The sequence below is a fragment of the Haliotis rubra genome, unplaced genomic scaffold (assembly GCF_003918875.1).
Source record: "Haliotis rubra isolate DU_JTF1 unplaced genomic scaffold, ASM391887v1 Scf1334, whole genome shotgun sequence".
Lineage (NCBI taxonomy): Eukaryota > Metazoa > Mollusca > Gastropoda > Lepetellida > Haliotidae > Haliotis > Haliotis rubra.
In genome coordinates, this window is record NW_025765264.1 from 7,925 (window position 1) to 68,872 (window position 60,948).

Below are 60,948 nucleotides of genomic sequence, written 5' to 3' on the forward strand. Positions count from 1 at the left end.
GTGTCGTAGGCTGAGGTGGAAGCGGCAGGTGTCGTAGGCTGAGGTGGAAGTGGCAGGTGCTGTAGGCTGAGGTGGAAGTGGCAGGTGCTGTAGGCTTGAGGTGGAAGCGGCAGGTGTACACCGTGAATGCGACACACTGTGGACTACATTTGACATACCTATATGTTGGGTGAATAATAATTGTATTGTGGTGGCCTTGAGTTGTCATGTCTACAGCTGTTGGGTAGACACGTTACTTACGTAGGGATAGACAGCTCATCTGCTGCCAGATGCTGTATAAGGTAAACCCTCCTAAAATTGTTCCACTTCGTGTCTCGATTGATATAGGATACACTCACCTTTTCGCGAATCCTTTATCGATTAGGAGCTTTAGTAAAGATTTTGAACATGTAAACGGGATAGTACATAAACGTTGCTTAAATCTTCCTTTCTGGTTTTAATGCTTCCGCTTTTACACAAACGTGTGGTTGCTTATGGCTGGAGGGAGGGCGTTTACGACAGATGTAATTCTGACAAACGTTTCCTAAATTCCATCAACTCTGAAATGCATAGGATGATATTGACTACACTGTTGAGCACCAACAGAGAAATAATACGTTCAGGGTAGCTATAGAGGAGCAAAATACTTTAAGTTCGGTCATCGTACTGCCACAGTCAGGAAGAAGAGATATTGTGGAGTATTTAGTATGAGAAATGGGGACAACGACGTTTGCATTCTTGTCAATTCATTACCTCTTGTTATCTATCTTTTATCTCTGTTGATACCCTCACCCAATGAAGTTCGGGATGATTTTTCTGGATCTGTTGCCTGGCAACAAAGAATATGTAAACATTGCAGAGAAAGTTATCGAAGATGATACAGGGAAGGCTTGTCGCAGCAAACACAGAGAGACTCATAGAAGTAGCGAAAAGGCAGGAAGTTGAATCCTTTGGATGTTTGTGTCGGCGAAACTGTAAGCAGATACCATTACACAAACAGGAATTCAGCCACGTGACCACAGCGGTTGATATCATGACTTGGTTTCATTGAGTCAGTGACGGTAAGGGAACTTTACAGCGATAATTTTTCCATGGATAGGAACGGTGATTGTAAATAAGAGACATTAATTGACGAAAGGGCTACAACACTGTATCTGATAATGCATTCAGTGGTGGTGTTGTATAAAAGGTTGTACACAACAGCAGAGTGGTACAAAAAGAAGAATCCCACCATTGTGTCGGGGTCAAGCAGATTGGTTGGATGGTGAAGACGAAGGAAGTTCTGAATCCGCTCGACATTTTGCCAGCGTGACCATTGTGAGGACATTCTCTAGGACCGCTACTGGTACACCAACTGGTGAATTTGTATCGGCACTATATATGTTGGATAAGAACCGTTTTGGCAGATGATACATATATATGTCAGCGTTTTGTCATTAAGTAGGAACCGTTGTTGAAGTAAGTTCATGGTTGCTGGTGAAGCTGATTCTAGGTTAGGATCAGCTGAAAGTCCTTTGAAATTTGTGACATCCAACTTCTGTTTGAAACACTAAGGTTTGTTTGCTCTAATTGTGTCGATATTAGACAAATACATCGGTTTATGATTGCTAAAAATATTCTCAGAAATAATGTCCTTCAGTTTGCTCCCCATGGCATTAAAAGACAAAGTGTAGAATGAACATGGGCTCCAGTGCTTCAGTTTGAAATACATTCTGTAGTAATCCGATCGTCGAAGACAAGGCTTTATACACACGTCCACGGGTCTTTGACCGCTTAAACTTTAATGAGGCTTCTCTTCATGGCTGATGTCTCAGAAACGTCTGGAACTTGAAATGAAATAAAAATTCAAGCGCTTTGAAAACATAAAATGTATCAAATGTATCAAACTTTCAAAGTGCTAAAAAGAATGCACTCAAAAGAAAAATATATGTTTGTTTATGGTTTAACAAAGGGCTTCAGCAATATTCCAGCTATATGACTCTGACAGTAACTGGAAATCATAAGCATGTAATTTATGGTATTACATTCACCTGCATCGAACCAGCCAGTGAACCTTGACAATCTGATCCAGTTAGTCGTCTCTTTAAGACAAGATTTTAGTTGTTGAAGATCGTTCTAACCCGGATCTTGAAAAATGGGCTGCGATACCACCCTCTGATATTAACAAGGTAAACGTGTTGAGGTGTAGAATCGCCCCCATTTCGATCAAATCTGGCCTCCAAGGAGACGATGACATGTTCTTACAGAGAGGACTTATATCTGACTTATATAAGACATACCTCTTTGTAGAAATCACTCACCGTGTGCGCGAAATAAGCAGATTTTGAGTGAGTGAGGAGAGTTTTACGCCGCACTCAGCAATATTCAAGCTATATGGCGGCGGTCTGTAAATAATCGAGTCTGACCAGACAATCCAGTGATCAACAGCATGAGTATCGATCTGCGTAATTTGGAACTGACGCTTACTTTAACCGTTGTTCACGTCCAATCCGGTTTGCTGGCGAGAGTTAAACCGGTTTGTCAGGTTGTTCACTGTAGAGTTTATAATTGTCATACACGTGGAGGGAATCAAGACTCTTTTCTTCACAACACACTTGTGGCTATGGGCTAGTAACGATGGTATGTGTATTTTGATATTCCATAATACACACAGGTAATAATCCTTGACGGTCTCACCGTTGGCTTCCCATCACGGGCAGCAGGCCAGAACATGCGTCACATTGCGGGTAAGACATCTTGAACTGAACTGTGTTAGCCCCAAAGAACATTGGCGCATGTGCAACAGATCACAAAAAGCCTAAGGAGAGAGGGCTGGAGTGGGGGCGGCAGGCTGATATTCATGTATAACCGTGGATACTTGAAAGGAGCTCTAGAGGAATGGTTTATTCACAAGCTGGATATTGGTTCCTGCTTTTATTTCTAAGGAGACTTGGGCGGCAGGCTGGGTTGAGAGGATGAATAGGACAATTGTAAAATGATGAAACACGTTGCTCGCCTCAAACATTTCTTTATAGATTGCTTCCCAACAAACCTAGCTATATGCTGTCACACTGTTGCTAATACGACTAATCAGTTTTCTAAATGACATAGATATGTTTCTATCCATGTATTTCGGAAGATTAAATATCACGCTCTGAACTAAAACTGTATACATACTTTAGTTGAGACGCATAAAGTTAAACTTTTCATCACGATACATTTAAAGGAAAAGCAAGCATGAAATACCACGGACATCGGTTCATTTATCCGTCGGGGACAGGGCTGAATAATTCAGCGCCTTCAAAATGGTACATAACCAGACAATCCGGTGATCAACAGCATGGCGAGCATCGATCTGCGCAACTGGGAACCGATGGCACAGTGTGTGTCAACCAAGTCAGCGAGCCTGACCACCCGATCCCGTTAGTCGCCTGGGTTACTGAAGGCCAATATTCTAACCCGGACCTTCACGGGTCGAATTGAATCACTAGGAGATGCCAAATGGGAAAGGACCAGGACTGTTTTCACCCTGCAGTTGTTTCCCTTAATTATATTGGTTTAAGCAGCTTCTTTGCAATGTTCGAACTCAGCAATATTTTGTTTGTTGTTTTACGCCGCACTCAGCAATATTCCAGCTATATGACGGAGGTCTGTAAATAATCGAGTCTGGACCAGAGAATCCAGTGATTAACAGCACGAGCAACGATCTACGTAATTGGGAAGCGATGACATGTATGTCAACCAATTCAGGAGCCTGACCACCCGATCCCCGTTAGTCGTTTCTTACGACAAGCATAGGTTACTGAAGATCAAGTCCGACCTGGATCTTCATGGGTTGGTTGGGTCCTGACTGACATGCGCTTGATGTTATCTGATCGTTAAGCGCATTCTAACCAGACAATTGGGCTGCAGAAGATCAGTGTTAATCCTGATGGTCACTCCAGTAAATGTTATGGTGGGTAACCACAGGAGTGAGTGAGTGAGTTTAGATTTCATGCCGCTTTTGCAATATTCCAGCAAAATCACGGAGGACACCAGAAATGGGCTTCACATTGTACCCATGTGGGGAATCGAACCCGGGTCTTCGGTGTGACAAGTGAGCACCTAGGCTACCCACCGCCCTGGGTACCATAGGTGAGGTGAGGTGAATGGGTTTAACGTCGTGCTTGAGAATATTCTCTGCCTATAAGGACGGATTGCATGTGCGTGTGTATAAAATGTGTGGCTGTTTGTACCAGCCCAGGACTTAAGCTGGTTTTATAGTGCTAGCTAACTGAGAGATAAATTGGGCGCCGTAAGTGAAGCTACGGAATAACCTACTCAGACACATTACACTGACCTGGAGCCGACTCAAACCTTGCTGGTAAAATCTAATAATACCGAGCGCCAGGCAGGGACCAAACGGCACGATATTTTAACGTCTTTGGTATGACGCGGTCGGGGGATCGAACCCAAGGACCTTCCGCTGTCCGGGCGTGGACGCTCTTAATCCACTACACCACGGAGGCGGTCAGGTAACCATAGGAAATGGGCGTTTTATCTATGTTGGGATCGAACCTGAGCCTCTCCGCCTACTCGTGTGAAGAATCAGTGTACAGTAACATGTGCTTTGCTTGTGCATTGCTTGTGCATGTTTACTGCTGCAACTCCTTTGTACAAAGTCAATATTCATGCTGCACCTCTGTATACAGAGTTGTATAAACTTTGTGAGGGAGGCAGACATGCGCACCCAGTGACACTGCATGTACACATGTTCCTCTGTAAATATAGATTGAATACTGAGTGGGTAACCTGGCAAAGGTTTCAAAATGTAAAACATGTATGTCTACATAAAATCAGAGAAGCATTGCAAGAAGTACTGACATCATTTTATCCATTTTCCTTAAGGTCACACGCGCATGCGCACTGTTGATATGTTTATATAAGTGTGCATAATTTAGATAGTGTGTGGATAGCATGAATAAATGAGAGTTGTTTTCGGTTTTCCACGGCCACGTCTAGGTTTTTCAAGCATTGTGGATCTGAACCCTGGTTTGCTGTCTGTCCACAACGATGGTACCACTCACTTAACATACCGCCACTACGACGAATAGCACCACCTAACACACTTCCACTACGAAGAATACCATTACGTAACGCACTACCTCTACCTAACATATTACAAAGTACAAACACTACCACTACTTAACACACTCACCACAGCAGAATTTGCACCACTCATCAAACGCACTACCACAACAAAAATAGCCACACCTAACAAAACACCATTACTACTACTACTACTACTACTACTACTACTACTACTACTAGAAGTACAACTGCTAGTACTACTACTACTACAACTGCTACTACTACTAAAAGTACAACTACCACTACTACTACTATTACTACTACTACTACTACCACAACTACTAATACTACTATTGCTAGTACTACAACTACTACTACTACGACTACATCCACTACTACTACTACCACAGCTTCTACTACTAAATCAACTACTACTACTCAAATACTACTACTACAACTACTAGTACTACAACTACTACTACTACAACTACTAGTACTACAACTACTACTGCAACAACAACAACTACTACTACTACTACTACCACAATTACTACTACAACTACTACTCAAATACTACTACTACAACTACTAGTACTGGTACTAACTACTACTACTACAACTACTAGGGTACTACAACTACTACTGCTGCAACAACAACTACTACTACTACAACTACTAGTACTACAACTACTACTGCAACAACTACTACTACAACAGCTACTACTACTACAACTACTACAACAACAACTACTACTACTACTACAACAACTACTGCTACTACTACAACTACCCGACAGACACCACTACTACAACAACTACAACTACTGAACAACTACTACAACTACTACTGCAAACTACTACTACAACTAATACTACGAATACTACTACTACTAACACTACTAAGACACTACCACAACATCTGGTGAACGACTTGTACCACTTGGCTTCCCCCTCACATTGAGCTGACGCACCATTATTGTACCCATGTGGGGAATCGAACCCGGGACTTCAGTGTGACGAGCGGACGCTTTAACCACTAGGCTACCCCATCGCCCACACAGGAAGTAGAGAAGTATCTGCACATACATCATAATCACATCGATGAAGCTCCTGTTCGGATATACATGGGGATGAACGGATATTCCACTGCAATTTAGGGAGCCTGGATCTATACGTTGAAAACACAGTATCTGCTCAATGGATTAGTTTGTTTGTGTTTAACGCCTCACTCGGAAATAGTCCAGCTATATGACGTAAATATTGAAAATAACAAAATCTCAAAATAATCAAGTCTTGACCAGACGATCCAGTGGTCAACAGCATGAGCATCGATCTACGCAATTGGGATACGATGACATGTGTCAACTAAGTCAGTGAGCCTGATCACCCGATCCCGTTAGTCACCTCTTACGACAAGCCTGGGTTAGTGAAGATATAATTCTAACCATGACCTTCACGGGTGTTCTCAACAAACAAACAATTAGTAATCACAAATTGTCACTGTGTCCTCAGAATTGAATAATTTACAATTCGACAGGCGTGTTCTGAAAGAAAGGCTTCGCTTTCTACCAAGCAACAGACTTGGGGCCTGTCTGATTATTGCGAAACTGGTTTTGGTTTCTGAAACTGGTTTCTCCTGTTATAAACGAGTATCTAGTTTCGATATATGGTTTCAAAGTGAAACTAATTTCAAGTTTTATAAACGAGTGGATGGTTTCGCCCATCCGGTTTCAAAATCGATACAAACTAAATGTCTCAGCTATTATATACTAAGCAGCAAAAGAAACGTCAGTTTGGAATTTTCCTTTGCAGAAACGGATAACTGTAAACTCATTTAATGTTTTGATTGTATATTTTTGACAACATCTCCAACTTTACCTGAGCAAAGACATTCCTGCCCAAACTCAGAATGAAACCCAGGAAATGGTCTCAAAAACGCAACCTGATCTCGGAGATGGTACAGTGTTCTCCATGTTTTTCATGCAACTCATGCTGCACGTGCTGTTCACAAGGACCAGCCCTATAAAGTGCACCCCCCAAACCTGGTTGAAACATTCACATTACAACGTCAGCAGGATGCCCCTTCTCACGACAGCTCAGAGGAACCAGGCGCTAGGAAGACTTGAAGCTGGCCACACTGCACCAGTCGTTCCCAATCATTTCCAGGTCAACGTTCGACCATCTACAGGCTGCAGCAACGTTTCCGGGCCACACCGGAACACCACAAATGATTGCCCTGTACTGGCAGACCAAGGGTGACCAAACGACGACAAGACCGCTATGTTGTGCGACAGTATGTACAGAATCCTTTCATGCAGGCATCCGAAACAGAACGCCAGACAGTGGGAACACACGGAAGACCAATCAGTACTGAAACAGTACGCCGACGTCTTAACAGCGGGGACCTCCATTGCCGTAGTAGACCTTACCGTGGACCTATCCTCACCCCTCGTCATCGGCGTGAACGTCTACTGTTTGCCCTACAACACCAAAACTGGCGATACAGGCAATGGAGAACTGTTCTGTTCACAGATGAGAGTCGGTACTGCGTATCAACTGCAGATGGCAGAACAAGAATATGGCGACGACGTGGCCAGCGTTACTCAGGCCAATGTGTTATGGAAAGAGACTCACGGGGAGGTGAAAGCATCATGGCTGGGGTGGAATAGGCTTGAACCAGTGAGTGGGTCCTGTGGTGTTCCGGAACCTTGGTCCAGGGAGAGGAGGCGGCATCACAGCGGTGCGCTAGCATCGACCAAGCTCTCAGACTCCCCACGTCATACCACATTTCGCACGTCACCGGAACAACATTTTCCAGCATGATAACGCCCGGGCCCATACTGCCAGAGCTACACGGGACTTCCTACAGCAGAACGGTGTCAACATTATGCAGTGGTTAGCCCTTAGTCCTGATTTAAACCCAGTTGAACATCTTTGGGATGAAATTCAGAGGAGACTGAATCATGTCATACCAAGGCCGAACACAGCCGATTTATTGCGCCAGGCCTTTCTCAGAGTGTGGTTCAAGGTGCCAATGGCCTCATCAATCGATTGGTGCACTCCATGCATAGACGCTGTGCCGCTCGTGGTGGTCACACTAGATACTGAAGTCAAGAGTCGGAATGAACTGCAAACGTTAACGTAATGTCTTGAAATGGTGCTGAGTTATTTATTGATGTGTCAAGATATTGTACACAAAATGTTTTTGATCCGCTTATTATGTCCATTTCTGTAATGATTTGATTACAGTGCCTCTCCTAATTTTTAATTTGTACTCGACGTTTTTTTTGCTGCTGAGTATATATGAGGAACGAATTGAATGACAGCATTGCGCAAAGGTAATATTTTTGGGTCATTTTATTAGAGAATTAACAAGTAATAAAGAGATGACATGCTTTTGGAAGTAAATATTTGCGTATATGTAATTATACTGTTACAAGTATTATATATACAAGTTACATAAAAAAAGTCATGTTCAATAGACTGGGGTTTTAAATAATATTTTCCTAGTTCTCAGTTGATTTTTATCATTATTTTGGTTACAGAAACTGCTGCTCTATTTTGCCAACAAGATCTTTTCCGCCATGGTTGTGGTGAGAGAACGCGAAACCGAAACTGCGAAACCTACCTCGGAGATGGTTTCGAAGTTTCAGAACCCAGTTTTAGGTTTCGACATAAACGAGTGCATGGTTTTCCAGAAACCAAAACCGGTTTAGCATAATCGAATAGGCCCTTGGTTGACACATGTGATTTGTGTAGATCAATGCTCATGCTGTTGATCTCTGGATTGTCTGGTCCAGACACGATTGATTACAGACTTCCGACATACAACTGGAATATTGCTGAGTGCGGCGTGAAACTAAACTCACTCACCAGGCAACAACAGCAATTCATCATCGACGCAAGACAGGCCTTCACTGCTACTGTTGAGGTTGTTCAGATTTTAAGACTAATTTCTTTTATTTGACCTTTCCTTTTCTAACAATAACATTAAATTGATCAGTTAGTCATGTACAAAGGGACTTCTGACACTCGTTGACCTTCTACCCGTGAAGGTCCGGGTTAGAATTTGTCTTCAGCAACCCATGCTTGTCGTAAGTGGCGACTATCGGGATCGGGTGGTCAGGCTCACTGACTGGGTTGACACATGTCATCGTATCCCAATTGCGTAGATCGATGTTCATGCTGTTGATCAGTGGATTGACTAGTCCAGTCTCGATTATTTACAAACCGCCGCCATATAGCTGGAATATTGCTGAGTGTGGCGTAAAACTAAACTCACTCACTCGTCGACCTTCGGAAAATGTCGATATGTCGGCAAATATTATATTTTATGTACGCTTCAAACAGTCGGGATACAGGGAACACGTTTGACGTGACTTTTACGACGATGTGAATATATTTCAATCATCACGAATCGGAAATATCTCAGTAAAGGTTGATGTACGTCGTGAAATCCTTTAGGTTTTTTTAGTTCAGGTTGGATGATACACATGATCCCACCTGTGGTGAAGTGGATTGGGTGTCAGTTAGAAGAGCGGGAAGTCTATGTTTCGACCCCTTGATGTTGCGACCCTGCCCAGTGCTACCATTTATGGTGAGAGGGGTATTCATGCTTAACTTTGGCATGGTGGTCCTGTGCATAGAGCTCGGGTCACAAATCAGGTGAAGTAAGCAACGTTTGGCGCGGGGAGTCTTTGGATGGGTGATAGTGTTTGGCAGCTCGACTCCTGAGAGTTTCTAAGACTCTAGTCCCGCCCTACAACGAAGCACCTATGATACATGTGGCCTCACCTTTGGCAAGTGCGTTTGTTCAAAATTGCCTGTGTTCACCCAGCAGATAATGGGTACCCTGTGGGATAAAGTCATGTGACTATAACCTTCTACCGCCTTTGTTACGATATATGTGATATTTGGGATTACGCTCCAGTAATATATAGTATAATACAGATACTCGTACTTTCGTAGTCTCTGTCGGGGCGGTGGGGTAGCCTAGTGGTTAAAGCGTTGGCTCGTCACGCCGAAGACCCGGGTTCGAATCCCCACATGGGTACAATGTGTGAAGCCCATTTCTGGTGTCCCCTACCGTGATGTTGCTGAAATATAGCTAAAAACGGCGTAAAACCAAACTCAATCAGTCAGTCAGTCAGTCGTACTCTGTCAAATCCGGAATGCGAACCCACACTCTCCGAGTCTGGCACCTAATCGCCAGCACACAAAGTCCGCGATCTAACCAACAGCTATGAATACATTTAGAAGTGGTCAAATGTAATTGCATTATATTTGGGATTACATTTTCTCACCTCTAACGATAATCATAGATTGCTGAAGATGAGTTCTGATCCTTCATCTTCAGCAGAGTATGATTACAGAACAAATGTTTCATTCCCATCAACGTTAGGTGGAACAGGGCAAACACGCACGTGTTACACAACGGTACAGCATAGAGTACAGGAATTGACAGCATCGGAGTGGTCGTCTCATGATAGTTTTAGTTGAAGTCTGACGCGTTCATGTCACAGCCCTCGTGACTAGTCGCTGCTGATGGTCACAACTTCAGCTGTTGCGTGCTGAAGTCCATCACGTGACCATTATCTTGACTGCATCTCGCTGAGAACTATGGTAACGCAACGCTGCCTTTGTCCATTGTTACCGAAATAATTATTCATTTCCTGGATTTTCGTCCAACATCTTTTTTTGGCGATACCCCATATCTACTTTTTGGGGTTCAGGACGCAGTGGTAAGGGGGAAGTCGTTAAACGGCGTGACCTTGACCTTTGGTGTAATTATCAACCATATTGCACGGAACATATGTACACATGGTTCAGTTTGAGTGAGTGAGTGAGTTTAGTTTTACGCCGCACTAAGCAATATTCCAGCTATATGGCGGCGGTCTGTAAATAATCGAGTCTGGACCAGACAATCCAGTGATCAACATTATGAGCATCGATCTACGCAAATGGGATACGATGACATGTGTAAACCAAGTCAGCGAGCCTGACCACCCGATCCCGTTAGTCGCCTCTTACGACACGCATGGGTTACTGAAGATCAGTTCTAACCCGGACCTTTATGGGTTGTAGGCCCTGGAAGGTTAGGTCATATGCATCCGTTGCAGCACTGGACGTCACCATATAACCCTTAAAGGCTAGTTGACGACGCGCCCTGGTGTGCATACCTCGGGCACAGACACGGGACTTCTACTCTGTCGGATGATATTGGGTCTGTTTGGACAAATATTTTCATCCTGGAATTCTGTTTCTTACTGTTTTACTCTAGTACCTATTCCCTTACCTATATTTCTTACTAGGAACCAACCAGACCTCGTTGCACACCCCCATCCCCCGAACTCAAGGCAAGGAAACAACAAATACCATTTTTATCGTCTTTTCGCACAAAGTTCACAAACAAACATGCACGAAGTGATACATTAACCTACCAAAATCAAAGTCAGCACCACAGCAATAAAATAATAATTTATTAGTCCATGCTGGTCCCAGAAAGGACAGTGTATCACAACAATCCCGTTAGATTTTATCCTGTTGGTTAATACCAAGAGAAACAAATAAAGGATCACGGGAAAATTCAAGTGTTCCTTTAATATTTTCCAGTTTTCATCACCAACTTTGAATAGCGCTGAGGGAGGAAATGTGGAGTAACATATAAAGGAACGGTGCCATGAAGTGGCGTTCCTTACTTGTTTCTCTCAGTATATATTTCTTACAAAGTGTATTTAGAACGAAAGATATCCGTCTACTCATACGCTGGTGTTGTAAGGGCTGGGAGATTGTTCCAAATAATAATTCCATTTGGAAACCGTTCACATCAATAATAATCCGCGTGCAAGCGTACACACAGCCATGTACGTAAAACCTGTAAGCCGTAAAGCCCAGCGATCTCGAATTGTGGTACGGTCACGCACTGTTTCTGGATCGAATACAATAATAAAAGAGTCAAATTACATACAGAACGCTTATCCATAACTACGCTATCAATATCAACATCTAGTGTTATTTCAGTTGTCCTGATCAATAATGACTGTTGACTGTTGATGTAAATGGGGCAACAGATGTCAAGCACCGGTCGCATTTGAAGTTTAGAAAGGTACGACGGCCGATACTATTCCACATGCGACTACTGATTAATGTCCACTCAATCGTGCAGAGCATCTGTTGTATTTTACGTTTTGTTTGTTTGTTTGACGCTGAACTCTATAGTATTTTCGTTATATGACGGGGCATAATTGAACATGCATTAACGTATTTCATATGTACATTCTTTGACACTGCAGTGGCATAATTAATAGTAATAATAATCATTTATTTATATAGAACCTATTTCCAGTTCATGAAGTCTGCTCTGTGATACTTTCGGGTATTCGGGTGTATGACAATCTGAAGAAGTCAAGTCAGACTTAAAGTCTGATAGTTCCTGAATGTTTCTGGGATTCTCTAGAAGGGCATTCCACAGTACTGGACAAGCTTTTTCAGAAGGTTCTGTCACCATAGGAGATTAAGGGACATTTCGGTATAGACAACAAAATTTAATGTTGGCTCTGGATCTTAAAGATCGAGATTGAGCATGATCTTTAATAAGATCACCGATATATGATGGTGGCAGTCAATGCTTTGCCCTTTACAAATCAGTGTTAGGATCTTAAAATGAATTCTAAAATTCATTGGCAGCCAGTTCGTTAAGTACATGTGTGATGTGGTCATACTTCTTTGTGCGACCAACAACCCTGGCAGCTGCATTTTTGGGCCCATTGAAGCTTTGCAACATCATTTAGAGGCAGTCCGTATAATAAAGAATTGCAATAGTCCAGTTGGGACTCACTCACTAACCCAGGTATTGGCAAAGATGTCTTTAAGACCCCACCTTACGACAACCAGAAAGAATTATCAGTCCGGTCGACCATCTAGACTTCCAGATAATCATCAACTTGTAGCAGAGCTACAGATAACTTTTGGGTCATTGAGTTATGTACCCGCTTGTGTTCATCTCAATTGGTATTCTAATTTTCCTTTGAGTGAACAAATAAATTGTACCCACCTCACTCAAACTCAACTGGGTATTTTGCCATTTTCCATTAATTGTAAAATATAATAAAGTTTAAATGTTATTTATATTGGATCTGTAATATCAGAAACGATAAGAAAGACTGCAAGTTGCCAAGTTCATGTGTTGAAATAGAACCTCTCAATATACCTGTTATTTTATCTATCCATCGGTACGCAAGCAATGATTCGACATTTTGTGTGTACGCATGTATAATAAGATCAAATTTATTGAGTATTTACAAAAAGTCAGGCTTACTTGTGCGCAATAGAAATTAATAAGAATTGAGTTTTCACATAAATATTTGCGTAATTTACGCAGATACACAGCTTATCTCTACCTCTGTAAAACAGTAGATTTCAGACCCACTACTGAATTTGAAATGAAGTGATTTGACAAAGTCCAACTAAATCGTGTTATTTGGATATGATGTCTGCATATCTTCTAAAGGAAGCTCACCAGTCGTCAATTGGGTTCATAACTATGATGACCGCCTCCGTGGTGTAGTGGTTAGAGCGTCCGCCCGGAGAGCGAAAGGTCGCGGGTTCAATCCCCGACCGCGTCATACCAAAAGACGTTAAGATATCGTACTTGTTGGTCCCTGCCTGGCGCTCGGCATTAATGGGTACAACAAGGACTGGTCGGCTCGCAGTCAGTATAATGTGTCTGAGTGGGGTATTCATGCTTCACTGCGGCATGGTATCTAAGTGGGCTAGCACTATAAAACCAGCTTAAGTCTGGGCTAGTACAAGCAGCCGCACATACACACGCATGCACGTCGTCATATGAGCGAAATATTCTCAAGCACGACGTAAAACCCAATTTCACCTCACCTCACCTCATAACTATGATAGTAAATCTTTCATTAGAGAAAGGTTTTGTACCTAATGTGCCGAAGTGCTAAAGACCTACAGGCCTGTATCAAATCTACTGTTGGTCTCGAAGGTTCTGGAACGCGTTGTCTCCGCCAGTCTGAAGGAACACTTTCCAACTGCCAGCAGACCCGTGAAGATCCGGGTTAGAATTGGTCTTCAGCAACCCGTGCTTGTCGTAAGAGGCGACTAACGAGATCGGGTGGTCAGGCTCGCTGACTTGGTTGACACATGTCCTCGGTCCCCAATTGCGCAATTCGATGCTCATGCTGTTGATCACTGGATTGCCTGGTCCAGACTCGATTATTTACAGACCGCCGTCATATAGCTGGAATATTGCTGAGTGCGGCGTAAAACTAAACTCACTCACTCACTCCAACTGCCAGCATGTCGAAGTCAGCTTGCAGTGAGAATCGTAGTACAGAGACAACACGCCTCTGCGAGTACACAATGACCTGACTGAAGCTGTGGTTCTGAATGGAGCTGCAGCTCCAGTCTTGGTAGTTCCCAGGAAGATATCAGTCTGTTTTCTTAAATGAAGTACCTTCGCAAAGAACTTTATTGGATATGGGGTTCCTCAAGGATACATCTTAGGTCCGATTTTGTTCTCTCTGTATTATGACTGTCTAACTCACCTATTGGAGACATCATCAGGAACCGGGGATTAGGATACAATCTATATACAGCTCGTATTCCAATATATCGGGCTTTCAGGCCCAACAGTGGAAACTCAATTCAACAAACATTCTCTGCCATAAGCAACTGTGTGTCAAGCATTTGGTTCGCGGGTGGCCAACAATTTCCCAGAGTTGAATGAAGACAAAAAACTGACTTTCTAGTAATAGACGATATCATTCCAGACTTTCACTTGCTCCTCTTGTGGTAGGAGATAGTCTTATTCGGTGTCCTGTTTGACAAGTATGCGAGCCCGGAGTCGCAAGTCAGCCTTGTCCTCAAGCTGGCATTTTCTTTCATATCAGAAATATCAGCATTACACGTCACCTCATGGACAAGGAGACAGCAACAACACTTGTCCTAGCCGAGAGCCGCGATGCGGTCCTATACAGTGACTCTATGGGACCGCATCGCGGCTCTCGGCTACACTCTGTCCAAGCAGACGTAATCTCCCAACCAGTGAGTGACTTTAGAGTTAATATTCCATCTCTATGGCGGCTGTCTGTAAATAATCGAGTGTGGACCATACAATTCAGTGATCAACAGGATGAGTATCGATCTACGCAATTGGGATATGATGACATGTGTCAACAAAGTTAGCGAGCCTGACCACCAGATCCCGCTAGTCGCCTCTTACGACAAGCATGGGTTACTGAAGATCAGTTCTAACACTTATACAAGAAATTACGTTTGTACGGGAATATGGACTTACAACCCACAATTTTATCCTTTAACTTGAGGATATCTGAGACCCTTGTAATAACATGTGATTTCAATTTAATATTACTTGGGACATGTCAGATATGTTTTGGTACTGAGGCCTGTCTAAAACGGTACACGCCGAAAGCGGTCGTAAAATCCCCAAAGCCTGTCTGTTGACGCACATGCAGATCAAACAAAACATTCAGTGTATGACAACCGTTTCGCGTTCATGACCTCATGGGAAGCTGCGGGACTATATTACATAATCTGTAACATTTTGTAACGCTACTGTATGTTTAGTTCAAAAGAAACACGTTCACGCACGGTAGATTTTATACCTATGCTAGTTGTGCTGCAAATAGTCTTAACACACCGGAAGGGAATCCCTCTGTCAGGTGATTCGTCACATGACCTAAATGACGTCAAGTAACCATCATGTCGGAAAGATGTTGTCAAGAAATTATGTGAATTCACATTGCTGCGTTAAGACATAGGACGTAAGTAGCGGCCTGATTTAATTGTGACGTGAGTATGTTCTGGACAGTGTATGCTATGGTTCACATTTGGGAACTGTTCGATAGTTGACAGGGGTGTCCATCCCGTGTGACTTCAGACATTGTCAAACGTAAAATGTCTCGTGACCGATGGGAAGGCTGTGTCAACTTGTGACGGGGTGACAGAAGGAAAGTGCAGAAGTAATTTAGCTAAACAGTCGAACTGTTTTCTTTTAAGGCTTTTAATTTTAACAATGAATATAATCAAAAGATTATACTTTCCAATATGCAAATTTATTTGTCCAACTTTTTAAATTTCATCCCAAAATAACCAAAGCTCTTTCCTGTATAAATACACTACTTCAAGTCCTACGAAATTGTGAAGAGGTAAAACATATGTCGCGTGTCAAAATGAATTTATGATTGCGTTTGTACTTTTATAAGAATTAGTAGAAGAAAAAACCTTTCTATCATGATGATTTAATATTTCAAAGATATAAACATGGCCATGGCCAATGAGGATGTTGAATACTCATTGACTATTTGAGCATGTTGAGTGTCTTCATTATCATTACCAGTACTAGCTATAGTCTGCTGTTTAGGTCCCATCAGAGGGGTGATGATGTGGCCAAGTGTTTAGAGCATTCGCAAATCACAGTGACAACCCAGGTTGGATTCCCCACATGGGTAAAATATTTGAAGCCCATTTCTGGTGTAGCCCGCCATGATATTGCTGGAATGTTGCTAAAAGCTGCGTAAACACTATACACTTTAATCATCCCATCAGAAACCTGTAGCTGTTTATCGGAGGTTCTACATCTGTTAGTCTGAGCTGAAGGCTATGTGCGTGAATCTCATATTTACTTGCCCATTCCACAATATTCTTGATTTATCAGGATTGTCCACATCATAGCCATGTTTCTACTAAATTACTGGGACAAACTTGTGTCACTTTGAGATTTTGCCCCTTCCCTCACTTATTTCTAAGTATTTTAAACAGATTCTAGCTTGGTAGTGTGTAGTGTTTCAACTGAACATAAAAACATTGACATATCCAATTAAATCACTCCATTGTTCACACTCTTAAAGTTTATGCTACATTGTCGCCCTTACAATAAATTATTTTCTGTTATACAAACAATGACGCTCAGAACATGTAGAATTAGGGCTGGACAAGAAAGCATTGACGGGGCATGCTGGAAAGTGGCTTTCACAGCAAGATATACTAGTAATTAGCACAGCAGGCAAGGTGGTTGTTGCACCTGTTGACATCAAATTGTTTTGAAATAGATAAATATGCTAGATGCATCTTGGATTTTTCTGGAAGCATAACTGTTTCAACATGTTCAGTTACATTATTTATTCCAAGCACTTTGCAAATCTGTTTAAATAACCATGTGGCCTTTTATCATGTCTTTTTAAAAGTTATTGCTGAACACGAAGATGAAAGATGACACCCTTCAGACACTGTTGCTGTTTGTTCACTTTGAGAAGAAATGGGAAAATATGTGATATGATAATGATTGTGTATTATTACATTTCAGTGTATGGTTGTTTTGGTAATAGAAATGTTGGGTTTAAATTTTGAATAAATCAGTTCATGCCTTTCTTATGTTCATGATGATTATCATCCATATTGTTCATTAACTGAATATTTGTTATGTATTTATGTTAATTATCTCTGGCATTCATTATGTTTTAACAGTGCATGGTACTGGCGTGCCATATCAAACATTACAGTTCTTACCATGTTCAGCCAATATGGTATTTGCTGGTTTGTTTTGGTATCATTTTTCAGTAACCATTTCAATTTGATCAGCAATAATTGCAAATTATTATTTGTCTCAAAGCTGTCGTTATCAAAGCCATTATAATGTTTGTATCTACTTGCTCGAACTTGTCTCTTGCTATCATTTTGATTAGAGTGCAATGTAATAATTGGAATATCGTGATTAGCTGAGCTGATCAGATTGCACCAAATGTTACCAGACCTTTCAGATTACTAGTACTGAGTACTAGTCAAAGCTAGTTAGAAGATATTGAGTGCTGGGAACCTATTCTGACCCAAATCAAAACATGACTGCGTCAGTTGATTTTGTTTAATTATAAAATAAATCATTCAGCTGCAAATCTACAAATCTGTCATGTTAATAATAGTAATATTAATATACATGATAAACTGATGTAGCTGGACAGAGTTAACCTGCGTATCTGCATAAATTACGCAAATATTTATGTGATAACCCAACTCCTGTTACGTCGATTGCGTACAAATTGAATTTTTGTAAATGCTCAATAAATGTGATCCTACATGCGTACACACAAAAATGTCAAATCTTAGCTTGCGTACCGGTGGATAGATAAAATAACTGGGGTATGTTGAGAGGTTCTATTTAAGGACATGAACTTGGCAACTTGCAGTCTTTCCTATTGTTGCTCATATTGCAGATCAAATATAAATAACAAACACTGACATTTAAACTTCATTATATTTTTACAATTGATAGAAAATGGCAAAATGCCCAATTGAATTTGAGTGGGGTGAGTACAGTTTATTTGGTTACTCAAAGGAAAATTAGGACACCCAAGTAGTAGGCCAACTGAGATGAACACAAGCAAGTACATAACTCAATGACCCAAAAAGTTATCTGTAGCTCTTGCTGGAATACTACTAACTGTGTCATAAAACAACAGTCAGTCAGATCTATACTTCCTTTGTTAGGTTGATTACTGCTGTCAAAATTTCAGCTGCATCATGGTGGCTTATATATTAATTATGGGCATTCATTGCTGACAGGTGTATACCTCAACTAGCATATAACAAACATGGTCCCTGGGACCCCCAATTATTTGTTTTAAGGGTCCTTGTGGGTAATATGAGGGTCCTGTGACAGTGTAGAGAACTGTATATTTTGATAATTTCTTTAGAGCCTGGAATGAATCATTGATCATGTGGACTGATGGGTGAAATGATGCATGTAACTGCTCTGAAAGAAACAACCAAACACTTAGAAAAGTCATTGATGTGTTGTGGGTACAATGAATAATATTTTGCATCCCTCTGGATGCAGTGAATTTCTTTTCTGCATCCATTCTCTACATTTGTGTGTACTGGATGCGCATTTGTGTGTCGTGTAAAACCCTACATGCCTATGTATCCCAACTGTGTAGATTGATGATCATGGAGTCTGACTCGAGAGTGTCGAGAATCAAGTATCATGATTATTTGAAGACCACCATCATATAGCTGAAATAGTGTTGAATGAGGCATTAACTGAACTAAATCAGTTTGTCGCAACATAGTAAAGTTTTGTATTATTTATTAACAGCATTGCTGAACCCGTTTTATAAGACTTGATCAAAACTTTGTATGGGGCACTGTATGCTGTTGTAGACTGCAATGTAACTGTGACTAGCTGATTATATGGACTACTAACATGACTAAACTGTGTATAATATTCGGGGGTGGTGGGGTAGCCTAGTGGTTAAAGCGTTGGCTTGTCACGTCGAAGACCCGGGTTCGAATCCCCACATGGGTACAATGTGTGAAGCCCATTTCTGGTGTCTGCCGTGATGTTGCTGGAATATTGCTAAAAGCGGCGTAAAACCAAAGTCAGTCAGTCAGTGTATAATATTCATTGCTACTGACAACCTGCTGTTGCTCACTAGGCCTGGTAGAATCAGCAAGTACTGCTGTGTAGTGACCTAGTTAGAGTGGACTGTGCATGGGTATTTCTATAAAATGGATCAATGTTATTGAAGTGTCATCTGTCACCTTTTGACCAGGGATATATGAATGAAACTTGTGTTAGTTACCAGCTAAAAGAGGTCAGATATGTCATTCAGAATATCTCTGAACCATACGAGAAGAGATTCTTTATTGTGTGTCATTTTTAAGTTGGCATTTGAGGTTTACTGCTAACTCAAGAAATGGTTTGCAAAATTTAGATTTAGAAGTCCAGGGTTCGAAATACCCCATATATTAGCGTGCCATGGCACGGTAAATATCGAAATGGCATGGATAATAAATGTTCTCCTATGGCACGCCTAATTTTTTTAGAGACATAACACACCTTTAGTCACTTAATAACCAAACAAACCACTTATGCAAATGACAACCAAGCAAAAACATCTATTGACTTTATCACCTAGGAAATCACTGGAATTATGATGGATCATGTAAAGAAATCTGGTTGGTTTTTTTCATTTAGAGTGTTGGGAGTACTGATGGTTCAGTTATTGAAGAGGAAATTATGTATGTTAGATTTATTGAAAAAAGTGAACCTCTCACACAATTCTTAGCTATTAAAGGTGTTGGGAAAGCAGAACAAATGAAACATTAGAAAGCCAACTTAAACAGAAAACATATCAGTGATAACAGAAAACTGGTTACATTTGTTGTTTTCTGACAATAAATTTCAAAAGATCATCATCCTTGCTACAGTCATTTATTCTTAAACATGTGGGCACACCTGATTTCTGAAAGGCACACCTAAAATATTTGCCTGGTGCCCTAGGGCACACTTAGAACAAAAAGTATTTCTATCCCTGAATGCCCAAGATTAGAAGGAAGGAAGATAGAAAACTAAGAAAACTATTTTTGTGAGGAGAGCATTGTGCATGTTATGCAAGTGCTACCGTGAGTTTAGTTTTACGCCGCACTCAGCAATATTCCAGCTATATGGCGGCAAGTGTTAGATATATAAACATAAACATATTATGCGCATAAACAATTTCACGAAGCATGCTAACCATATCTGGTATATGTTACTATGTGATCAATGTTGATTGCTTGGTTTGTTGTATAACACCGCACTCAGCAGTATTCCAGCTATATAGCAGCGGTTTGTAAATAATCGAGTCTGGACCAGACAGTCCAGTGATCAACAGCATGAGCATCGATCTACGGAGTTGGGATACGATGACATGTGTCAACCAAGTCAGTGAGCCTGACCACCAAACCCGTTAGTCACCTCTTACGACAAGCATGGGTTACTTAAGACATGAGTAATATAACGGAAAAATGATACTTTCTGGACATTTATACATGTTGTAAGCAGTGTTCAAAATCAACATTGTCCACAGGTTTTTGACTATTAAAATTCAGGAAGTGACATTTCCTTGTGGACTGCCACTTTTACCATTGGTTTGATAGAAACTCTGTGACTGAACAATTTTCAGGCTGGTAAAAGATTATTTGTTGCATTTTGCTTGGTACAGTTGGTGTCATTTCTTCAGTATATTTCAGTAGTTTACTTCTTTGAGTGGCATTTTAGAAGTTGGAAGTCAGAACAAGTATATATGGATGACAACTTCTTTAATTCTAGAGCACCACGTTTCGATACAGGTTCTTGTATCTTTTAAGTATGAATGAAAACTTGAAAACGATACAAGAACCTGTATTGAACGTCGAGCTCTAGAATTAAAGACGTTGTCATCCATATATACTTGTTCTATCAATAATTTACTCATGAAGATCTGGGTTAAAATTGGTCTTCAGCTACCTATACTTGTCATGAGAGGTAACTAATGGAATCTGGTGGCCAGGTTCACTGACTTGGTTGACACATGTCATCATATCCCAGTTGAATAGATCAATGCTCATGTTGTTGATCACTGGATCATCTGGTTGACACTCGATTATTTACAGACCGACGCCATATAGCTGGAATATTGCTGTGTGTGGCGTTAAACAACAAACAAACAAATCTATCAATAATTTATCGATATTTAGTTAACTGTTATCAATATCGGCAACCAGCCCTAGTTGGTACTCTCTTTAATAAATCAGCAACCGTGACAAGTCAAGGTATACAGCAGACACATTTATTTACCAGATAGTGTTAAAAGTAATAAAACAGCATTAACTTGCAAAAATACGTTCAGATTTGGTCCTGTGGTATTCCAGATAGTGTAAACTTGTGTGTTTGTTGGGAAAATACTGAAACATATATCTATTGATTACCATGTGATTTAACAATCTATGTTATCTTGAAGGGTGTCATCATGAGGGAGGATTGTAGTATCGGCACAATGTATTTCCTGGTTGTAAATAAACACAATGGATGGCTATGTTTATACATTGATGAAACTAGTAGACCGTGAGCCAATAAAAACTTTAAACACAGTAATACAAATATAATTGAAAACATGTGTAATGCAGTGGGGTTTGATGGGCAAATATTGCCTTTTATTATAATGTAAGTGTCAATGATTTGATACATTTTGTTCAGTATATGTTACATTTATCAGTATGCTTCAAAATGAGGAAGGCTGTACACACCCTATATTCTCCTTTGAGTAAGGGGTACTGTCAAAAGTCGGGCCTGAATGACCACAATAATTTGTTTAACAGAACAGCCAATGTCTGTAGGGTGGCTTGCTATAATTAGTCAGCTCTGAAAATAATCTGCTGTGACGCAGATTTAGCAGTAAATACATCGTATCTACCTGAAGAGTGTATATAATTGTCACATGTAGCCTTGATCTGCTGATAGCCTGGAATGCAACTGGTCAGGTGACTGGCACATGGTATATATTCACCGGGTGATACAGAGAGATATGGTCAGATAGCATATTCATCACTTTCTGTCATGTACTATCACGTGATCAATACTGTACAACTTGCAGCAGTTGTATGGGGCTTGCAGCAGGAATATGTGGTATTTTGTTGTGTTAGGTAGTGGATTTAATTGTTATATGATGAATATTGTTGTGAAGAAGTGCCCAATATTTTGTAAATCGTCATAGTTGATCTAGATATTTTACAATAATCAGGTAATATTTCAGCATTGGGTGATCTTTAATTACTTCAAGATTTTTTTAAATTCCATCATAAGGCTAGACCAATTTTATTTCTTGTTTTACGGATTTTTGTCCTCAGAAAACCTAAACGCAGGAGGAAAAAAATAAAAATAAAATCACAAGTTAAAGTAATATTCTTTCTAAATATTAAAAGTATTTTTCTTCTGGCAATTTATGAAGTGTATATGGGGCCCAAAATATATTTTTAAATTCTTGTAAGTTTACATTTTTGGCCAATAAAAACATAAGGATTTTATTTATTTTTTTCTTTTGTTATTCTTGAAAAAATATGACTGGCAGATCTGTAAGACAAGAAATAAAATTGGTCTGGCCTAACCAGGTCTTTTAACTTGCATGTAAAATGATATCATATTCCTATCGGTATGTGTTAAGGGGGCCCTCGAGTAGCCTAGTAGCTAAAGCGTTTGCTTATCACACGGAAGACCTGTGTTCAATACCTGGGTGCAGTGTGTGAAGCCCATTTCTGGTGTCCCCTGCCGTGATATTGCTGAAATCGTGCTAAAAGCGACTCTAAACCTCCCTCACTGCTTTGTCTTGGTGTACTTTGACAATTTACAGTGAATAATAATATTAATATATTCTTACCGGTATGTCTAATTTGTAAAAGGGCCCTCGAGTAGCTTAGTAGCTAAAGCATTTGCTTGTCACACCAAAGTCCTGTGTTCAATACGTGGGTGCAGTGTGAAGCCCATTTATTTTTATTTTTTATTATTATAGGATATTTATATAGCGCACATATCCACGCACTAGTGCATGCTCAAGGCACTGGTATTTTTTCCCTCGATCATTGGATGTCAATATCAACTGCACATCGTATTAGCATTTCTGGTGTCCCCTGCCATGATTTGCTGAAATCGTGCTAAAAGCGACTCTAAACCTCACTCTCTGTTTTGTCTTGGCCTACTTTGACAATTTTCAGTGAATAATAATATTAATATATTGACAGAATAGGTCCCCTCTACAAGCAGTTCGACTAATAAGTTCATTTGGTCACAGTGTGTGGAGTCATACCATAACGGCCAGGTGATCCTTTCACCATGCAGTGTTATTGTCAGAGGTCACTGTTTGAGTACACTGGCAACAGTCATGATGTCTTTGTGAAAGAAGACCCTGGAACAATGTCCATGCAGTTATCACAGAATCAATTATCATCAGATTGCCATGATGTAGGTGGAATATTGCTTCTTAGGCGCTAATCCACTTTCAGTGATAGTAAGTAAAAGAAAGAAAATGAATAAGTTTCAACATATCTCTAAGTTTTACACTTCTGTCCACAGATCCTGACTTTGATTCAAGATGGCAAGCGGGAAATCCAAACTGCTCAAGGTGGTTCTCCTGGGTGACGGTGGAGTTGGGAAAAGCTCATTGATGAATCGTTTTGTCAGCAATAAATTTGATTCTCAGTCCTTCCACACTATAGGCGTAGAATTTCTAAACAAAGATGTTGAGGTCAATGGAGAAAATTACACCATGCAGATCTGGGACACAGCAGGCCAGGAGCGGTTCAAGAGCTTGAGGACACCGTTTTACAGAGGTGCCGATTGCTGCCTTCTCACATACGCTGTGGATGACCTACAGAGCTTTAAGAACCTGTCGATGTGGAAGAAGGAGTTTTTGTACTATGCTGATATTCAGGATGGGAACTGCTTTCCCTTTGTAGTCCTTGGTAATAAAGTGGATGTAGAGAAGCGCATAGTTTCAGACGAGGAAGCGATCACTTGGTGTGGACACAATGGCAGTATTCCTTATTATGAAACCAGTGCGAAAGACGCTACAAATGTTGACAAGGCATTCAAGGCCGCCGTGCAACGATTGCGCGAACTGGAAGACAAAGTTGAAGTTAAGACATCCCACGGGAACACAGTGGATTTACGAAAGAAAGCAAAATCTAATTCAGGCTGCTGTAGCTGACATTCCTCATGTGGTACAGATACTTATATATGTTTAGAAGTTTTATGAGAATGATGTTTGTTAACTGTGAAGATGTTGCTGTTGACCCTGCTACCAAAATCATAATAATTCTACATATTTTGGAGCAGGTTTTTTAAGTTCTGTACATTGGACTGTCAGAACTGTGCTATCGTCATTTACGTGAGTGATTATCAGATGTCTGCTGGCAACTGAAGAAATGGTTTACGACTTCTTACTCATCACAACTAATGAGCCAGGATATCCCTCCAGTGAATCATTCATTTCCTGCACATTGCTTGTTGGTATATACATATATAGATATATACGCAGGAGATATATATTTTACAAGATGGTGTGTGCAACCCTGCCAGAAGGGTCCAGAGTTATTGTCATGACTCCTGTTGTGATACGGCTTTGATATTGCTAAACACTCAGGGATTGACAAGGCTATCAGTTCCTTTGTCTGTTGAAAATATAGAGTTGTTGATAAGAAGATTGGTGTCTATCGCTCCACTCAATTCAAATTCTATTCTCTCTATCATTAAGTTTAAATGAAGCGATGACTCGTAAAAAATTCGTCTGACCGGTCTGGACATGTATGGAGCTGATGCGTATGGTTTTAAACTGCTTTTAGCAATATTTTGGCATTATCGCGACAATCCTGTTTAAAGATCAAGATGTATATAATGCAGATAATGTTATTGTATTTACTACAATGACCATCAAGATTTAGTCACACCCACCTAATATGTCCCCATGGAGACCAGTGATACAGACCATAATGAATGGAGGTGAATCACATTCATTACAATATTGACCACTCATATAATAGTCAACATCATTGTAGGCTTAACACTAGAAGTTCACTGTGTATATGACCTGATTGTTTCATAGTGCATACATGGATATTTTTGCTCAATCAGCGGCAGAGATTGGACATGCTAAAAATTAATTTAATTGTATATATTTGAAAATGAAATGGAGCAAAATCTGAATAAATAGTGTAACCAATATCAGGTGTCTGGTTTCATGTTTTACGATGGGTATATCCCGGGTTTCACCTTGACTCACAAACATGGGGTCCCTGGGACCCCCAGTTATTAGTTTTAAGGGTCCTTGTGGGCAATATGAGGGTCCTGTGAAGTAACGGTGTAGAGAACTGTATGTTTTGATAAGTTCTTTAGAGTCTGGAATTAATCATTGATCATGTGGACTGATGGATGAAATGATGCATGTAACTGCTCTGAAAGAAACAACCAAACACACCTAGCAAAGTCATTGATGTGTTGTGGGTACAATGATAAATATTTTGCATCCCTCTGGATGCAGAGAATTGTTTTTCTGCATCCATTCTCTAAGTTTGTGTATACTGGACATCTGGGTATATTGTGTTCTCATCACTAGTTATTGCACGCCTGATTGTGAATGTAGGGCAATACAGGATATATTGCTCTGCTCAGTAACAACTTGATACTGTTACTTCAGAGGTATGACACCACTAAGGATGATGCAGATAATGAAAATACCATCAAACTAAAACAATGGGTTATTTTGAACAAGCTATTGTCATGGATGGGAAGTGTGCTTTTAGAGAGGACTACCATTGCACTTCTCTAAGATTACCCATGTATGCTCAGTCAGCAATAGAACATGTATGTTATGTGCAGCCTCTTCTAGATCCATATATGATCTATACAAAATCTTTACAACTTTGCCTAAGCAGTCAAAACACAACATGTACAATGGTCTATAACATGCGTGTTATCTCATTATTACAACAGATGTCTACACTGAAGATAGGTAAATTAAAATAAATACATCTTGTGTTATAATCATGGTTTTATTTGATTGAACAAGAGCATTTAAATATACATCTAAACGTTAATTAAGCACCACCCACTTTTTTCAGAAAAGTTCAACATTCAGATCATGAAAAGTGCAATTTCCTGTCTGACTCAATGTAAAGAGGATTGATTTTGCTGAAGGGATGTCCTGCACTATCACTACACAAAAAAAGGAAGCCGATGATTATCTTTGATACCAATTGATTGGAGTTATGCGAATAAGCGTCAAAACGACCATTTCACTAGGCCTGAAAAGTATCACTGTCCAGTCCATACTGGTATCTGCAATGTCAAACGTTCAACATAAATATGCTTGTTGTCATCATGGCTATCTCTAGAAACTGTTTAGTCCATATGGGGAGTATCCACCTCTAACACGAATCACATTTTCAAGATGCCTTCTCATGCTTGAAATGAGACGTCTGATTCTAAGCATCGGGATTCTCTGCCACTCCTCATTGAAGAGCCTGTTGCAGTTCATCCATATTCTGCACAGGAGGATCTCTGGCTCTCACTTGGCGCCCAAGATAATCCCATAAATGCTCTATGGGATTAAGATCCAGGCTTTTGGTTGGCCATGGAATAGTGTCAATAGCATTGTTCCTCAAATGATCGACTACTGCTCTGGCACGATGAGGCCTGGCGTTATCATCCATGAACAGGGGACGACTGGCAAGTGTGTGATTGTCAAAATGGGGTATTACGGCAACATCCAAGATGGCACGTTGATAACGTTGTCCTGTGGTACTGTGATTAGGTCCAGCTTGCAGTCGTAGGACACACAACCCCACACCATCACTGAGCCACCGCCAAAGGGGACCCAAGGTGTTCAACTACTTCGGGTTATAAGCTTCATTGCAGCTGGCGCCAGACACCGGCTGCGCCGTCAGTGACGCAAAGGTAACGACTTTCGTCCGACCAGTGGACTCTGGCGCCAGTATCGGAGATTGTGGTTTTGCCTTAACCTGCACCACGCCAGGCGTTCTTGCATGTGTCTGTCAGTGAGAAATGGACGTCTGACTGGTCTACTGCACGCAATCCCGCAGCTCTTAACCTCTTTTGGGACGGTATTCGTGGACAGTCTGACGCCCACTCGCCATTGTCTATGGAGGTCTTCAGCATGGGTCATTGATTGCGTCTGGCTGTTTAATTAAGGCCCTGTCGCCACGAGCACTAGTTTTCTTGGACATCCAGGTCTGGGTTGGTCTTTGACCTCTCCAGTTTGCACGTGCTTTCTGCACCAGTCGGCTAAGAATGGTGTGATTGAGATTCAAATTGATACCAATTTGACTGGCATGATAAACCGGTTTCATGCATGCCAACGATTCTCCATCGTAGGTTCTCGGATAGCCTACGTCTCGGCATGTTGTATTGGAACAGTACAATAAGATCTGTTGCTTCAACGTTCAAATTTCAGCCACCAAGTATCAAACAACAATACTGTGTTTTCAGTCGAACGACCCCATGCATGTGTATCGAGCACGTGCATCTTCTGTATTGCGCAGTTTATGTCTGCGATACGTGTGATGCACGGGCAATACAGGCATATAGCATACTGTGAAATTTCATTATCCTTACTTGACACTAATTGATAATATTTACTTTTGAATTTGGTGGTGCTTAATTTACGTTTAGCTGTATATTTATTGTGTTACCACTACAATGGGCAATATTTCAGCTTTATCACTGGAGCCTGTCATATGCAATTGTGGACCATTAACCCAGTGATTAAAGGCATTATCTATGCCCTAGACAGTAAGCATTGTAAGGGACTAAGGATACAGTATGACACACAATCAGCAATGTTTCACTTTGTGACCACCTCTTCCTCATAAGTCCATCTTACAGGCAAAGTCCAACCTGATTTGGGTACGATGGCATGCAGTCACCAGCCCATCCTATCCCTTACAGCAAGCATGGGTACAAGGTCTCTCACCTTCAGTACCATGACTAGCAGGACACCCGTATTGCAATACAATTTATTTGCCAATACTCAGCCCATATGACGTGCAATCATTATGCGTCACCACCCTACCCATTTAGTCACCACTTACAACAGGCTTACTATACAGATGATTTATTCAGAAATATGTAAAATGTAAGATCCAACTCAGAGTCAGGGCAGTGGGGAGCCCTTGTGGTGAAAGTGTTTGCTCGACTCAGCCGAAGACACAGGTTCGATTTCCAAGATGGGTTCAATGTGTGAAGCCCATATCTTGTGTCCCCCCACCGTGATATTGCTGGAATATTGCTACAAGTGGCATAAAACTACTAACTCACTCACTCATTCAAAGTCACGATCTAAATGATTTATCATTTAAAATACCATCATTAAAACCTGTTAGACATTTATCTTAATAACTTCAAATATAACATTTCATGACAGAAAACACAATAAATGTGAATTTTTGTACCTGCCTACCTGATTTTAGGGCAAAATTCTTGACACCAAACCAACTACTTAAAATAGCTTGAATAGACAGTCAATATATAACATTCTCTCACCATTCCCGTTTAGTTCATCTGATATTTTATTTCAAAAGTTTGATTTCAGACTTAATTCAGATACCATGCAATGACAGAAGTTTACTAAAACTCCACAGGCATAAAGTTTACTAAAAGAGCATAAAGGCAAAAGCTTTTTTTAAAATCCAAAACAAGTAGTGGGTAACTGTAGCATACAATTAACATGTATTTAATGAACATTTTAGAAGAAGACATGTATGACTAAGCTGAACAGAGGCACATCCAAATATAGCATGTTGACATTGTATCACATGCCAAACTGTCAGTATGATTTACGTCCATCTTCTGGGTGACAGACTACTTGATTGTGCCTGCAGCATGTGATACGAGACGTAACGTCACACCAGGCTGTAATAGTAGTCTCTGCACACCTACAGCAAGTGGGTCAAGTGGGGGATGGAGCAATACATTCTGCTCATCAGCTTGACACTTCCCTGTTGACTGATCTAGTGAGGTACACATGGAAGAAAAGGAAAAATCTACATCCTGACATTTGAAGTGGACGCATCATAAGGGACCATTCATAATTTGTGCCTTGGGGATGATTATTTATATTTTATTTGTATTTAGGGGTGATTATTTTATTTATTTATTTATTTTTATTTTTTTATTTATTTATTTATTTATTTTTTTTATACTTACTTACTTACTTACTTAATTTGGGGGGGAGCACCCATTTTGTTCTGGGGAGGTAAGGGGGTGGTCAGCAATTTTGTACATTAATATATGGGGGTGGGGGTGGTGGTCCAGTCACATTGTACATGCTTTTCCATGAAAATCATTATCTCTCTCACACACACACACACAGCTATATATTATGAACGGTCCATAAATACTCCCTATTTGACAAGGCTAGACAATTAGCTTCTGGGATGAAAGTGTCCTAAGATTATCTTGGTTGAACTGTCTTCTAAGATATCATAAAAACAGCCAAAAAGGACTAGATATGTTTCAGCTACAGCTGTGAAAACAAACATTTTTTAAATTAAGAATTTTAATTAAATATATTTATGAAATATACAATGGAATATTTGACGCAGACATTTTTGGTTTTGATAGTGTTCCAACATTTTTCTCAAATAATTATGAGAACAATTTCTCTTTTTCGATACACCCCTCTCCCCCTCTGTGACTTATTACTATCATTATTATTATTATTTAATACCGACAACACAGTATTCCAGGTTGTCAAAGGTGAAGCTACTGAATCATGGTTATAAGCACGAAGATCATGTTACCTTAATCCTGTTACAGAATACTCTGTAATGAAATACATCTAAACAGCGGACTATGATATCAGACGAGATGGACTTCAGGTGGAGTGTGCAAGTTGGGGTCAGCGTATTTGTGACAGACAGACCTGCAAGATCCTCAGCCTGAAGATTGGTGTATTTACAAAATATGTTATGATCATATATACTGAGGGAAAAAAATATGGGATCACATGAAAGCACAAGTGTTCCCTTATTGTTTTCCAGGTTTCTTCACAAGCTACCGGTATGTGATACAAAGCTTATGAAGAAACCTGGAAAAAATAAGGGAACACTTGTGCTTTCATGTGATCCCTTATTTTTTCCCTCAGTATATGTTATATTGTTGGGGGTTGGTGGGTAGCCTAGTGGTTAAAGCATTTGCTCGTCATGCTGAAGACCTGGGTCTATGTTGCTAAAAGAGGCGTAAAACCCTACTTACTCACTCACTCACTATTATATTGTCCAACTTAAGGGACTCTTCCTTTCATCAAATGATAATTTTATGAATAATTACAGCAACATCATAGAGTTCAGAGGATACAATGTGGCTACATTTTCTTAAAATATTGTAGAAAGACCCTCTTCAAAATAAATGAAGAAAACACTCAAATGTAAAGCTAATAGGTAAAGATATTTTGTTTAGGTTGAGACACAGCATGCAATGTAAAGACCACTGAATAAAGCAGACCCATTATCTGGACACATTTAAAGCCATAGCACCCTTCAGATGCTGTCAGATACTGTCGGCTTTCAAATGCTGTCATTCCACAAAGGCGTCTGTAAGAAGAGTGAGAAACATGGCTGTGAAACATCTGGCGGCAGTTTTTTCCAAGTCGTCTGCATGCATGTGGTATTTTTTCTTACAACTAGATAGGTTTATTTTCAGACAGTGCGGCAATGACTACGAAAAATTGTTTCCAGATTATTCTTCACCATTTCAACTTTTGTGTCTGCCATTGGTGGTCACACATCATCCTGAGTGAGTGAGTTTAGTTTTACGCCGAACTCAGCAACATTCCAGCTATATGGCGGCGATCTGTAAATAATCGAGTATGGACCAGACAGTCCAGTGATCAACAGCATAAGCATCAATCTATAATTGAGAACCAATGACAAGTGTCAAGCAAGACAGCGAGCCTGACAACCGGATCCTGTTGTCGGCTTTAACGACAAGCATGGGTTAGTGAAGATCAATTCTAACCCGGATTTCCACGGGTACAAAATACAAGAAACATACAACACATGACTATTTTATAATTTACCATGCTTGATATAACACATTTCTTTTTATTGTAGTATTTCAAAGATAACAAATAACAATGACAAATATTGAAAAATATGAAATTCTGTAAAAGCAGTGTTTTCAGGTAGATCAAGTCTAATATTGCATTAATGGTTAGCATGGTCCTGGTGGTCATAGTAACCAAGGTAACAATTGAAATGCAAGAATCAAATAGTATATGAAATAAGCCAAAAATCCATCCAGACATCAGGGCTGGTAACTTCAAAATGTTACCAGCCTAAAATGGATTTAACCAGACCAAATATGAGGAAGTTCAGATGTATGGAACATCTAAAAATTTTACCAGACCATCGGGCTGGCTAGCTGTAAATTTAGACCGTCCATCAAAAATCTAGACCGTCTAGATGGTCGGATGGGCCTTATTTCATACACTGAATCAAATCAACCTCTCTCAATTAAATCTATACAACACATTCCTGCATGAAGGTCTCACAACACCTCCACATGATGTTGCATCAGCCAAACTTTCTAATCAGCCAGTCAGTCAGTCAGTCAGTCCAGTCAGTCAGTGTGAGTGAGTCAGTGAGTGAGTTGTATTTTACACAGCTTTTAGCAATATTCCAGCAATATCATGGCAGGGGAGACCAGAAATAGGCTTCACACATTGTACCCATGTAAGGAATCAAACCCGGGCTGTCGACATGACAAGCAAATGCTTTAACCACTCAGCTACCCTACCACCCCCACGGGTGTATGAATGAAATGAAGCCATACTGTTTCAGAAAGCTGACATCTGACTTGCTCATTAACCCTTACATTTTTCATTCAGGCTTGCTGGTCAGTTCTCACTCAGGGTTAACCTCTCGCAACCTTCTATGCAGGTGTCAACACCTTCATGGAGAGGAAGAGATTGGAATAAAAGATATGATTTTAATGAAAAAAATAAAAATACATGTATGTTGAAGGTATAGTTCAGGCATACTCACAAAATTGTAGTATAACAAGTTAAACACCTGCTAAAAGACATGAAGCTTATCGCTAAAAGAACACTTTTTTATTTATCATTTCATTATATACTGATATACTATATATTACAGATTCAATATGCAAGATATGGGCTCCAGACAATTTCCCACACAGACATTTCCCCACACAGACAATTCCCCACACATTAAAAAGCACTATTAACAACAAAAGTGATATTGACTTTTTAATTATATATTTATTCATTCTTTCACATTCCTTAACAATAATCAGTATCAGTATGTCCAGTTTAATTGTCAGTATCAGACACTTTTATTATATATTTCACAAAATGAGCATGTATTTACAAAACCAAACATCTCTATATACACACAGCTGAGCGTATCGGCAAATGAACCAGCCAATGGAAAGTCTTTGTTGAGTGCACGCCCACCCACTCTGACTGGGTTCGGTATCCCGTCTGCTTCGTTTCGAGGGAGGTAAACCCAAGTACAAAATATTGCACTTTTGAATAGCGATTGTACGCTTATAAATTTGTTTATTTGTTTTTTCATAATCAGCAATGCATATTATATGTCATGAATAAGTGATAATTGTGTTTTAATTATGTTTGATTTTTTGGTTGCATGTGACCTTTAATAAATACATAGAGGCACAGTATCTGACACCTTTGCAAGATAAAGACAATCTGCATGAACACACCTACCTTACTGTGTTTGTTCTAGTGTAGTGTATATACATGTAACCTTCATAACAAACTTTCAACCCGCCACGGTTGTTCTTAATGAATTCCATCTTGAAATCTACAATGTCACATTTTACACTTTTACTTATATACTTCCAGCATGTTTTGATTTGCTATTGGGATTTTGATGGGATTTTGTGGGGAACTGTCACTCAGGTGATGGGGAATTGTCACTCAGGTGATGGGGAATTGTCACTCAGGTGATGGGGGATTGTCACTCAGGTGATGGGGAATTGTCACTCAGGTGATGGGGTATTGTCACTCAGGTGATGGGGGATTGTCACTCAGGTGATGGGGGATTGTCACTCAGGTGATGGGGAATTGTCACTCAGGTGATGGGGGATTGTCACTCAGGTGATGGGGGACTGTCACTCAGGTGATGGGGAATTGTCTGTGTGGGGAACTGTCCAACACCTGCAAGATACAACACCTCACAACCTCTCTCCATGTGATCACAATATCTACACCACTAGTCAATAATCTTTGAAAAACAAACCTAGTTTAGAAAGTCACAGACTCCTTAAAAATATCAAAAGTAAAAAGTTAAAAAAATAATCATCATAATAATACCATTATGTTAAATTAAAATTAAAACTTTTCAGCAGGATGTCAACTATTTTATGGTGTGTCAGCTTGTAAGAAGAAGACACACAGTGACACTCACCAAGAGCCATGATTATATATATAATCATCATAATAATATCATTCTGTCAAATTAAAATTAATTCAGTTCAAATCCAATCATTTTATGATATTATGATAATAGCTTGTATAATAAAGAGACTGAACAAGAGCAATGTTAGGGCAAAGGGACTCAGATATGCTGGGCACACAGAAACATCTTCTAAGTTCACGGAATGCCAGGTGCTCTTACACTGAAAGCAGTGTGTGACATCTCAAAACAGTGAGTGGTGTATCAGAATGGGCCTGGCCTTCTCCAGGATGTCCAGGTGAGGATCGAGTGACCTCCCAAGTCCCTCCAACACGGCTATCGCAAGAATCACATTGGCAAAGTTGCTCTCCAGCTTCATACGATGAATCCTCAGAATCCGGAACACTTCGGACAACAACTCCGCAACATGTATCTGGAAAATCAACAAGTTCTGAATCGGTGGTATTTCCACAATGTTTTACATATTCAAAACAATGTTTTTTGTTTGTTGTTTAACGCTGCACTCAGCAATATTCCAGCTATATGGCGGCAGTCTGTAAATAATCGAGTCTGGACCAGGCAATCAAGTGATCAACAGCATGAGCATCAATCTAGGAAATCTCTATGAAAAGCATGGGTTGCTGTTCACGGGTCTCAAAACAAACAATTAGAAGACAAAGGTTGAAGAACATGAAGTTAAAGTGAATTATTAGGGCCAAATAGGTTCCTTGTACTGTGGTGAACTCCATGCTTTTTGCCTGTGCTGACCTAAATGATGACAGTGGTTGACCTAGTCCTGACCTGATTATTTAAGGTAAATGTTCCATTTACCAATTTCTTGCTTCTTGTATCACGGAACTGAATTTACACATAGTAAGTTTCATCATAGACTAACATAATGTTTGAGCATGTTTGGAGAGAAAATATCATTTTTATTATTTATTATTATTACAGTATATTTATATAGCGCACATATCCATGCAACTGGTGCATGCTCAAGGTGCTGGTATAAAATTGGTATGTTCTGGATTTCACATATCCTGAACATGAAAGCAGGATGGTTTTGCCCAACCAGATCTTCCCTCCTACTCCCACTGAATTCCACATATACTGACCACAAGATGGTGATTGTTCACCCTGGGCAAGATATTGCCTCCTATTCCCATAGGATTTCACAAATATTGAACAGAAGGGCATGCAAATTTGATGTTTAGTCTTTCAGCATTCCAGTTCCTGATGGGATGGGATGCTGATTATGCTACCACTGCTTTACAATCAGATCCATAACAAAATATTTACAATCTGCATGAATTAGCTGGTATATTACTGTCTGCAGTATAAATTCATTGCCATTCGTGACCAACTCGTGTTATTCCGGGACAAGCCGAATAGCGACTCGTGCCCCTCTGGAAGGATTTCATATTGGCGTAGGAACATCAGAACTACTTCAAACAGGAACGATAACTCTATTCCTGTTTGATTCCAATTGTACTTAATATCACCGAAGTACTCATACATTGTATTGCTGTTTTTGGTTTTGCTATTTATTCTAAAGAATTAAGCCTCCTTGGTACAACTAAAAGAAAGAAAAAAACATATTTGTTAAAGACATAGTCTGACGTAATTATTACCAGATATTCGCCTTATATTTCCAGTTAAATTTCTGAAGAGGGTTCAATAATCACAAATGGGATTTGTTTTATTGAATATGCAAATCAAATTTGTAAAAAAAAACCAGCAACATTAAATCCAAAAGCAGAAACTCAAATAATGACTTTTTTAATATTTCTCAAACTGGACATCACGTGTAACCTTGCTGTCATACCACAAGTGGAATTTTAACTGAATTCGCTGAAAAATATATGAATGACCACAAGAAGGTCAGACTAAAATATTCCCAGAGAGGTGAAATATATGCCCAATGTTAAAGATTAAAGTTGATTAGTGACATACAGATATAATAGTATTGTTGTTTTTGAAACTTCGTGGCGATATATAATTACATTTCCTAAAATTGTTGGAGCGCGCCGTATAATCTCCATAGCAAGCCTGCAAGATAGAGTCAGAAACACCCTCAGTTGGACCCATGAAATTAGTTATGTCAACAAGCGCTTGCGTGCGTGTATTTGAATCTCTCACCGTCAATGCATGATTCTTATCTAAAACTTCACATTAGACAGCAAAATCCTTTAGCTAAGTTCTTTGTACTTTCAACATGACGATATATATTTTTCATGATTTTTTTAAACAATGACATAATGCCATAAACGATTTAAGTACTCGGGATTATTTTTACCAAAGCACCGCAGTCATTTACGCGAGTTCTGATTGGTTTGTCGTATTTTCGCACATAACAAGCATCGAGATGGGGACGAGTCTTCTTGCAGGTTACGGAAAGGGGCGAGTGGTGACGAATGATTCATTACATGTTAGAGTTATCTCCCTGTGATGTTTCTGTCTCCTCACCTGGGACAAGGAGAGAGTCGCCTGTCGAGCCTGCATCACCACCGCCGCCATGTCCTGTCTGAAGGCCTCTGGGTCAGAGCACTCCACATGGGCTGTCTTGTTGAGGAACAAATCAGCAACCACCTCTCCCTGGAATAACACAGAAATTTCAGCACTCGCAATCGAGACAGGTTTGAGATAAAAATACTTTATTCACCAAAACTCGTCATTTCTTACAGAGGATCTGGTTCAGAGGTATTATATGCACTAATGTCCTGAATATGATGACCCTCCCCAATTGCTTGACTTATTTTTCAATGACTCCCACCCCGGATATTGTATGTCATTTTTATGACCCTTTCCAAAATTACAAAATGAGTGAATGAGTATTGGGTCAGTCAGTGAATGAATGACTGTTGTTTCCAACAATACTTTGTTAACTATTGGTGGGTTTGTTACAAACTGACAGAGAGGTACCAATTCAGGGTAAATATGAGAGCATTAACAGTACTTGAGTAACCTAAAACGTACAATGCCGAAATGTTATGGGATCACTGGTATACCAGAATACCAGGATGTTAAATGCTATATCTGGAACATACGTGCACATTGCAGATTTTCAGAATAACATCAATTTTCAGAAAATCGATAAAGGTTACATATAAAAAGGAAATTTGATGTAAATGATTTGAAATTATGAAATTAATAAATTACCGGAAACAACATCCTGAGATAAAAAACCCCAACTAATTGCAACCAACTTTCTGTCTATTACACAGCTGTATTTACCATTAAAGAACATAAGCGAGTGAGTGAGTTGGTTTTATGCTGTTTTTTAGCAATATTCCAACGATATCATGGCAGGGGACACCAGAAATGGGCTTCACACATTACACCCATGTGGGGACTTGAACCCAGGTCTTTAGCTTGATGAGTGACTGCTTTAACCACTAGGCTACCCCTAAAGAACATAATAAATATATTGTGATACACATGCTGATACATGAATCACTACTGCAATACATTGCAATACGAAGGTCAGGCCACTATCCATCACTATAGACCAGCATTTAAATGTTGATATTGGAACTATGATACAACAAGTATATCATATACTACATCAGTCATCAATCCTGCCTGAATGAATTCTGTCATGAACACGGATAACTTCCTACAAACTGTACTTCAAGGAAACTTTAGAAATGAGTCACCAAACTGCAATGTTCAAGTAAACCATTTCAACCCAGCATCCTTCCTGTAATACATTCTGTCGGGGCTTCATGAAACAAAGTTTGTGATGAAAATGAAGTTTCATTTAATTTTGTAGAATGACATTTTTGCCCTACTAGCTGAGACCAAATAGAGATACATAATAGTCTTTTAAGGAAGTCATGAAGGATGCTTGTTGGAATACATTAAAAGTATATTTTTAAAATCACAATAAAATGTAAATCTATCAAAATGCTAGATGCTAGACAGTAAAAGATGCAAGACCAAATTAAGGTAACTGATATGAAAACCTGATAACCAATGGCTAATTCTCTACAAAGAGCCAATCAGATTGCATGTTCCTTCAGCCACCTGCAAAAACACTTGTCATGGTGGTAAACAAGCACACAGACTATTAAACAAAGAAAACAGAATATTTTCATACATCTAGACAGAACTTGTTCCCATTTCCTCTTGCATCATGTCAAGTTACTTTAGTGTATTGGTGCGATGCCCCTCAAACAAGTTAATTTAGTGTAACAAGTGCAAAATATCCTTCAACTTGTCAAGGATGACATTTGCCAAATCTGTTGACTACATTATTGATGACCTGTGTAACTCAAACAAGTTCAGAGCTCCAGATAAGATTTAGCTCATGTGGGTACTGTACCCACTGTATGTTTTTGGAGTGGGTATTATGAATGTTGAGTGGGTATTTCACTTTTCCGTTACCCACTGCTTTCAAATATGTGCGTATTTCAGTCATTTTACTCACCTAAGTATTATGTGACTGAGGAAGTTTACTAAGCAGGTATGTCCTGCCTTATGTCATACCTAATCAAAACCAACTTAAATAAAATGGAAATGATTTCATAAAAAATCACTCATCCTATACTGACAGTACAACACTTGTCCTATACTAACAGTACAACTTGATAGCAATCGATGTCTTTTTCATTACGCAAGCGATTTTTATAAATATATTCCGTACGCATTTGTTTTAAACTTTTTGCGTATCTAACATTTTAAATGCGTAATTGGTATGCAACAATTATTTTTCAATGCGTAATTGGAAATTTTATATGCCTATTTTACCCGGATCGCAGCTTATCTGGGCCTCTGCAAGTTCTTTTTTTTTATCCAACTGCACCTAGACATTTAAAACATATCACCTTAAAGAAATAATCAATTTAACATGGCATTAAAAGTATTAACCTTTTTCAACTAGTATATTTCTGATGTCTGTTAGTGGCAGTAGAGTGAAACACTCATAAAATGTCAAGCTTGTCTCAGAAATGAAGTCAAGTTACCTCCCCTTTCACGACTGCTGTGAAGACCTCCCGGAACTTCAGTCTGTCGTCTTTGCTGAGGGAAGTGGTGATCCCACAGTCAAGGAACACCAGCTTCACTGGGCAATCAGTCTGCACCAGTCCCGTGACAACAGTGTCACCCACGTTCACAACCACAAGCTGATTGTCTTCCTGCTACAAAACACACAAGTCACGACAGTGTCACCACACGTTCACAACCACAAGCTGATTGTCTTCCTGCTACAAAACACACAAGTCACGACAGTGTCACACACGTTCACAACCACAAGCTGATTGTCTTCCTGCTACAAAACACACAAGTCACGACAGTGTCACACACGTTCACAATCCACAAGCTGATTGTCTTCCTGCTACAAAACACACAAGTCACGACAGTGTCACCCACGTTCACAACCACAAGCTGATTGTCTTCCTGCTACAAAACACACAAGTCACGACAGTGTCACACACGTTCACAACCACAAGCTGATTGTCTTCCTGCTACAAAACACACAAGTCACGACAGTGTCACACACGTTCACAACCACAAGCTGATTGTCCTCCTGCTACAAAACACACAAGTCACGACAGTGTCACCCACGTTCACAACCACAAGCTGATTGTCTTCCTGCTACAAAACACACAAGTCACGACAGTGTCACACACGTTCACAATCACAAGCTGATTGTCTTCCTGCTACAAAACACACAAGTCACGACAGTGTCACACACGTTCACAACCACAAGCTGATTGTCTTCCTGCTACAAAACACACAAGTCATGACAGTGTCACACACGTTCACAACCACAAGCTGATTGTCTTCCTGCTACAAAACACACAAGTCATGGACAGTGTCACACACGTTCACAACCACAAGCTGATTGTCTTCCTGCTACAAACACAAGTCATGGCAGTGTCACACCGCGTTCACAATCACAAGCTGATTGTCTTCCTGCTACAAACACACAAGTCATGGCAGTGTCACCACGTTCACAATCACAAGCTGATTGTCTTCTCCTGCTACAAAACACACAAGTCACGACAGTGTCACACTACACGTTCACAATCACAAGCTGATTGTCTTCCTGCTACAAAACACACAAGTCCGCGACAGTGTCACACGTTCACAATCACAAGCTGATTGTCTTCCTGCTACAAAACACACAAGTCACGACAGTGTCACACGTTCACAACCACAAGCTGATTGTCTTCCTGCTACAAAACACACAAGTCATGGCAGTGTCACACACGTTCACAACCACAAGCTGATTGTCTTCCTGCTACAAAACACACAAGTCATGGCAGTGTCACACACGTTCACAATCACAAGCTGATTGTCTTCCTGCTACAAAACACACAAGTCACGACAGTGTCACACACGTTCACAATCACAAGCTGATTGTCTTCCTGCTACAAAACACACAAGTCACGACAGTGTCACACACGTTCACAACCACAAGCTGATTGTCTTCCTGCACACAAAACACACAGAGTCCGCAGGGACAGTGTCACACACGTTCACAACCACAAGCTGATTGTCTTCCTGCTTCAAAACACACAAGTCAGTCGACAGTGTCACTGCACGTTCACAACCACAAGCTGATTGTCTTCCTGCTACAAAACACACAAGTCGCGACAGTGTCACACGTTCACAACCACAAGCTGACTGTCTTCCTGCTACAAAAACACAGTCAAGTCATGGCAGTGTCACACACGTTCACAATCACAAGCTGATTGTCTTCCTGCTACAAAACACACAAGTCCGCGACAGTGTCACACACGTTCACAACCACAAGCTGATTGTCTTCCTGCTACAAACACACATAAGTCGCGACAGTGTCACACACGTTCACAACCACAAGCTGATCGGTCTTCCTGCTACAAAACACACAAGTAAGCGACAGTGTCACACGCGTTCACAATCACAAGCTGATTGTCTACAAAACTTACACAAAGTCCGCGACGGTGTCACGCACGTTCACAACCACAAAAACACAAAAAGTCAAGTCGCGACGGTGTCACACCGCGTTCACAACCACAAGCTGATTGTCTTCCTGCTACAAAACACACAAGTCCGACAGTGTCACACACGTTCACAATCACAAGCTGATTGTCTTCCTGTTACCAAAACACACAAGTCCGCGACAGTGTCACACCGTTCACAACCACAAGCTGATTGTCTTCCTGGTACAAAACACACAAGTCGCGACAGTGTCACACCGTTCACAACCACAAGCTGATTGTCTTCCTGCTACAAAACACACAAGTCCGCGACAGTGTCACACCGCGTTCACAACCACAAGCTGATTGTCTTCCTGCTACAAAACACACAAGTCACGACAGTGTCACACCACGTTCACAACCACCACAAGCTGATTGTCTTCCTGCTACAAAACACACAAGTCGACAGTGTCACACACGTTCACAACCACAAGCTGATTGTCTTCCTGTTACAAAACACACAAGTCACGCGACGGTGTGCACACGTTCACAACCACAAGCTGATTGTCTTCCTGCTACAAAACACACAAGTCGACAGTGTCACTGCGTTCACAACCACAAGCTGATTGTCTTCCTGCTACAAAACACACAAGTCACGCGACAGGTACCACACGTTCACAACCACAAGCTGATTGTCTTTCCCTGCTACAAAACACACAAGTCATGGCAGTGTCACACACGTTCACAACCACAAGCTGATTGTCTTCCTGCTACCAAAACACACAAGTCATGGCAGTGTCACACTGCGTTCACAATCACAAGCTGATTGTCCTCCTGCTACAAAACTACACAAGTCCACGACGGATTGCCACCGCGTTCACAACCACAAGCTGATTGTCTTCCTGCTACAAAACACACAAGTCTTGGCGGTGTCACTTTTGCGTTCACAACCACAAGCTGATTGTCTTCCTGCTGCAAAACACACAAGTCATGACGGTGTCGCACGCACGTTCACAATCACAAGCTGATTGTCACTCCTGGTACAAGACACACAAGTCATGGCGAGGAGTGTCACCTGCGTTCACAACCACAAGCTGAGTTGTCTTCCCATACTACAAAACACACCAAGTCACGACGGTGTCACGCGTTCACAACCACAAGCTGATTTGTCTTCCTGCTACCAAAACACACACAGTCCGCGACAGTGTCACACCGTTCACAATCACCAGAAGCTGATTGTGTTCCTTATACAAAACACGCAAGTCCGCGACAGTGTCACTACGTTCACAACCACAAGCTGATTGTCTTCCTGCTACAAAACACACAAGTCCGACCGACATTATTTACACCGCGTTCACAACCACAGAAGCTGATTGTCTTCCTGCTACAAAACACACAAGTCACGACGGTGTCACACACGTTCACAACCACAAGCTGATTGTCTTCCTGCTACAAAACACACAGATTCGAACAGTGTCACACCGTTCACAACCATAGCTGAGTTGTCTTCCTGCTACAAAACACACAAGTCACAACAGTGTCACTTTTGCGTTCACAACCACAAGCTGATTGTCTTCCTGCTACAAAACACACAAGTCCGACAGTGTCACACCACGTTCACAACCACAAGCTGATTGTCTTCCCTGTTACAAAAACACACAAGTCCGCACGACGGTGCCACACCGTTCACAACCACAAGAAGCTGATTGTCTTCCTGCTACAAAACACACAAGTCATGACAGTGTCACGCACGTTCACAACCACAAGCTGATTGTCTTCCTGCTACAAAACACACAAGTCATGGCAGTGTCACACACGTTCACAATCCACAAGCTGATTGTCCTCCTGGTACAAGGACACACAAGTCATGGCAGTGTCACACCGTTCACAACCACAAGCTGATTGTCTTCCTGCTACAAAGACACACAAGTCCGACGACAGTGTCACACCACGTTCACAATCACGAAGCTGATTGTCCTCCTGGTACAAAACACACACAAGTCATGGCAGTGTCACACTGCGTTCACAACCACAAGCTGATTGTCTTCCTGCTACAAAACACACAAGTCGACAGTGCCACACGTTCACAACCACAAGCTGATTGTCTTCCTGCTACAAAAACACACAAGTCACGACAGTGTCACACCGTTCACAACCACAAGCTGATTGTCTTCCCTGCTTTCCACAAAACACACCAAGTCCGCGACAGTGTCGCACGCGTTCACAACCACAAGCTGATTGTCTTCCTGCTACAAAACACACAAGTCGACGACAGTGTCACACGTTCACAACCACAAGCTGATTGTCTTCCTGCTACAAAACACACAAGTCCGCGACAGTGTCACACACGTTCACAACCACAAGCTGATTGTCTTCCTGCTACCGAAAACACACAAGTCGACGAGTGTCACCGCGTTCACAACCACAGAGCTGATTGTCTTCCTGCTACAAAACACACAAGTCACGACAGTGTCACACACGTTCACAATCACAAGCTGATTGTCTTCCTGCTACAAAACACACAAGTCACGACAGTGTCACACACGTTCACAACCACAAGCTGATTGTCTTCCTGCTACAAAACACACAAGTCACGACAGTGTCACACACGTTCACAACCACAAGCTGATTGTCCTCCTGCTACAAAACACACAAGTCACGACAGTGTCACATACGTTCACAACCACAAGCTGATTGTCTTCCTGCTACAAAACACACAAGTCACGACATTTTCACACACGTTCACAATCACAAGCTGATTGTCCTCCTGGTACAAGACACACAAAGTCATAACACATTCACACACATTCAAAACACATTTATCAGGACAATGACAGACATGTTTGTAACAGACAAGTTATGACAATGCCACGCACATTCAAAACACACAAGCTAAACACACTGAAAACATTCATAATAAATACGTTATAACAGTCACACAAAACACACAAGTCATGGCAGTGTCACACACATGACAACATTCTATATATTTGATGTCTAAACTGTTACTTTCAGTTCCTCTTTGCCTTTTATTAAAAGAAAGCAGTAGGTCATCTGGATATGTTACAGTTAATTTCGCTGACATTTTCTGCCAAAATACTGAGAAAAAAGTAGCAACACTGTCTACAGATTTGACCAAGACATGACATCATCAGAAGGAGAGATACACATTCCAATCCCAGTTTTCTCCATCTTATATATAACAAGTGCTTGCCACTGATATGGCAATGTCCCCCGCCGCTAAAGAATGGAATACAGTAGAACACGGATATAACGAACTCCAAGGGACCAAGAAATTTAGTTCGCTATATCCGTTGTTCGTTATTCACATTTGACCGCCATCTTGGATTGTAGAGATGTAGAGACATGTATATGCTGAGGCTACAAATCTTTATTCTTGTACATGTACATTGACATAACATTAAAATTCTGAATTTATCATTCACAGACATTAGCTAGAACATGTTTAACAATCACAACAATCTCAACAATACATGTATATAACTTAATTACGTTTAACAAAGTCCACAATTTTGCCGGGATTTCTTCTGCTTCTTATACCAGTCAAGCTTTTAAACACGACATGTTTGTTTTGTTAATTAATTAATGACCATCAAACAATGTTGATTCGCCGCCAACAAGGTTGATGTATACAGCTAAGTGGCTGAGCTAAGTGGCTGAGCTGACACTGAGCTGACACTGAGTTAGTACGCTAATCACGTCGTTAATTGGGTCTTGGGGGTAGTAAATCAATTCGCTATAGCTGTTAATTCGCTACTCACGAGTTCGTTATTTGCGTATAATTTTAATGATATTATAAAGGACTATTGACGGGACTTTTAAATTTGTTCGCTATATCTGTTTGTACGCTATATCCGTGTTCGCTATATCCATGTTCAACTGTACCTATATTTACTACTTTTTATTTTTGGGTCACATACAAGATGCCTGAAATGACTGGTGTCTGCATAATCACCCAAAGTAGGCTGTCAACATACTTGAAAACATTGGGTGCAATGTTTTACGAGATATCGCGTTTAAAAAGTGGTCAAAGTGTCGTCGTGACCTTGAAGATAAGGTCAAGGTCACCTAAATAAACTGGTGTCTGTGTAATACCCCAATGTAGACTGTCACCAAATTTGAAGACATTGGGTACAACAGTCCAGGAGATATCGCGTTAACAAGAGTTAAATGTGTGCAAAGTGTCGTGGTGACCTTGAAGATAAGGTCAAGGTCACCTAAATCGACTGGTGTCTGGGTAATTCCCCAATGTAGGCTGTTACCAAATTTGAAGACATTGGGTACATTAGTTCATGAGATATCGCCTTAACAAGAGTTTGAATAGTGGTCAATGTGTCATAGTGACCTTGAAAATATGGTCAAGGTCACCAAAATCGACTGGTGTCTGCGCAATCCCCCAATGTAGGCTGTCACCAAATTTGAAGACATTGGGTACAACAGTTCATGAGATATCGCGTTAACAAGAATCGGGACGGACAATAAGAGAAGCAGTTTACAGGACAAGAAGCAATCTGAAAGAATTTAAGGGCATGGTGAAAGTTTTTTTTACATAATTTCTGCACAGAAACACATCAGTCCCACAAAAAAATACTCATAAAGTATTTCAGTTTTCAGTATGGTCAAAGCATTATGGTCAAATAAATATCTAAACTGAAATTAAGTGGCATTTAGAAGCTGGTATGATGAAGAGGAACACTTTTTTATAGATAGACAGCGTCGCATTTACTGCAATAAAAAAGTTGTTTATCCACAAAAAAGTGTTCCTCTTCAGGTGGGATATATATTTAAAAACTGCAGCAGAAAGCAGGGTCCTTCATAAGAAATATATATGCTTCAATACCTGTTTGAAATCTTTAGCATTCTGCACCAGTATATTGCCTGGGTGTAAGTCTCCATGGACAAAGTTGTTAACGAACACCTGCAATGACGAAACACATGTTTCATATCTTTCAGAGGACGGATGTACAAGGTTTCAGTAACTTATATTTTAGAGAACACTTGAAATACATGAGGGAGAGCAGAATCACTTCCTTGTGCAGAGTTAAAGGGTGAGTATTTGGACTGTTTTACTGTTGCGATTGTATTGCAATCATAGCTTACTGTATTGTCTTGTGAAACTTCTTAACCATTGTGATGATAGCAAACCAACTTGATTTATCATTATAATTTTATTACACAATCTTGAAATGAATAAAGTACTGTTGGCAATCTCAGAGAAGGCTGAACTATACACAGGAATATATAGACAAGAAATGACAAATGAGTATTGAAAAGTTGACAGTATGAATACCAATCTCATGCAAAACATAGAGTCTGCGAAAGAGAATTAATTCCTTAAGATTATAGGTGAGGTTAATGGCTCTGCAGGTTATTCATTTGTCAAAATCAAATTATCTTATTTCTCAATGTTTTAAGCAGTAAAATAAGCATAAAATCCCAGATTTTTTATCTGACATTAAACTTTTGAACTGGTCTACCATCTGTAGAAGAGCATCCACACCAAGCTGCGCTAGCCGTTTCCTCAGTCCTCCTATCTTGGTGTCCTGCTCACTTGGTGTCCTGCTCACAGAGGATAGTCTGAGATCAATGGCTCACAGAGGAACCCTCCTGAAAGCCAGAATAGATATGAACTGTTTATGTAGTTTTACACAGCAGTCAACAATGGCTCACAGAGGAAGTTTGAGATTGTGCTCACTTTCCTGAAAGCCAAAATAGATATGAACTGTTTGTGTAGAGAATCTGAGATCAGCTCACCCTCATAAAAGCCTGAACAGATATGAACTGTTCCTGGATTGAAAATACAGCAGTCAGCAATGTCCTAGCAATATCTTATCCAAAATGATGTTCTCCATCTAACCTAAGACTGGTGTGTCTATAGAGAAAACCTAATGGTCTCAGAGGACCAGATCTTCTGAACTTATCTACTATCAGTTCCAAAAACTGTTCTGCTGACAAGAAAAGTGAGTGAGTTTAGGTTTATGCTGCTTTAAGCAATATTCCAGCAATACCACGGCAGGGGACACCAGAAATGGACTTCACACATTGTACGCATGCGTGGAATTGAACCTGGGTCTTCGGCGTGACGAGCGAACACTTCAACCACTAGGCTACTCAACCACCCCCTGACAAGTAGAGATATTTCTTATGCATAAATCCAGTTTTAACTGAATAGCACATGGGAAGAAATGTTCCTACTTAGCCAGTTAGTCAAAGCCAACATTTACAGGAGTTGACATACATACATGGTACTCCTGGCATTTTCTGAAGGACACACTTCTTAATGTCCAGCCAACATTCCAGTATTACATTAACAGGAAGTCATTACCTCAAATGTTTCTACCAGGATGTTTTTTGTGACCAGGGGCCAGAGAGGACAGGGGACACGGATATGTTCCTGGTGGAGAAAATCCTGGGCAAGTCTGTCCAGACAGCGGGCCTCGTGACGCATGTTCATCTGACAACAGAGGACAACAAGTTAACTATAGTGAAAGGATTCATATGAGGTGAGGTGAGGTGAAATTGGGTTTAACGTCGTGCTTGAGAATATTTCGCTCATATGACGACGTGCATGCATGTGTATGTGTATGTACTAGCTGCTTGTACTACCCCAGACTTAAGCTGGTTTTATAGTGCTAGCCCACTGAGATACCATGCCACAGTGAAGCATGAATACCCCACTCAGACACATTATACTGACTCCGAGCCGACCAGTCCTTGTTGTACCCATTAATGCCGAGGGCCAGGCAGGGACCAACAAGTACCATATTTTAACGTCTTTTTGGTATGACGCGGTCGGGGATCGGACCCGCGACCTTCCGCTCTCCGGGCGGACGCTCTAACCACTACTCCACGGAGGCGGTCAGGATTCATATGAAGATACTGGGAGTGTGTGCATGTGTAAGAGCTTGAGTGTATGAGTAAAGATCCTGAGATCCTAAGTGGGTGCGCGAGTGCATCCCAGCATGGGTGTGGAATATGCATGGTTTCATTATTTTTTATTTGGATCAAGACAATTGGCGTAGGCCACAGACAGATATAATATACTGAGAGAAACAAATAAAGGATCACAGGAAAATTCAGGCGTTCCTTTATTGTTTTCCAGTTTTCATCACTATTGCGCTATTCAAACCTGGTGATGAAAACTGGAAAATATTAAAGGAACACTTGACTTTTCATGTGATCCTTCATTTGTTTCTCTCAATATATTAAGCTGTTTTTTAAAAACATTTTGCCACAGCTTGTGATGACAATAGATATGTAATCATGTACCTGTATGAACACGACTTCTTTAGGTGGCATATAGGTGAGGTGAGGTGAAACTGGGTTTTACTTCGTGCTTGAGAATATTTCGCTCATATGACGACATGCATGCGTGTGTATGTGTATGTGCGGCTGCTTGTACTAGCCCAGACTGAAGCTGGTTTTATAGTGCTAGCCCACTGAGATACCATGCCACAGTGAAGCATGAATACCCCACTCAGACACATTATACTGACTCCGAGCCGACCAGTCCTTGTTGTACCAATTAATGCAGAGCGCCAGGCAGAGACCAACAAGTACCATATTTTAACGTCTTTTGGTATGATGCGGTCGGGGATCGAACCCGCGACCTTCCGCTCTCCGGGCAGACGCTCTAACCACTACACCAGTGATAACAGTGCTACTGAAACGACACATCTATTGCAGTAAAGAAGATGTCTATCCATAAAAAGTGTTCCTCTTCAATGAATTACAAGTGTTGCTCTTCACTACTTCTGACAGTTCCATCAGAATATTACCTGTTTTTTCATGGACTGTGCAAACTCTGCAACACACTCAGTCAGGCTGATCCAGCGCAAACTAGGAAACACAAACTCCATGCAGCTTGCCATGACCTTCATCAGTGCAAGGTCACGGCCATATACAACATGTACATCAGGATGTAATACCTGCACAAAGAGAATGAGTCAGTGAGTTGGGTTTAATGCTGATTTTAATGATATTCCACTTAAATCAAGGAGTGTCAATTTACTGTCGGAGATAAGCCCAAGTCTCAGTTTGTTGGCTTGTTGTTTAATGCCACACTAAGCAATATTCCAACTATATGGCACAGGGGTGGAAATAACTTTAAAATTGCTAGTGAACTTCGGTACAGTGGCACATGTAAATTCACTTGCCCTGATATTTTTTCCACTATAAAGGCCGATTTTCTTATTGATTTTTTAAATAAACAACATAATTAACATTGGAAAGTCAACTGGACACCGGCACAGCATGATATGCAAACTTGCTGGCCCGACAGAAAAAACCACTGGACTGGGATGTCGGGCAATGGGTTATTTCCACCCCTGTGGCAGAAAACTGAACATAATCAAGTCTGGACCAGACAATCCAGTGATCAACATCATGAGCATTGATCTATGCCATTGGGAATTGAGTCAACCAAGTCAGCGAGCCTGACCACCCGATCCCATTAGTTGCCTCTTGCATGCTTGAGTTGCTGAAGTCTCAGGCATTTACAACTTTGGTGGAACACAAAAATGCGGTGCCTCACCAAAAATGTTCTCTGAGCGAATGTATTATGCTGCTGGCAATAATACAACAGTTACAATGTGGTTGACTCTATGAGGTACAACATCACATGATAGCCAGAGCCTCTGTCAGAAAGGGGTCAGTTTCATTAAAATCAGATCTGTTACAGGACATTCTGCTACACACAGGGCCTGTCAACAATCAAATTTACTCATCCCAGTCATATTTTACCTGTCCATATCTTCTATATACCAGAGAAGAGAAACACGGGGAAACAATAAATTATGTCCACTTAGATGACTGGAGCATCTGATTTGCATACTGCATATTCAGTTTACAAGAAATCATTAGGAACGTTCATCACTGTTCCGTTACCTTTATTGCAACAGGAAGTAGACAATCATCACTGAAATCATCAGCCAACACTCCTGGTTCTATGTACAACTCTGAATGTTCATCTGAAAATTCAGTAAACCCCTCGTAAAGATTTTTAATCAAAACACAATCATACATCGTGTGCAAGACCAATTCATCTCTACGGAAATGCCAAAACACATTTAAAACACATAAATCACTTGAAAAACGTTACTCTGAACTCAAAACACATCCGAAAAGATTCGAACCCATCTGGTGAGATCTTGTGTTTGATTATTTCATGCCTAAACAGACAGAACAACTTAATTTGATTCTTATGGCCATCTTGCCAAATACTGCAAAAAGTTAATATGAATTATTAAAGCGTCTAAACATACAAGAAAACTCTGTCATGTTGAAACAGGGAACACAAGGAAGAGAAATATTTCAACTGATCTGGCCAGTTTTTTATATGGAATTTTGAATTACATTAACTTTCCCATAAAGCACTGGCTTTGACAATTTTCAATGTCCTGAATTTTAGAGACAAATGTTATTCCGTCATTTGATTCCTATTCTTATAATGTAAAGTAAGGCCAAAATAAATTAATCATTCGATTGTCATCCACGCCCACCTGACTACAAAAAACTCAGCCTCACCTAATTATGTTGTTCTCAAGGACCAAATGATGATGAAAGGGATGTTCTCTATTTATTTGATAATTTGTTCATACATAATCCAACCATATTTTCATGTGCATCTCATTTGTCACATCGTTTATGAATACTACATGGTGCAAATATACCTACACTGGAACTATTCATACCTGATGCATTTCTTTTTATCTGTTTCCTAAAGGCTTGAGTAAGATGTTCAATCTCAACACCTGCAGAGCAACAAGCAAATCAAAATCATTTAAAAACACAAATACAGGGTTGCCACATTAACTGAAATATCCTAACTCAACTGTATGTTTGACTTAACACATGATTAAGATGTTACATGATGTTTTAGAGGTGCATGAATCTCATAATGTTTTCTCCAAATGTAAATCTTTACAAGAAAATGTCATCATTCTGCTCTTCTTACTTTTAACAAAAACAAAAATCAACACAGTACTTGTATTTGCATGCATAAACATCATCGACACAGCTTGTTTGGGATATCCTGAATATTTTCTTTTGTCTTCTTAGATTAGAGCAGTGTGTTTTCTTGTTACCAAAAACAAATTAGCATAAAGAAATACTTCAATTTTAACACATGATGGACAAAATTGCGTTTTAATGGATATATGTTTTAATTCCTTGTTAATTAGCCTAAAGTCATACCTGACATCTTTTTGTAATCTTAACTTTGCTAGTGTATCATGACATATTTACAAAGGAAGCTCTGTTTGGCTTATCACTTCCTATTAACATGAAGAATATGAAATATCAAGGAAGATATGTACAGCAACACCATAACTTGGTTCATTAATTATTTTTTATATAGAATACTTCTCATGGGTATTTTACCAACTGCAAAAGTCCTTTGTTCAGACAGAATGTCATCAACCACATCTTGTTCATGAATATCTTCTTGTATTTTCTCCAGGTCAAGAGCACGCAGTTTGTCTCCTCGTATGAAGGCTTTGTATACCTGTAATTCATTTAATGGTACCACATTAAGTAATTCAACATGTACAAAGGAAAGTACAATTCTGAATTGAAAGATAATACTTCTAAAAATATATTTTGATCATATTTTAAGTGATAACATTGACAGCTAGGTAAACAAAAGTGAAAAGAAATGAAATGAACTTCAATTGTGAAGCAATTTTCTGCTATCAATATGACCGATGATCATTATGTAATTGATGCCTGTCATTTTGCCTACTAAAAATGTATATTGCCTACTAATAAGTGATTTATTGATCATACCATCGGGTCCATGGTACTCCCAATAAATAATTTCAAGGGTGTTTACACTAACTATGAGGGTGCTATAAATAATGAAATGGTGTAGCTTACTGTAACATTTACTTTAATGTATTACAGTTCCTATATTTCGTCTTCTCAAGAATTTGGCACATTTTGGGATTGTGCATCCCTGATACAATAAAAACATTTATGTCCATTTTATACATTTGTGCATAATTCACACATTTCAGTTTCAAGCAAAAACCTGTGTATTTAACATGTTGAATATCTTTCTGAATTACCCATATTGGTACTGCAATATATCCAACAGTTCAATGACATTATCTATGAAACAAAAAAATCAAGAAAGATTTTTTCAATATCACATAAAAGTTACATACCTGTGCAACACATCCTGATCCTATTGGCTGAGCCTTGTTGTCAAAGAGTATCATATTTCTCCAATGTGGTCCATATGCTCTTTCCAAGGAAGTAGCAGTGTGTTTCCAGGAATGTGTTTTGGCATGGCGATGTAGCTTTGAAAAGCGATCACAGAACTCTTTGGAAAATAAATCTCTTCGTGTACTGGCCCATTGTCCAAGTTTTACAAAGGCAGGTCCAGAAAACTCAACAGCTATAAGTAACATTTGCCACCACAGACTTTTAAGTTTCGTGCTTATCAATGTGAATGGATAAATAAGCAGTAAAGGTGTAAATGTGAAGAATAATCTACAAGCACGAATGATTATTCTGATGACCAAGTATACATTATATATACATGTCCACAGTACAAACTGTTGTTTCTTGGATCTTTCGAATGGCTGGTTGACACTCTTCATTTCCTCACACAATGCATTATATTTCCACTTGGATGCATACTTTCGGCTGAAATATAATGCACTGCCACCAGTGGTCAACAGCACAAAAAAAGATCTTGGAGTATGCAAGCTCATTCTTGGTTTTATTGCACATATTCTGTGATGAAATAGTCTCTGATTTGATCTGGACAATGATGAAGTATGATTGGTCAAAGGGGTTTTTACACGCCCTTGAAGCTTTAAAGCAAATATTTTTCTTTGACCCCATCGTGCCACTAAAGAACCTGCTCTGCTATAAAAGTGGCATGTAGACAATGCTTGCAGAACCAGAAATGTCATTTTTGATGATTAACTGCATTCACATCAATGATTACCACAAAAGGAGATTGAATGTCTACACTGACGTATCCCATTGCTTTCTGTTAGGTATGTCTTCTGTGTGTGTTTTTGACATTTACATCTGAAAACATAAAAATGAAGAAACACACTTAGTCGAAATTAATTCAAGTAATAATTATTGACGTACCTTTCTTATCTTGTAATTTACAATGTAAAGGCACATACTGTAAATACATTTCACAACAAATATGAGTACAGGGGGGAAGATTAATGCGAGGCGTCAAGCCCTCAAAGGGATCAAATCGAGATCTGACAATATCACCATAAAGAAAGCAACTGATGAGTAGCTTTTGATCTAAGAGTGAGAGTGACTAGTGAGACTGAGTATGACTCGTATGAGTATGAGTGTCCAATAAAACTCATTCGACAGTCCAGCATTTGCCTTTGATAACACTTATTAGTGTTCATGGCGAAATGTACACATCACCCACCCTATGAGAACTGACAATGAAATAACAATGCGGAGACAAAAGGTACATTTAAGTAACTCAAAGACAAATGCACCACACGCACCTGTTACTTGAGTTTTCTTGAGTTGTCTGCTACAACATCCGGTAGGCCATGGTAGGTACGCACTCAATTCATAGTGCGAGAATTTGTTCAGTGTTTGCATATGAAATGCACTCCTTTGAAATCGTAATTCAAATGTAACAACTGTATTTTGTCAACGAATGTCAACAATTCTCTCGTATTTCCATCGCCTCCATTTACTTCCGAGTAATAGCATCGCAGATAACTTCCGGTTTCATATTCTTGCAGACGAATATTCACGTCCAGAAAGCGAACAGCAGGTTAGGGTGAGGTGAACAGTGGATAGGGAAGATTTTAACCAACATTAACCTGGCGGTTTAGTTCAGATTGAAAGAGCACGTGTGCTGATCAGAATTTGAACCTACTGTATATTCTTTTTGTATCAAATTTAGATTAGATTTTCATGTCCCCAGTTTTCGTTCACCAAGACTGACTGACTGAGTTTTGGTTTTACGCCGCTTTTAGCAATATTCCAGCTACATCACGGCGGGGGGACACCAGAAATGGGCTTCACACATTGTACCCATGTGGGGATTCGAACCCGGGTCTTCGGCGTGACGAGCCAACGCTTTAACCACTAGGCTACCCCACCGCCCCCGTTCACCAAGAATGCAGTGAAGTTTGTAGATATTTCACTTATTTTCTGGGCCTTTGCTCATGGAACAGTAATTTCGAGTCAGTCTACAGTAGCCATTCGACAAAAGTGTCGAAAACCCGTTATCCCTGGCTGCCATATCCAATAATGGAACGTAAAGAAACAGAGTGGTATCGTGGCGATATTTGTGGACTCATATCGTGTATGGTTCGGTGGTTGCATGATTAGAACGTTGGTGTTTTCATTTGGTCAGTAGTATCCTTTACTGCTGATATAAATGTAGGCAAAAAATATAAATGGAGCCTCTATAGGATATGTTCGGCACCCAGGAAGAAAAAGAAAGGCTAACCCAAACCCTAACCCTAAAACCAAAACCCTAACCCTAACCCTAACCTAACCCTGAGTATTAGAGGAAAGGATTATTGGTAAACATGGTAAAATAGTCACAAAATAAGGTGGTGAACATATTCTATAATCACACTGTATAAACTCATTACTTTTAACCATATCACCTGACACTGATCATTATTTGTGTTCACAAAGTATTTAAACAGTAAATCTATGTTTCAGAGAAACAAATGGCCAGATGTCACATGATCTCATTCCTTGCCTCAGTGTCTTGCAATTTATCCATGAAACATCAGTTTGCATGGCACAAAGCATTCTTAAACATACAGAGGAGTATATCTTCAATACCACTTAGGCCAAAACAAGTTATAAATGGACACGAGAGACTAAAAATAAACTCAAACTCGTTTCATTCCGGAACATGTGTGAATCAGACTGAAGAGAAGCAAGTACGGGCTAAGTATGACGTGAGTGATAAAGATGAACTTGTGCATAAGCTTTTCAAGGGATTAACAAAAAGGTGACAGGTCATGTCTAGCAAGGTCTATAACCCTTATAGAGTCCAGCCATCCAGGAAAGAGGAAACAGGCCCAGCAATTGCTATCCAGAGTACTTGACTACAACAAACACAAGACCCAACATACACTACGAGGGACTCAGTCATTTAGAATAGGTAAGCTTCCTATAAACGTTATCATCATTGTTACAATAATGATAGACCACTATCTTCACCCTTATTGTTTACATGGTCATGGTACCCTCTGCTACGACAAAAGCTGAATAAAAAAAATTACAAACACAAAAAGATCTCTGTACAGACCAAATTGTATTGTTGATTACTTGTGTAAGAGTAAGACTGTACCTCTAAGAAGACGTTTCCAATTTTATTTTAGAACTGTTAGTATTTTTTGCATTTCGATACAGATTCTTGTACCATTCAAGCATTCCTGCTTGACAACAGTACCAGAATCTGAATCAAATTTCACACTCGAAGATTCTTGTACAACAAAAACAAGAATCTGTATTGAAGCGTCACACTCACGAAATAGATGATGTTGTTATCCATGAAGTTTGTTATGTCTACAAATATATTATTTTGTTTGGTAATTATTGTTGATAATGGTCACTAAGTTTTCTAAGTGTTTTCTTGTACACTTCAAAAGGTTTGACAGGCCCCCCAGGAGCTGGAAAGAGTACATTTATTGAGGCTTTTGGCAAGTTTCTGACAGACAAGGGATTCAAGGTGGCTGTCCTTGCTGTTGATCCCTCATCATCAACAACTGGAGGTAAAATACATCATAAACATCATCATCATCGTCGTCATCATCATCATATTCGTCGTCTCCTTGGGCATCCTAGGAATATTATTCCAAATTTTCCCACAAGTCAATGCTGCTGTTCAGAATTTTTGCACCTTCAAATTTGCCAAGTTACCATTTACGTCATGATCTTTAATCCCTGATACAAAATTTCCATTTAGAACACTGTTAAATATATATACCAGACTCACCTTTATTACTCCATGTTAGTGTTGGGAATTTGAAACCAAATCCACTATCGATTATCTGAGGACTTGTGGTGAATGATTATCGATTATAATCGAAATACATGTATATACATTTGTAATGTAATCACCAAGTTTAAGGTTTTTTCCCCAGGCTTTTTCTAATTAATGATTTTATTTATAACTAATACTGTCATTCTGTTTATTTATACAACAATCATTAATCAGTATATTTCATTACGTTCACAATAGATGTAATATTTACCATAGTGATGAATACGAAACTAGAATACAATGCACAGAGCTTTACGCTGTTGAGCGCATGTTTGTTCACAAATATTCGTCAAATTTAATGGTTGGTTTACTTAATTCAAGTGTGTTATACTAAAACAACAAAATTCTGATTAATCGAAAATGTTTTTTACAATCAATATTTATTTTTAATCCTTCTTTCGATCGATTTTCAATTATTTTCGATCATCGGAACACCACTACTCCATGTACATGATATGTACTCCAACAATTAATCTGTCTTTTGAATTCTACTGTAGAAGTTTTTGAAGCTTTTGAAATGTGTGGATAAAGTTATCTGTGTCTTGTAGGGTCCCTCCTTGGTGATAAGACGAGGATGCCGGAGCTGTCCCGAGACATGAATGCCTACATCCGCCCCTCCCCCTCATCAGGGAAACTGGGAGGGGTGACACGGACAACCAATGAGGCTATCGTTCTCTGTGAGGGGGCAGGCTATGATGTCACTCTAGTTGAAACTGTGGGTATGTACAGCAAAATATCATGTTGTTTACATTGATGTTTCATGTTTTACGAATATCAATTAGTCTCCTGTGCTCATCGATAACTGCTGATGCAAGCAAGATCAAATGACTGGCCAATCAATCACTCCAGCACTAACCATAAGAGAATGGATTTAGAAGTATTTCAGTAATATCATGTCATGTCAATGAAAACTTGGCCGATTTAAACCTACCATCAAGTGACCAGATAGGCTGAGTAACAAAAAATACCCATACAAAAAAGGATTATGTTTTTGTGGAACTCATGTTTGGTTTTAGATCCGAACAGTCAGAAACAGCAGGGTGTATAGAATATCAACATAATAATTCTAAAAGTTTCAGTTGCTTAATTTGATTTAATCCTTCAAGTTAGTGTTCATTTAACTCGCTTGTACTGAGAACATAGAAGCCTTTACATTGATTCTGTTTTTGAAAAGTTCGACTGACATGACTTTCTAAGGTGTCATCAGATCTTAATGTAGAGATATCTCTTGGAGTGAATGATCTGATTGTGATGAGGTGGTGGTGTAAATTCTTTCTTCTCCTGTTTGCAGGTGTAGGGCAGTCAGAGTTTGTAGTGGCAGACATGGTGGACATGTTCTGTCTTCTCATCCCACCAGCAGGAGGCGACGAACTTCAAGGTGAGGTGCTTAGAAAATGTTTGTTAATGTCATTCAGTGTTCAACATTAAGGGAGGTGATGGGATCCTTTAGGTCTTCACCTTTGTTATTCAAATCTACCACCCACCAGCAGGAGGGGTTGCACTTCAAGGTGAAGTACTTCAGGAAATGTTTGTTAATATTGGGTGTCCCTGAAGGAGATTGTGTAAGCCTTAGGGTCATCAACTATCTTATAAGAAACTAAGGCTTTAGGGTCTTCAACTATGATATAAGAAACTAAGGCCTTAGGGTCATCAACTATGATATATGAATCTAAGGCCTTAGGGTCATCAACTATGATATATGAATCTAAGGCATTAGGGTCTTCAATTATGATATATGAATCTAAGGCCTTAGGGTCTTCAACTATGATATATGAATCTAAGGCATTAGGGTCTTCAACTATGATATATGAATCTAAGGCATTAGGGTCTTCAACTATGATATATGAATCTAAGGCCTTAGGGTCTTCAACTATGATATATGAATCTAAGGCATTAGGGACTTCAACTATGATATATGAATCTAAGGCATTAGGGCCTTCAACTATGTTATGAGAAACTAAGGCCTTAGGGTCTTCAACTATGTCATATGAATCTAGGTCCTTAGGATCTTTAACTGTTTTATATGAATCTAAGGCCTTAGGGTCTTTAACTGTTTTATATGAATCTAGGGCCTGTATTTATCCCATTTAAAGTATGCACACATTTCAAGCCAATAGATTTACATGTGTGCATACTTTAAATGGGATAAATACAGTGAGCATTGTTGAATTCGCCCTGAAACCAACTTGGTGTGTTGACCTCATTACATCCCTTTCCTTTTATATAGTGCTAAGACACCGTCAGTAATAGTCAATACCTTGATGGCAGTTTTTGGCGTTACAAGCCCCTGTGTCTAGTGCCTTAGGGTCTTGAAACTGTTTTATATGAATCTAGGGCCTTAGGGACTTTAACTGTTTTATATGAATCTAGGGCCTTAGGGTCTTTAACTGTTTTATATGAATCTAGGGCCTTAGGGACTTTAACTGTTTTATATGAATCTAGGGCCTTAGGGTCCTTACATTTTTCAACTATGTGACATGAATCCCCCTCAGTTGTTACATTAGCATTATTAGGGTTATGACCATCCTCGATAATCTCCAGGGCTATATGTTCCGATAAATCTCTACTATACCCTGGATGCATCTTATAGCTCCCTTTGTTGGCTCTGCATTCTCACAGTAGCCAATCAGATAAGCCACCGTTACAACCGAGCTTGCCAGTGTCAACAAAGATAGCGGTCGCAGCCGCGAAAGTTTGTTCGCAGTTCGACTCAGATTTGGTGGGAAAACATACAGACAAATCGAAATCTTAAAAAAATATATGCAAGAACTCCTTTCTAGCTCTTTCAGAGTACCTCTGCAACAATATATTATTGTGTTGCCAAGTTTAATCAGTTAGATAATTTAAAAAGCAAACGTGAGTTGTGATTGGTATGTTCAACTTCCCAGCGTAGACACCTGATTGGATAAAAAGCAAACCAAGGGAGGTAATAAAATCGGTTCGAGTCGTAGATGCATCCAGGGTATAGTGGAGATTTATCAGAATGTATACCCTGGAGATTATCAAGGATGGGTTATGACAAGCGTTTCACTTAGTACCACACAGTGTACCCGTCTCGCATACAAGAGACGGTAGGCTGTCTTGCAAATACGTTACGACACTGACTGATAACAAAGATGATAATCATCACTACCCTGTGACAATGTTGCAGGTATAAAGAAGGGTATAGTTGAGGTGGCAGATATGGTGGTCATAAACAAGAGTGACGGAGATCTTGTTGCAGCGGCACGGCGGATACAGGCCGAGTATGTCAGTGCCCTCAAGTTCATGAGACAAAGATCAAAAGTGTGGAAACCTAAGGTAGAGCAGTAGAAGTTATGCAGTCTTTTATCTTAGATGGTTTATATATTTTGAGAAGAAGTGTAATATAAATGATGTCCATCTTGGAATTTTGAGTGGCCAACAATATTTTTTCAGTAAATGTACCAGAGTGAACTTGTATACAAATTTTGTTGCTTGTATCACAAAGTGAACATTTTTCCATTATCTGCCCTACTAGTAATGCTGGGGTTGATAACAGGATTAACGTAAAGGAACATTGTCCTTCAGGTAAAGCGCATATCGTCATTAACCAAAGAGGGCGTGCCAGAGTTGTGGAACATAATGGTGAACTACAAAACATTAACATTTGAGTCCGGTGAGTTGCAAGTGAAGCGTGAGAAACAACTGAAGATCTGGATGTGGAACCACATCCAAGACTACATCATGGAGGCATTCTACAAACAGGAAGGTGTGGCCAAGAAGATAGCCGATCTGGAAAAGATGGTGGTTCGAGGAGTCATCACTCCTGGCTATGCAGCTGACGTGCTCTTGAAGACATTCATGAAATACTCATGACACTGTGGACACAGAGGCTGATCTTGTTCATGTGATATATTTTCTTTTGTAAAAATGTAAAGTTTTTAAACCAAACTTTAAGATGAACACTGATATAATCTTTATATACGTTTAAATTCTTTGTTACTAAGCGACAACATTAATTAGCATCTCAAACAGTGATACATCTCAAACAGTGATACATGTTGATATAATGAATTGCTGAACCTTCATATTTATGTTTGACACATGTCTTAAACAGTAACTAAAATATGATGTCAGACTAATATTTTACCTTCTACAATAATAGTTCAAATTTGATCTCTTTTGATCACCTGTCAATGATGTGAGTAAGAGATACTTGTGTGTAGAATTGTTTTTGAGAAAACAACACACAATAATGCTATACTGAGTCTAACAAAACCTAGTAGAAGGTCGCGTCAGCTAACCTTTTGGACTGACCAATCAGAACACAGCTTACCAAATCGTGAAAGTTAACATTCGCACATACCGTTTGAACCTTTACCTCAAAACCTCGAACGATTCCGAATGCTATTTTCCGCACGATCGCTTCCGAGTGATACACGCAATAAGTAAACAGTCGCTGAAAATAGCGTTTTTGTCAATATTCAAGGATGTCATCTTGCGAAAATATAAGCAAATAGTAACCATGTCATTAGAAATCCATAAGTGTATATACTGCAGGTCAAATATCTGTGTTTTATGCAGATTTCGTTTGTTGATAGATTAGTGTCAGCAACCAGGGAAGAGAAAATCGAAAAACCGTTTTGTAAAGTCCTGCCGAACCCCAACAAGTAGCCGTTGTCTGATTGGTTAAATCCGTTCGGCCGTCTCGCATTTGATTGGACAGTCATAGGTCACTCAAAGGTTAGCTGACACGACCTTCTACTAGGTTTTGTTAGACTCAGTATAGCAGTGTAACGAATAATACTGAGCCTAAGTTTACTTAGACTGAATAATGTTAATCCCTGCATTTTAAATTTTTTTAAGACTAGTGGTGAAAAAAAGAAATCAGTGGATTCTAAAACATAAAGTAATAATCAGTGTAATGTAGTGCTATTGTTTCTGATCTGGGGCTATGTGAATGACAGTATTGCATGATGTTCTTGTGATTATCATCCTGTATATACCAGGGTTGATTGACTAGTTGTGAGTCTTTTTTGGTGAATCTCAGAACATATCATTCAACCCTTGTAGTGCAGACCGCCTCCGTGGTGTAATGGTTAGAGCGTCCACCCGGGAGAGCGGAAAGTCGCAGGTTCGATCCCCGACCGCGTCATACCAAAAGATGTTAAAATATGGTACTTGTTGGTCCCTACCAGGCGCTCGGCATTAATGAGTACAACAAGGACTGGTTGG

The 60,948-nt window shown here is 39.9% G+C and overlaps 3 protein-coding genes across 4 annotated transcripts; 2 read left to right on the top strand and 1 right to left on the bottom strand.

Moving 5' to 3' along the window:
- The first annotated feature begins 15,731 nt into the window (after window positions 1-15,731).
- On the top strand, window positions 15,732-25,579 carry LOC124267739 (ras-related protein Rab-9A-like). Of its 2 annotated transcripts, none has more exons than XM_046702726.1 (2): window positions 15,732-15,833; window positions 23,933-25,579. In XM_046702726.1, the coding sequence occupies exon 2, from the start codon at window positions 23,952-23,954 to the stop codon at window positions 24,564-24,566; it is 615 nt and encodes a 204-aa protein (XP_046558682.1). In that variant the 5' UTR covers window positions 15,732-15,833; window positions 23,933-23,951; the 3' UTR covers window positions 24,567-25,579. The 2 variants fall into 2 exon arrangements, with proteins under 2 accessions (XP_046558682.1, XP_046558683.1); XM_046702727.1 differs by having other exon boundaries at window positions 15,744-15,861.
- Window positions 25,580-33,747: 8,168 nt separating this feature from the next.
- On the bottom strand, window positions 33,748-53,325 carry LOC124267744 (uncharacterized aarF domain-containing protein kinase 2-like). Its single transcript, XM_046702735.1, has 13 exons — window positions 53,234-53,325; window positions 51,905-52,781; window positions 51,120-51,243; window positions 50,432-50,491; window positions 49,626-49,708; window positions 48,518-48,667; window positions 47,065-47,193; window positions 46,435-46,438; window positions 46,217-46,329; window positions 45,580-45,657; window positions 38,778-38,951; window positions 36,280-36,408; window positions 33,748-34,246 (listed from the first exon to the last, which is right to left on the bottom strand). Exons 2-13 carry the CDS (start codon window positions 52,658-52,660, stop codon window positions 34,058-34,060), a joined length of 1,989 nt encoding a protein of 662 aa, XP_046558691.1. The 5' UTR covers window positions 52,661-52,781; window positions 53,234-53,325; the 3' UTR covers window positions 33,748-34,057.
- A 124-nt stretch (window positions 53,326-53,449) lies between these two features.
- On the top strand, window positions 53,450-60,048 carry LOC124267740 (methylmalonic aciduria type A homolog, mitochondrial-like). The gene is given in 8 exon segments (XM_046702728.1): window positions 53,450-53,511; window positions 54,417-54,709; window positions 54,711-54,867; window positions 55,358-55,480; window positions 56,301-56,471; window positions 57,044-57,130; window positions 58,904-59,052; window positions 59,302-60,048. Coding segments are annotated over 7 exon segments (1,260 nt in total). The 5' UTR covers window positions 53,450-53,511; window positions 54,417-54,424; the 3' UTR covers window positions 59,590-60,048.
- The last annotated feature ends 900 nt before the right edge of the window (window positions 60,049-60,948 follow it).

Bases quoted from the DNA above. Each gene is read 5' to 3' on its own strand.
- LOC124267739 (XM_046702726.1), top strand. From the start codon at position 23,952: ATGGCAAGCGGGAAATCCAAACTGCTCAAGGTGGTTCTCCTGGGTGAC.
- LOC124267744 (XM_046702735.1), bottom strand. From the start codon at position 52,660: ATGACATTTCTGGTTCTGCAAGCATTGTCTACATGCCACTTTTATAGC. The intron at 49,709-50,431 runs GTATGAATAGTT...CTGAATTTTCAG, and splicing joins GATAAAAAGAAATGCATCAG to ATGAACATTCAGAGTTGTAC. The intron at 36,409-38,777 runs GTAACTTGACTT...GTGTTATTCCAG, and splicing joins CAGCAGTCGTGAAAGGGGAG to GGAGAGGTGGTTGCTGATTT.